The sequence below is a fragment of the Anomalospiza imberbis genome, chromosome 6 (assembly GCF_031753505.1).
Source record: "Anomalospiza imberbis isolate Cuckoo-Finch-1a 21T00152 chromosome 6, ASM3175350v1, whole genome shotgun sequence".
In the NCBI taxonomy this organism is placed as follows: Eukaryota; Metazoa; Chordata; class Aves; order Passeriformes; family Viduidae; genus Anomalospiza; species Anomalospiza imberbis.
In genome coordinates this window covers 25,768,232-25,840,320 of record NC_089686.1, presented here as the reverse complement: position 1 = coordinate 25,840,320, position 72,089 = coordinate 25,768,232, and the positions used below count along the sequence as shown (strand labels likewise).

Genomic DNA, 72,089 nt, shown 5'->3' with positions numbered 1-72,089 from the left:
TAGCAACTTGTTATTCGCAGTGTGAAAGCCCTCAAACATCTTTTGCTTGGAGGGGGCAAATTTGGGGACTGCCCTGGGATGCAACAGAATAAAGTGACTTTGTCAGGACAAAGCCATGAAGATGATAATTGTAACATGGCATCTCAATGTGAACTGTGTGAACTCTTGAGTTTTCACAGTACACTCTAAGAGGCTGAATATGAGCATACTGTCATTGTGATAGTGTGTCAGGCACCCCCAGTGCTGCCTCGTTTCGTTCTATGCAGGACTGGACTGTGGATTTTCTGTTTTACCAGGCTTGAATTTGAACTGCATGGAAATGCTCACCTATTCAAAAATTATTAAAGATTTTGTTATTTTTAATATTCTCTACCACTTATGTTTAGCTATGTCTGTTCCCCTGCATTTCAGAAAGGAACACATTTTAAAAGGTACAAGGCAGGCAAAAGCTTAGTGTTGTAGGAGTTTTTTCCATTTCTCTGGCAGTGTAGCTTTTTTAGATTGCAGTCATGTTCCTTGCTAACAAGTCACAGGTGAGTACCACATGAGCAGATGAAGATATGATTATAATGGGTGTGTTGACAGTTCTTTATCCCTAACATATGCATCTTAACATGCACATGTGCATCTGTCACATAGTTAGAGAGGTTGTTTTTTGTTTCTTGCTGATGTGGATGTATGTGTGCAGTGTTTAAAAATATGTAACTTATTTTATCTAATTTTTGGCCAGATTCTTTGGAGCAGTGGTCACTTCTTTAGCCCTAGATGAGCACCTTAATAACTTCATGTATGATATGCTTGATTAAAATGTGGAAAACAGGAATATTGAGAAAAATAGGTATTGAAAGGACTATGGCAAGGTTGATAGAGAACATTTCTACAGAGATAACTCTAATAGACATTGCCAGTGGGAGAGAAACAGATTAGAAGAGTTAAAATACTCTCTCTGTCTTCCCAGACACAGTAATGGGATCAAAATCAAGTTATTTTCTTGTTGGATGATTACAATGTAGCTTTACTGCTAGATATCACACATGCCATGATGTCCCACTTCAGCAAGGATGCTTTGATAGCTCTAAAACTTCACTAGAATCAAACAAGGTTTAGTACCTGGTCAATAAAAGTATTTGACTGCAGTATTAAAATAAACTTTCACAAAATTCCTGCTGTGAAGCTCTGAAGCCAAAAATATGTGTTTCTGTGTTTACTCTGCTATTCTTCCTGTTCTTTGTTCCTGAACTTTAATATGAAAAGAGGGAAAAATCATGAAACTGGAAATCATCCAATTGTGTTTATATTTGCTGTATCCTCTTCAGTAACCCAGAGTATAAGGACACTCCAATGGATATTGCACAACTTCCTCATCTGCCAGAGAAAACCTCAGAATCCTCGGAGACCTCTGACTCTGAATCGGACTCAAAGGACAACTCAGGTAAAACACATGGTGTGCCTTTACACACACAAGAGGTTCATATCATGAAAGCCACATGGTCAGCTTTCCAGTTGCTTTTACTTCTCAAGTATTGTTCCATTAGACAAAAAAAAATCATATAAAATTAAATTGAAAAACACTAGCAAAATCTTTTCATGACCTTAGCATTTTTATTTCCTCAGAATTTCTCTTCACTTTCTTCATGCATTCTTGCCTACCAAACTAAATAGCACCAAACTAAATATTTTATTTCCCAGCTGTGCTTCAGGTATTGTGCCTTGTGCAGGGGACTTGGGATTGCAACTACTGGATAAAATTCAAGTTCTTCTCTTTCCAAAGTAGGCAGACATTCTACAGAGAGGTCTCCACTGTCAATCTTTATGACTCCTAAACCTCTATGAATACATTCTTCAAGAGTCTCACTAGGGGGCAGTAAAGTTTGAAAAATTTGAGAGTTTTCTTGAGTTAAAAGTTATATTTAATTAAAATGTGTGGGTTCAAGAACTTGTTTCTAAGCTCTTTAAGTCTGGGACTTCATCTGTTTTTTAAAAGCTGAGTGTACTTCTCAAGTTCTATGTGTAAATTAGTCCTACAGATGGTCCAGTGCACAGATGGTTCACACATTCCCTGTTAGTTTTAACAGTGGTTACCTAGGCATAGGTGCAAATCATCTGGCCTTGAAAGAAGTGTGTTTTCCTGTAGCCCAAGAAGTAAAGATGTTACTCAGCTGTTCTATGTAGGATGGATGGATGGATGGATGGATGGACGGACAGATGATTTTTCTCTCATGTCTATGATAACTACCAAAAACACTCTAAAGAAAATGGATCACTGTGATATAAATCAAGAAAAAGCAAGAAGAGGATCAGGCTTATATTATATTATACTATATTAATTATATGGCTGTTCTCTTTCATCTTTTGCTTTTATTTGTTCTGTTTTGACAGCTAGGTTTAAGTCAATGTACAGGCTTACTGACCACTGTCATTGGGAATTTCTTCATCCATTCCCAGTGCTTCCTTTATGCTGTCTTGTTCCTAAATAGCCAAATAACACATATGTGGAGAACAGTTTGCATTTCCCACATGCACTGGAAGTTTCTCCAGGTGAGCACATGAGAAATAAATGTACGTTCATGAATTCTAAAGCTGATGCAGAGCAAGACAGCATTCCAAAGGTGCACAGATATTTACTACTCTGAAGGAGATGTCTGGGGGTCTTGGAAGACAGAAGACACAGGGGCTTGTTTACTACAAAGGAATTAAATGGAAATGCTGAATGACCTGAATTTGAAACAGTATTTTAGATGAAACCAGCAAGTTCAGTTCAAGCTAGGATATCATGCCAGGCAAATATTATGTAGCTTCAGACCACCTCACTCTAAGACCACTCTTCCCCAGCTAGAAACCATAGCCTTAAAAGTAAGCATCTTCAAAAAAAGGAACAAAAAATTGTAGGACAAATTCAGTCCTAGGTGGAACAAAAAGCTGGATGAGACTTAGGGGTTTACAGCTGCTACTTTTTTCCTATAGGTTTTATTTTTCAAAAGGAAGGGTCTCTCTGATGCTGCAGACAAGCAAAAGTCCCACTAAGTGACTTGCAAAGTGCAGTGTCCTGAATGCTCAGGCAGCTGTCCTGTCAAACTCACCTTCAGCACTTCTGGGAAATAGTTTGGTATTGACATAGCTCCAGAAGTAACCAATATCTTTAGAGGCAGACCAATCCTTCCCCTCTCCACCTAAAGCAAGGATCTTGAAAAGGGTAGTACTTGGCTCTGATGAGTGAAAAACGTCTTTTATTAGGCAACAAAAGATTTCTGGCTGGTCTGTAAAGGACGGGGTTTCCTGAGACCTTTTTTACCCTTTCAAATATAGTGCGATAATGTAGCATATTCAGTCTCAAAGCTGCTTTGTCTCTCCGAGTCTAGTGGGCTAGAGTGTTTATCTCACCCATATTAGAATTATAATTAAATGAATTCAGGCAGGAAGAGTGACAGCTTCTCAGTGCTGTAGCTGTGCTATTTTCAATGGTCTTTAGATGATTTGGATCAATCAAGAATTTAGTTCATTGGCTGATTCTTTTTTCTGTATTTTTTATACCTGTTTTCCTTCAGGAGAATATAAGAAGACAATCTAGCAACATAGTAAAATTGTTTTAACAATAAATTGGTTTGTTCATTCATTTTAACTGGTTTATTTATTCATTCATATTTATACACAAGTTGCTTCTCCTCTCACATGGGAGGAAATCAGCAGTAATTCCGCTGCAGCCAGAGACTTTATGCCACTTCAAAAGTGGCAATGGTCAGAGGAAAATGAGATGAGATTACTAGAATCTGCATTAGTAAATAGTGCTATACATGGATGCCTACCCACTGTAGGAGAGCATGGATGTGAAAGAACAATCACCAGAACATTACAGTGAAAATGGGATTGTTCACTGACTCCTCTTTGGATGGCACAGCTACAATGCCACTGTGCTCAGAGCTGTCATCATGATTCTTGTCCAGTGAGCAGATGAGAAGGCCCCCTCAATCGAGGTGCAGCCATATAGCATAGGCTTCAAGTGCATTAACAGTCCTTAGTCAGAGACATTCATGGTGATCAAAACTCTCCCAACACAGTACTGGAAAAAAAAAAATCCATGCAGCTCTACAGAAGAAAACGTCTTTTGCAAAAAAAAAAAAAAAAAAAAAAAAAAAAAAAAAAAAAAAAAAAAAAAAAAAAAAAGTTAAAGCAAATCCAATCTCATTGGTAGGTAGAAATCTGGACTTGGATTATAATATTATGTTCCTATTGCTAATTCTTTGTTTCACTTTCATTTTGCTCCAGAGGACAATGAGAACTCAAAGTCAGATGAGAAAGGAAACCAGTCAGAAAACAGTGAAGACCCCGAATCTGACAGGAAAAAGTCAGGAAATCAGTCAGATAATGAAATGAACTGTAATGAGGATGGGAACAGCTCCAGCAACCAGGACAGCAGGGACAGTGATGACAGCTTTGAAAACTCAGACTTCGAGAATCAAAAGGCCCCTGAGGACAGTTTTGGCACTCTTGGCTCTATGCAGATCAAGGTGGAGCGCTATGTTGAGAGTGAGTCAGACTTGCGGTTGCAGAACTGTGAATCACTGACCTCTGACAGTGCCAAGGACTCAGACAGTGCAGGTGAAGTAAATGCCCAGTCTTCCAGCAAACATCAGAAGAGGAAGAAGAGGAGAAAAAAGCAAAAGGGAGGCAGCATGACCCGGAGAAGGCTGTCAAGCACCTCAAGTCCAAATGGACTTGACTCAGCTTTGGTGGACCAGCCCCAGCTGCTCTCGTCACCAAACAGTGCCTCAGTGCTCAAAATTAAAACAGAAATCTCAGAACCTATCAATTTTGATAATGATAGCAGTATTTGGAATTACCCACCCAACAGGGAAATCTCAAGGAATGAATCACCCTACAGTATGACCAAGCCCCCCAGCTCCGAGCACTTCCCTTCCCCCCAAGCCAGCAGTAGTTTACATGTCTCCATTCCAGACTCTGTTCTCACCCCCCCAGGGACTGAAAATACTGCCAGCCGTAAAACTCAGTTCAGCACCTCATCCAACTCGGCCTTGGCTCCAGTGTCCTCTGACCCTTTGTCACCCCCTCTTTCAGCATCTCCAAGGGACAAACATCCAGGAGGTCCCACAGCGTCCAACTCTTTGTTGTACACTGGGGATCTGGAAGCCCTTCAGAGGTTACAAGCAGGCAATGTGGTGCTTCCTTTGGTTCACAGGGTAACAGGAACCCTTGCTGCGACCAGCACTGCTGCTCAGAGGGTCTACACCACTGGCACTATTCGGTATGCTCCAGCTGAAGTTACTTTAGCCATGCAGGGCAACCTCCTCCCCAACACCCACGCTGTTAACTTTGTTGATGTTAACAGCCCCAGCTTTGGGCTGGATCCTAAAACGCCGATGGAAATGCTCTACCACCATGTTCACCGACTCAACATGTCGGGACCATTTGGAAGTGCTGTGAGCGGGGCCAGTCTGACCCAAATGCCTGCAGGGAATGTGTTCACAACTGCCGAAGGACTTTTTTCCACTCTTCCATTTCCTGTGTACAGCAATGGCATTCACACTACACAGACTCTGGAACGGAAAGAGGATTGAAATATGACCACATACTGTGTTCAGTGTTATACTCTGAGGCATAGACTATGTTTTAATTTAGACCTTTAATTCTAGCACTTTGAATTTGAGCAGGTCAGCTTATTATCTCAATATGATGGTCCCCATTTCATTCCCTTTCTCTTTAACTTGACTTATTCTTTAATGTAAAGATATTTTTTTATTTTTGCCTTCAGAGAGTCGAAGTACCAGTTGCCTGCATTTTGTCTTCTTCTAAGATGTGTGTTTTTTCCTTTGCATCTTTATTAAGATGCCTTTAATATGTGTATGCCTCTGCCATAGAATACTCAGTGTTGTGGTAAAGAGATTTTAAAGTGACAACCATTGGTTTTACTTCAAAATTATCTTGATATGATCAAGATTAAAAGAGACAAGCATAAACAATGTGCCCTGTTTGACTAAGTCAAATGAAAAGGGGGTTTTGTTCCTAATTCCTTTAAAATAGGGGATAGTATTTTAGAATTTTATGCAGAGTTTAATTCTCTTTTTATGGTTAAGATTTTCTTACTTGCACATAAAATAATTTGGGTTTAAAAAGTTAATTTCTGGCCTGTGACTAGAATGTTAAAAAGTTGGACTAAATGTTAATTACAGAAACTTTAACTTAATTTCTAAAACCATGGTGCTATCATTTATTAATCTGTAATGTCTTCATACAATATGCAGCTTGTGGGCTGGGTTTTTTGGAAAGAATGTGTTCCGTACTGGTTTATAGTGGGGTGCTGCAGTCTCCTTGGTTAGTTAAGACAAAAGCCCTCATTAACATTTGCTGCAGGACTTAAAATTTGTTACCTCCAAACTAACAAGCATAGCCTCACATCAAATTTAAATGGGTCAGGAAGCCTTTTTCAAAAAGAGCTTAAAAACAAAAAACTCAATTTAATTGACGCGAGGAGCAGTTTCTTAGGTGCATATTGTTTTGCTTTATTTTTTTCTCAGTGTAACTGAGGCTAATTTTACAACATCAAATAACACTTCAGAGTAAAAAAAAAAACAGAAGAACTATTTAACATGTTTTATTTTGTTTTTCATTTAATATTATAGAGGGAAGGTTGTAAATTTCTTTTTGTTCTTTGATTTGGGTATTTTTTGTTGTTTTCTTTTGCTTTATTTCTAGTGTTGAAACCAATATGTTTTAAAACTAAAGGATGGGTTAATAAGCTTGAAATAGATAACTACAACTGAAAACTGCACATAAAGTAAATGAAAAGAAATCTCCTATTTTGTCTTTGTTGCCAGAAATCACAGTGTAGTGTCAAACACTCCAAATGACTGTCAAATATAAATTCTTCTTCCACTCCATCTTTGGCAGCTGTTTGTTAAGGCATCTAATAACAGATGTGAGAACTGTAATGTGTACAATGTGTAAGTGTCCTTGGCTGTCAGTCCCATTGCAGTTTCAATGTGTGTTACTATATGCAGTATATACTAAGCTAATGTAGTTGTTTTGTCCTTTGTCTTCTCTGTGCTTTATCTCTAGTCCGGAGTGGTAAAGTCCCATTCCTGCAGTCCTAGTGAACCAGTGATTCTTGGGGGTTAGTGGTTTTTGTGTGGTGGCCTTCCTCTGTAATGTCACCTTATGCTGCTTCCACTGTCTGTATACCTTTTAATTTCTGCTGTTGCTTTGCTGTTGTGTATTCTCAAACCTCTCTCTCCCCCTTCCTTTCTCCCCTCCTCCTCCACACGTTTCCCGTCTCTCTTTCTCTCGCTCTCTCGTTCTCTCTTCTTCACTCTCAGAGATAAAAGACTCTTAACTAGCTCAAGGTTAATGGAGCCATTTTTCCCACAGAGGAATTCTGGGTATGACTTACTCTTCCAGTGTACCCCACAATGCACTACAGAGTAATGCTCAGATATATTAAGCAAATTGACGCCATATAGCCTCAGTTGTTAACATTCCCAGAGTCCTTGTGCTCGAACTGTAAGCAGAGGGTGCATTTCTTTGGTTTTCTCCTAGGTAGGCTGGCAGAGCAATATGTAGAGCAATTACCAGTGAGATAGGAAATTCTTTCAAAGGTCAACTGGCATTGTTTAAAAAGGAAACTGAGCTTAGAATTGTCATATATATTCGCTTACATGTGCAATGCTAATGTATTAACTCAACTGTCCTTCGAATTTTTGATCACTCACTGCGTTGAGTCAATTTCTACGGTAGCTTTGAATTTGAGAAGCAGGTCCAAGCCACAGAGGAGTGATAGCAAAAAAAGGAATTGGATGCTAGAAATTTAATTAATGAGCTTTTAAATGTTCCGTGGGAAGGATTTATGTAGGTCTGAAAAAGGCGAGAAAGCTGATTGGGAAATTCAAAGTTTAATTTTGGAAGCTCTGCTCTAGCTATGGAACAATCAAAGGACTGCACCTATCAGCTACAAAGAACAGCTAGATAGCTGTTGTTGTTCTGGGTTTTTTTTATAAATGTTTCTGTGTTGTGTCAAAATGATTTCTGGTGATTTAAACTAACAGATAATCACAGCTGCTGTCTAAATCCATAGTGTTTAAAATTACAAAATGAAAAAAAAACTTCATTACCTGTGAAGACTGTGTCTGTGTTTTTAACTATTTCTTGTACAAATATATGAAATCTTTTATGAGGAGACTGGTGCCAAGTAGCTGAATAATGGGGAAAGGGATTCTGTTCGTATAAATCTTAGCAGTGTTACCAACTCTACAATATAAAAAAAATTAAAATGTTAAAAAGTGACAGCTATGGTACATTTATTTTGTGTTAAGCTAACCGAATCTAACTTCTTGAGTGCCTGGCTTATTTGAAACATTTTTTTCATTGATCATTGATAATGCTGCAAATCAGAAATGTACATACTTCATTTACAACAGGGTTCTTTTTATACTTTTGTAGACTCTCATACATGTCATACATGGTTGTCTTTATGTAACTTAATTTTTTTTCATCCCGCAGGTGCCATTTTCATAATAAACTTCTCTTGGATTTGTTACTATCTGGCATCATTTCTTTTACATATAACCATCCTGACTAATGAATGCTGGTAGTATTTGTTTGAGCAGGTATTTTTTAATCATTTTGTAAAAAAAAAAAAAAAAAAAAAAAAGAAAAAGAAAAAAAAAAGAAAATAACTAAAATACAAGAAAAAAATAACCAAAAATGAAAGAGGAAAAAGCAAGATTTTATTAACACTTGTGAAATGAAGAAAGGAAGCTGTCAAGATGTAGGTTAAGAATGCTAATCCAAATACTACAACAAACTTGCCACCATTCTAAATTCTCAGCTACCCCAACTCATTGTCATATTGAGCATTTTTATGCACATTATCAAAGCTGAATAATGAACCTGCAACATTAACCACTATAGAAAGTGTGCATTTTTTCCTTGATTAATGCACACTGGAAGAGGTCAGCTTTTGTACATTAATCATTTAAAATGCACTTTATATTTTCATTTTTGTACTCCACAATGTTACAGTGAAAGTCTTCAGTCACATTATATCCTACCTAGGCTGCTGATTCTTTTAAATGTGTACTTTCTTTCCCCAGAGTGGCGACCTGTAAGTAGCTGGTGTCATGCTGCTAGACATTCTGCCTTACCAACTGAGGACAGAAACATTTGCCAGTGCAGAACTGACAAGGCAAAAAGCCTTGGTCCCACAAATGAAAGGGGGAAAAAATTCAAATACACTTTTGATTACACAGAAACCCACACACAGTGGCTGGCCTTAAAAAGGGAGCAACCTTGCATAAATTCTGGGTACAGAAAGGCCCAGGTCAAGTGTTTTTTGTGTCTGCAGTGAAAAGCAGGGAGAAGCTAAGGCACAGGAGATGCCTCCCCAGGTACCCATTGCTGTGTGCTGACCCTGTGGCTGCTCCTGCATGTGCAGAGGATGGGCTGGGGGAGGGACAGGAGGGGAGTGGAAGCCTTCTCACCCCCTGTAGTTCTGCATTCATTGCCTTTCTTTACAGTGCCTCTCCCACCTGTGACAAATATTTCCAAATTCCATATTTTATTTTGTTATGCTGAGCATGCAGTCTCTAAGAATGCAAATTTGCCAATAGCCAAAATCTCTAAGCAGCTTTGAGTGCCTAATCTCTTCTCTTCTGTATGTCCACTTAGAAATTAATGCTGCTGGGCTAGACATTCTGGCCAAATTCTGCTTGCCTTATAAATGCTGAGTAAAATTGTCCATTCACAGTTTGCAGCACAACTCTTTACCATGAAACATAGACTCAGCTGAAGTAAGAGCATGTGAATCTGGCTTGCTAGGCTAATTTAAAAAAAAAAAAGTGTGCATAATTATAGCTCAGTGAGCCAGCCCAGTACCTTAATAGATTGAAGTCTGGCTCTTTCAGCTTCCAAGCAGTTCAGGATGCCCACTTCCCAGGCTCCAAGCATTGAATTTGATACAACTCCAAGTTGCAGGGGGTAGAAAGAAGCAGAGGTTAGCGGTGCTGCTTTCAGCTCTGCTTGCGTGTTCCAGTTGGCAATGCATCCTGTTTATGAGGTAGCTAAGGGTGCCAATGCCAACCGAGAGGAAAACAGAATTTAAATGCAGATTGAAAGAACGACCAGAATAAAGCTTAATGGAAGAATAAGATGCCTGTTCCAAATAAGTGTTAAGCAGTATTACTAAAGCCACTAATTCCAAGAAGGGGCTTGAGAAGGGCATTTCTGAGCAATTATAAGGGTTTTTTTATATCTCAACCATACTGCCTACACATGCATCAGAGCATGGTCAAACTTAATAGACTGCTCCAAGATTTGCAGTTGAATGAGGAAATTTGTGTATTAAAGAAAATTATGGAAAGGCCGTTTCATGGAGGGTTTTTCATAGTGATGCTGTTGCACTCGTCTATCTCTGTTATCTGCACCAACTTTAATAAACAAAATCAACTGCTTGAAAGTGTTAAGCCCTTTGAAAAGGTTTCTTTGGGGTAGGCCTAGCTGCTATCTTTGTACTATTTGAGGAAAAACTCTTTGCCATGCAGGAAGTTGGGCAAACTTTCTCAAGTCATTTCATCAAAGAACATTTCCCAAAACAACTAATCTCTGTAACTGCCATCTCTAGAAAGTTTGTTCCTGACCCATTTATTTTGCAAGGTGATTTATGCAGGTATTTAAAAGCTAGCTAAAGGGTTGCAATAGGAAAAGGGCTCTTTCCAAGCCTCATGACTCTGAGAAGTTACAGTGAAAGAAAAATATTTCAGGAGTACTTAAATAATCAGCACTGACAGCTTGCACTGGTGCTTTTGCACAGTGGTTGTGTCACTGGAGTAACTGTGATGCCCCTGACAGCACATTTATTGTTATGATTCTAGGAAATGCATTAGTTTAAATGTGTCAGTGCTCTCAGAGTTATTTGCATAGTATTTTCCCTTCTTACCATTGTAATTTCTTTATTTTCATTTTAGAGCTGGGGGAGGAGGGTGGAAAGACTGGATATGCATTGTCAACTAATTTAATGAACTGTCATCTATCCGGTGAGTTTACTGAAGAGCCTACAGAAATGTTAACAAATGGGATGTCACCAGAGCCACAGATGCTCAGGTAAGATCAAACCCTTTATAAAACATGCACATGCATGCACACAGGGTGGTACCCATGTATATATGCATAATAATGATCCTTTCTTCCTCTCTCACCTATTCTTTCATCTTTTCATATGTGAGAATTGGAAGTTATTTTCATAAAACCTATCAAATCACATCCACATTTTCCCAGCAAATCATAGAATCATAGAGTGCTTTGGGTTGGAAGAAACCTTAAAGATCATTTCATTCCCCCCCATCTCCAACTGCCCTCCAACGAGCAGGGATGCCACCCACTAGATCAGGTTGCTTAAGGCCCCACCCAACCCAGCCTTGAACACTTCAAGGAATGGTGATGCCTGGATTGTCCACAACTTCTCTGAGCAACATGTTCCAGTGATTCACCACCCTCTGAGTAAAGGATTTCTTCCTAGCATCTAATCTAAACCTGCCCTCATTCTTTTTAAAACCATTGTCCCTTGTCCTGTCACTATTTATCTGTATAAAAAAGTCCTTCTTCCTCCTTTTTTATAAACCCCTTTATGGCACTGGAAGGCTGCTAGGAAGTCTCCCTGAAGCCTCTTCTTCTCCATCTTGAACCCCAGCTCTCTCAGCCTGTCCTCATAAAAAGGTGCTCCAAACTTCTGATCATTTTAATGGCCCTAACAGGACCAAACAATCTTTTTGAAAGCAATACAACATGAGATAAGCCAAGGATTCAGAGTTTTTCTTGTAATTGACCTGAATCAGGTTGGGTGTTCTCTCCTACAGTTTAGTTCAGAATCCTTGAAGTCAGCAAGAGAGAGTGGAAGAACAGCTTTTATTTCCATAATCACCAAGATGTGGGTCTTTCAGCAAAACAAAAACTCAGTGTAGTTCAGACTTCTTTTCATATAATATATTTCACATTTCTAGAAGTAGCGTACTCTAGAAGTAAATAGAGAAAGTTTAGTAACTCGAGTCTGAATCCAAGCAGACAAAGTCAAAAACTATGAGTGTGATTACATTTGTAGGAAGTCTTGAGTTTTTTCCCAACTTGTAGGATCTGTGTAGACTAGATGCAATGTGGAAAATATGGGTTCTTTTTGTAGACACCAAGAGTACAATGGGTACTGACTTAATGCTTGGGCAAAAAGATCATCAGGACCCAATAAAGGCTTATGGGAAGTCAGTGGGAGAAGGTTTGCATGCTTTGCAGACAGGAGACTCTATTGCCCAGTACTTTGTCTCAACATACCTCTCACTGACTCTAGAGACATTGAAATATTGAGATTACCTTTCCCCATATAAGTGTTCCTGAGCAGAAGGACTCCGTGTTTTTCTTCTTTGTAATAAAAGGGAACATAATATTTTCTGGCCAAAGGAAAGGAATCAGGTTTTCCTCTTGCTTTAAAAGCATTCACAGATTTATAGCGGAAATGACAGGAACAGGATGTATTAACCATATGACCCCAGCAGAATGAGTCTACACTCTTGATTGATTTAAAAGTTTATCTCTGTCCTTTGAACAGCCACAAAGGGTCAAGTCTTGGTCTTGCTCAAATCAATGAGAGCTTGACTAATGACTTTAATGGCTTCAAGACCAAAGTTTTGAGCCAATACTCATAATCAAATAACAAAGCACAGCCTATAGCGTGAACCACTGACCAATGAGTCAGGCTAATTGTTACCCTGCATAGTTTCCTTTCTAATCCTAGACCACATCAGTCACACTCTGAGAAGCTCTTTTTTGTTTAATTAAAAAGCCTTTCCCAATTTTACCAAGCTGCATGGTTTGATGTATCCAGAGTTTCCTACCTTTGAAACAGGTGAGGAGTGAGGCAAAGACATAGGTAGGCCTGCAAAGACTGCCTTCTCACCCATGATCTGTGGGAGTGCATTTGGAAGCCTGGGTCTTTTATATAAAAACAATGGTGGAAACTCTGCTGGACATCAAAGCTTGTATTCTTGAACTGACAGCTGTACTAAGTGATGGCACATCAATGTCATCAGTACAGCTTTCCCAGACCCTCTTTGAATAACACCCAAGAGACAGGAAAGTTTACACTGTAAGGAGATGAGTATTCACTGAAACCAGTTTCCAATTTCTGTTCAGTACTGTGAATTTCTGAGGTCTCTTAGTGTCCTCTGATGACTTTCCTGTACTTCATTTCTTTCTTCTACCCAGTTGTCTGCTTTATTACAGCATGTAAGGTAGCACCTTACAGGGTAGTGGCAAAAAATTATTTAATCTCAGGAAATCCAGTCTCCTTAGATCATAGAAAATGGAAAAAGCCAGTATTCTCCAAAGATTTCTTTGAGCTGAAAACACAACCTAAATGCTATGATTCATCCTCGTCACAAGGACCAAGGGATCTTGGACTTTTCAGGATAAGATCAGTTTCTGAGAACGTGTCTCCCATTTATTGCTCATTGGCACCTTGAAAAAGCTGTAAGTTTTGCCCTCTCCAATTTAAAAGGAAAGGTCCTTGCTGCTCTGTATACTTTTGTCTTGCTACAAGACCTGCATCTTATGTGCCTGACTTGGACCCCTTCAGTTCCTAGACAATTTTCTTCACTGAATATTACCTGAAATTTCGGGTTGCATGTTGGCATGATCATTTGCTTCTTATAAGACTGTAGCCTGCCTTCATGTGTTCTTTTTGGCAGTATTTTTCTTCTTTTTTCCACCACCTTTGTTTTTGGCTTTGCCCATCCTTATAACCTGCAGAATGTCTTCAAAAACACACACCCCAGGGTGCATAGCACTTCCCCAGCATGATCTATAACCATTATTGCCATTCCATGGGTCTTGTTACCCAGCCAATTTTATATCCAATTGAGTATTTTACTATTAGTCCCATACTTGCTAACCTTATAAATTAATCTGTTATGTGGCCCTGTATCAAGAGCCTTTTCAAGTCCAAGTAAATTATGTCTCCTTCTTCATCGCTATCCACTTTCATTGCCACTTCCTCAGAGAAATGAATCAAGATTGTTAAGCATGACCTCCTTTTTGTAAATCCATGCTGACTACCTCTAACCAATCTATATTAGATTGATATTAAATCAGGACACAGACTCAAAGGGGGCCTGTTATATGAATGCAACCTAAGGTTGCTTCATGCGGAGGTGAGAGATGAGAATCACTTATACACTGAAGTTAGCTGTACCAGGTCTGATGGTTTGCCAATAACTTATCAGTGGCAGATCCCTCCCCAGGGTCTCAACCAGAACTCCCCCGGAGAGAAAAAAAGCCTTTATCTGCATTTGCCTAGCCTGTTTCTATTGCAGAAGTGAATGTGATCACTGAGGATGAGAACTGGTTCTGCTTTTATTCATCCATGATTAAGTCTAAATCACAAAGACACTCATTTTCAACGGAATGTTGTCCCTCAGCTTCTGAGAGAGCTGTATCTGCACTGCCTAAGATGTATGTCAAAAGGCAGCATGGATGCTACTTTCTGTACAAATGCAGCTAAAGGATACCAAGAAAAACTCCTGCCTTGGCCAAGGTGCTGGAAAGTGTGGTTGCTACGTCAACTGCAACAATTCTCCCGACATCCCATTAAGACGTGGGATCTTGCTTCCCATGAAGCATGTGTCTACTCTAAATACACATTACTACTGACTAATGCCAGAAAAGCAAGTTTTTCCTCAGCAAGAGGTGAGGTCAGGGACTACAAGGTGCAGCTGTATGAACTGCACCATGTCTCCTTGCTTGCTTGCTGGGGTATGAAGTTGGCAGCCCATAGAAGCAGGATGAGGAAAGAGGCTCTCAGCAGTGAATCCTGGGAGCAGTTTAGGTATAAATGAAGTATGTTTTACCAGCTTATCTAACTCAGTGACTGGAAATACCTCCCTCAATGGTGTAAGCATAATGATGGTCTCTTCCGTTTGGAAGGAGAAGGCAAATCGATCCTAAAATTCTGCCTTGAGCTTATTTGACAATATGTGCATCAAGCACAGTAAGATCCAAAGGAAGTCAAAGACATCCCTCAGGAAACTAACCTCTGGCCTTCTGCCTCATAGGACACCCAAAGTGCACACAGTGAGCCTTCTAATCTACACCCCATGGACGCTTATTGCTTATATCCTATATATACACATGTGGCTCCCTTCAAATCAGAAATGTGGTAGTCCGTGTATGGTGGGAGAGATGTCGCTTTGGGAGAGTTCAGCACAGTCAGTGCTGCTGCAGGACTTAGATATTCTGGCAAACATCCACTGAAACAAAGGAAAGAGCCCCCCCCAAACAGTTTGGCTTGTGTTCAAGGCCTTGACCCTGTAACAGCCAGTACAGACATGCTCAGAAAAATAACTTTCAGACACAGTAGGTCAATACAGAGAAGCATAACTTAAAGATAAGGGTTATAAGGGTATAAAGAAATAGTTGGAGCATGTCTTCCCTGTTTGGAAGGGAAGATTGCTCATGTGCTTTATGATGAAAGAGTTCTGAAGAGAAGTAAGACTATCATGTACTTCTTATGCAAATATTAAAGCAGAAAGGCAAAAAAAAAAAAGCAAATCATGTTGCTACAATTGTCATGTTCCCAATATCTGGTATCTGCAGGTAAAACATAGTCTTGTCATTGGCATTAGATACATCACAGATACATGGAGTCCCACAGTCAAAGAAACATGGTTTAATATCAAGTGCATCACTTAAACTCATATATACAATCCATATTGCCTAATATCTTTAAAGAATCAGCTGTTGAATAAGTATAGAACTTAGAAAATATATCAGATATCTGACAGCATGTTCTATAACACATCCTTCAAGCAGAAATCATAACAAAGCTTTTCTAAACAAATCTGGTCATAGGCGAGAAATCAGAGGGTGGTAAACCTCCCTTCTGATGGTAAAGCCCTGTTGAAACAGTGACCTTGCGGAAACTAATGAGAAGTCTGCTCTATATAAGCACAATTTGTAGAGTTGAATCTTAGACAAATTAGAGACAATAAAAAGTGAACCAAAAATGTAAACAAAACCAGCAGCAACGTCATTTGTTGTGACTGTAAGGTTCTGCCTATGATTTCTGGCATACTTTTGTGAGTAAATAGTGAAGTTCTTAAAGGATGAAAAGTACCTTTTCATTACTATGTTTTCACTATGTTACCCTGCAGCAGATGAGTTGTACTTACAGGAATCCACAGTGCACTTCAGAGAAAGCATCTGTGAGAGAATAGGGTGGGAACTGATATTTGAGATAGGAGATATCCTTTGACTTCATCATTTGCCTTCTCTGCTTCTTTGTATCAGAGATCAAATGTCCCCATACACCAAAAGTGATCTGGCTCCCCATGATAAGCGGGGACTCACACCAACCAGACAGCTTGAGCACTGAGTGGTAGAGTCACAGCAGGGCAACAGAGGACTGGAACTCCACCACAGCCCTGCCTTGCATACATCATTCCTGCCTGACAGTGTTAGGGATAGACTGACTTGCATGGGTGTGAGCACAGCACAAAATTTCTAAATACACTTTAGGCCATTAAAGTTTAAATCAAGTTGCTTAAAATATGAAAATTTGTATTATCAGAAATCATACTCTGAAAACAATTTGCCCAAACTGCATAAAAATTAACTTCAACATTGGCTTAGTACCAAGTTTAAAAAGAAGCATACAAAGCTCAAAAACTCTTCTGTTACTTTAAAGGCATGGTGCTGAGGTGTGAATTGCCTCAAACATGCACCACTTCAGCTACCTGATGCTGCAACTAGACGCAGGACTTTGTCACCTAGTCATGCATTGATTTCCATCACTTAAATTCATGTTCCAATGCAGATGAGGAGTTTTTTTTTTGAAACTGAATTAAACCACTGCAATATTCTAGACCTTTGCTTTGACCATGAGCACAAACCTTCCTTTATTACAGAGACTACAGAGGGAAAGATATCTCCCTGTAGTCAACACATCCCCCTAAAAAGTGTGAAATCTAAAGTGCCTTCTTTGAGAAGGCTCAAAATATCCTCTCCCCATCTATTTTGGTCAGGTCCAGAGGACAATAAAACATTCGAGAGAGCGATCAATAAATTAATCTGACAAAACAATTACTTGTACTTCCCTAAAACTGTGTTGTGATACTATTTGTAGCACTGCTGAGTAATGCTGCTGCTGCTGTTAGCAGTTGTATTAGCATCAGTAGTGATGTGGTGTACCGTAGTAATAGCATCACTTCTACTATCCCCCAGTAGTGATGGTAGTGGTACAAGGATAAGTTCAAAGTACTTGCTGGATTTTCCTGTGCTTATGAAAGTGCACTTAGCTGGGAATGTTTGCTTCCAACTTCCTTGACCCTCTCTGCTTGCTTTTACCCATTTTGGTCACTGATAGATTCATTTTTTCATTTGTGTACAAGATTCCACACTGTCAGAGGTTAGAAAAGTAGGCCATATGGAGTCTTTATGTTAGAATATTATTTGTCAGTTGACCTTGTAATACTATCATTTGATAACGGCATGTGACACCAGCATTTAATACTCTGTCTGGGCTGACAGAAAAAATTCGAGGCACAAATCAGTAACTGTCCAAGGGCCTGATCACCACAAAGATGGCTTGCCTTTTCATGCCATGCCCAAGCTAATGCTGCCCAAAGAAATCTACATAAGCTATCAGGAGGGGTTCATCATGGTGGGTCACTTGTTCTCAAAATTAGCTACTTTATAATTTGCCACAGTGGGAACTTGACAGCCTTGTAAGGGGCATGCAAGGAGCTTTTCTTTAGTTGTCTCAAACACCTGATAAATGCTGAGATGTTATATGTCAGAAATAACATTTTCTTTGATGATATGGGTGGGTCTGGGAATCTCTGCTCCATACTGTAAGAATATGTCCCAGACCAGGGCTCAAAGAGTATTTAAGTGCTGATCACTAACTCAAAACAGTACAATAGTGTTAAAAATAATTATAATAATGATGAATAGTAGCACAGTCTTATTCATAATTGTTCATTACAACTGAAATCTGATTAGATCTTCAAACATATCCCATCCATATACCTGACAGCCCTCTGCTGAGCTATAAAGGTGAGTGGCATGCGCTCAGTGAAGCTGACCCATACAGTGAAACGGCTTATGAGAAATGATGATATATTATGAGAATACAAAACTTGATAATGGGTTTGTTTATTGATTGCAAATAAAATTCATGAACTGTGAAGCTGGAAACTGCACCAGAGGGAATTGGTCCAAGAGGACATTACGGGGGAAATGGGAGAGGGAGAAAGAGAATGTATTACATGTAAACTAAGTTAAAGGTTGCCTAAAGGCTTCTGATTCCACAAGCAGAGCCTCTGAGGATAGGATCTGAAAGCCTTTAATGCTACTAAGGCTTTGTCAGTAAGATATTTGCATATTTTGCCTACAAACCCAAAATGCTGTATTAATTCATTTTTATTTACCTTTCTGCCACTTCTAAAAGAAACCTTGCAGGAAGCTATTAATGACACCACTTCATAAGAGATAATTTTCAGAGAGGCTTTGCAGGTAGTGACTGAAGGGGGGAAAAATGTGTGTCAGATTTAGGTTATTAACAACATAATCCTTAAACAGACAGTATCTCAAAGACTAATTCATCTTCAAATTTGTCTGTAAAAACAGCATGATCCTTCACTCTGTGTGCATGCAAACTTATATTGCACGTCTTTTTTTCATCATGTTTACTAGAATGCAAAGAAGGAGAATTTTGCAGCGCTGGGCTGGTGGCTGGAAAACACAATTTTGCTATGGCACCTTCATGCTACAGTTCCTTCCATTCAAATTCAAGTCCTTTTCTCCACAGTCCACCAGCAAAACCAACAGACAAGCAGCTTTCTCTCACAGATGATGTGCAAAGCAACACGGTAGCACCAGGGGTGAGATTGATGTATTTTGTAGTAAGTTACACAATATTTTTTGCTTAGTGCAATACCAGGTTCTTTCTGGACAAAGCTTTGGACAAGCTAAATGAGAAGCAATTGCTCTTAAATCTGTGGCTATAAGAAATCAGGAGTCCCATTTAATACAATTTTAACAGCATGATTTTTTAACCACAGTATGGCAAAAGGAGTCTTAACCTTTTCCCTACTTAAGCATAAAGTACTGAAACCTTTGTGTCTTCCCACACTGAGAGAAGATCTTTTTCTCATGTGAATTCATAATATTTGGTACAAGCTTCTTTTAAACTTGCCTTTTGTTGGAGGTACATTTTTTCCTCCCTCTACTCAGATCCTTTTAAGATATAATTTATTAGAGGTTTACTCTTCCTTCCTGTACTTTTCTGCTGTGGGTGTTCTATTTATAGGCTTTGTAATGTCAAAATTATCTCTGAGGAAAAACACAGAGTCATATATGTCTCCAACATAAATGGCCCCCATTCCACTGCCCACTCCAGAGGCACAGCCTTTCTGGTGCCTCTCAGCCCTGCACCACGCGGACATGGGCTAGCAGGGAGGCAGACAAGGAGGGCAAAAGACGGCTATGGCAACAATGACACGCGAGTGGAAGGGCCTCTGTTTACAGCAGAGCCTCATGTGTGGTCTAGGAAGGCTTTCATGACTCTGTACTGAAAGGCTACAGTGAACTGCAGTTATATTTGTTCTTCACAGGTGCTGTTTTGTTTTCCTGGGGTTTTTCCACACAAAGTGAGGAAACATTGCATCTGGAAAATTACAAGTTCTGCTCATGCCAGTAGCTATTTCTGGAGAAGCAGCCCTGTGACCATTAACACAGTTAATTAGTAGCAAACCCCAAAGATGTTTCTTAGATCATGGCACAAAGAGATAGTAGCGAAAGTAATAAAAACAAAAGTCTAGGTAGGCGTCTTCAAAATGGGATATTCCCTAAACAAATTAATATGAGGGAATTTTAAAAAATGCTCAGCAATGTAAGGATGTCACAGAATCACAGAATATGCTGAGATGGAAGGGACCCACAAGAATCATTCAGTCCAAATCCTGGTCCTGCACAGGAACATCCCCAAGAGTCACACCCTGTGCCTGAGAGTATTGTCCAAATCTTCTCAAACAATTCTAGGCTTCCTGCTGTGACCCTGAGGAGCCTGTTCCAGGGCTCAATCAACCTCTGGGTGATGAACCTTTTCGCTAATATCCAATCTAAACCTCCCCTGACACAGCTTCAGGCCATTCCCTCAGATCCTGTCACTGGTCGCCACAGTCAAGAGATCAGTGCCTGCCCCTGCTCTTCCCCTCATGAGGAAGTTGCAACTGCAGTGAGGTCTCTCCTCAGTCTCCTCCAGGCTGAACACAGCAAGTGACCTCAGCTGCTCCTCACATGGCTTCCCCTCAAGGCCCTTCACCATCATCGTTGTTGCCTCTAAGCACAGGTGCTTGACATACCTTTGAAAACTTGCAGCAGCTCTGTGTGACAGCATCCTTTCCTGCTGTGGGTTGCCCTGGGGATGTAGCAGGACAAGATGCCACAGTGGAGAAATCACATGTGTGGAAACAGTCTTCTCCAATGTGCCTGTTCACTGAGTGTGTCGGAGTAGTGAGTGTCTGGAAAGGTCTGTTGTGTTGACATTCATGCCCTGCAGTTCTAATATGACAAATAGTTTATAATCCTTTCATATATTTTTACCTAATTTAAAGTTCAGTGCTGAAAGAAGATTAGCCATATAGCTCAATTACTTAGATGCTTAAGACTCTTCTTACACACCAAAAAGAAGGAAAGTTTAGGTATTTGAGCTTTAATGCCCCATGATAATTTCCCCCCTTCATTCAAAAACAGCTGCAAAACAAATAAATTACATGAAACATTCAGGGCCAGAAACTCTTTCTCTTTGCTGCTCTTCATAGGTCATTATCAAGGTTTAATGCTCGTTTGCAGTCCAGTAAGACAAGCAAACCACAGACATGGTTTAGTGGCAAACACAGTCATGCTGGTTGAACTCAGTGACTTTAGAGGTCTTTTCCAGCTTAAATTATTCTGATTCTTTGACCTCCAGTTATCTGGAAAGGTTAGTCTGGAAGACCATGTACCTAATTCAGTTGCCATGCAAGTCAGTAGTTGCAAACCCAGTCATTCAGCCCCTTGTCCCTGAAGGATTGAGTGCATCTGCTTCCAGATGCACACAGGATCATCAGGACTGGGATGGGTCCAAAGATGATGATCCTGGCTCTGGGCATGCTGCATGCCCACATCTGTCACCAACTGCCTTGAAAAAAAAGCAGGACATGTCTTTGCTGCTAGTGTATTGCATATTGTTCATGATCATTTTAGTTTGGGCAAATTGCCTCCAAATTTGTTCTCACCCAACTACAGCTCTATAATGTTTGGACTACCATTTTGATCACCAAAATACGCACACTCTGCTCAAAAAAATACACCTGAGCTTTTTGGTTTTCCCTTATTTTGTTTTGTTTCTATTTTTTTCAACAAGATACAGAGATTCACTAGAGATTTAACAACTGCAGTAGAGGCACGGTATCCATACCATAAGCAAAAGTAGAAACAACTACAAAGCTTCCTGGGCTTTGTAAAATATTAATAAAAATTAAATGGTTCAAAATAGTTGTCTAGTTGTCAAATACCTTGCTTAAAACTACTCTTTGTTGATGAACAGAATTATAGTTGAAGTCATAGTTGTCCAGTGATGCCATTGTGTTTCATTTTTACATGGTTTTTTGACAGTTGCTATTTATGTTTCTCTCTTCAGTAAGAGAAAGAATTCAACAGAAGAGAAAAAAAAGTATATACTTTATTTCTAAATACAGGTGCAACAGATACAGCCATGTACAAAATCTGTCTTAAGATTTAGCCTCTTCCATCTGCAAAACTTTATGGGGAAAGAAAGAAAACCTAATTTTGCTATAATATTTTCCAGAATAATTACTTCATCTGCTAGTAAATTTATTATATCTAATTGTCTGCTTATTTATAACTATTAATTGTTTATTAAAGGAGCAGTAGTAAAAATAAGAAGTGGAATAACTATGTGCAATTGCGATGTCTAAAGAGGAGGCATCATATTGGAAAATAATTAGCTATTCAAAAATGATCACATTAAACTTACTCTGTATAACAGACTAAAATATAAACCATTTTCGGCAAATCCCCCTGCTCCTGTTAAGACATATTTTGTATATCTAGGATCCTAATTTTAATCTTTTCCCTCTGGGCAACAATGGCATTATTAAGGTTAATATCACCTTATGCATTTATTTTAATTCTTTAATTTAATTTATAATGTCAAAAAATAAAATTGAAATGTACTCACACTTGTAAGAGCTTTGGAAATCATGCAACAAGATTTTTTGAGACCTTTTCTCCGGTTAAGTTTCAACAATACAAACTTAGCAATTTCCTTCTAGTGGTTCCTTTCAGGGGATCAGCTGCATTAATTTAACTCCTCTACTGTGATTTGTAGTTAACAAAGACTACACCTGGGGATAAAAGGAGCTTGGTGACTGATTCTGCCTTTTGCTATCATTTGCTTGGTCTGAAGATAATGGTGGCAACACTGACAATGTTTAAAAAAAAAAAAAAAGAGAAGTACTTCAGATTTGCTCTCTGGGAAACACATGACAGAGAGGAAGATAGAGGTTGTTGAGGGAAAAAATCTGAGAAAATATGTCAGCTTTGAAAAAGTATCTTTTTCACATAATTTTTTTTCTGTTGGGCTCCAGTCCAGATGTTTGACTAATCTAAGCAGCCAGTCCAGCAGTACACTATCACCACTATCTCTATGAGGGCCAACCACAACTTTCAGTTCTCCACACTCTTGCATCACCCTCATCTTCCCACCCACCAGCAGAAAGGACCATTCAGCTGGTCAGTTTGCTGGTGCCAGAAGCCACCTTGCACAGGAAGCAGAAGGGTATGAGACCTGCAGACCCTCTGCACCCCTGGCACGTGCTGGGATTGAAATATTCCTGTCCAGAGATGGGATCTCTATGTGCATGTGCAAAAGTCTCTGCACCACCCCTCCTTTTGCTGCCTTGTGCCCCAAGTGGCTCTGGAGAACCCTGTTCCCATGGGAGAGACATCTCTCAATAATAATGTGTGCCTCACAACATAAATAACAAAGAAGCACCTCAGTCTGCTTTCCAGAAGAAGTTTGTTTTTGTTTTTGTTTTGTTGTTTTTTTTTTTTAATCTAGGATTTCTAAACAGCAGGGAAGCAAAGGACATTATTCAGCTCCTGCACAGTAATGAAAAATATGTGGCTAAAGTACAACATACAAAATACTTCAGCTGAAAAACAAAACACCTCAGCAAGCACATAAGCATCATTAAAAAATCATGTAAATCCGCACATTTCAAAAGTGCCCAAGTTCCTTAGGATGGGTTGCACTAGAAATGTCAGGGGAGGGCTGGGAAGTTCCTCAGCCAGTCTCAGATACACCTCAGATACATCGCTGTGATCTAGAAGTTATGAAGCATTGCCTAATACAGTTTGTACCACTTGGTGGCAACACTTCCATGTTTGATTTATTGAACTTTCCTCATAATCATTCTTCTGATACTTAAAAGGACAAGTGTAAGCTCTGGTATGTGCAATTAATTACTGCAGAGAATAAAAACAAAAGGTTTGAATGGCTTTGGTACTACTTTCTGTCCAGGACTCATACTAAATTATTTTCAAGATTACATTGTTTTATGTCCTGAGACATTTCTAATAGGAAAATCTCATATTCCTCAGGCATCAGTGAGAAACTCTGTACAACAATTTCATCTTAAATACTGGCAGAAGATAATTGTTTTCAACGTGCAACCACAACCATGACAGAAAATGTTGAGCAGCTGCTTGCAGAGCACCAGGTGCTCAGGAAAGAGAAGTTAGATGGTTACCACTGTGCAGATTTCTCCACTGCAAATATGTTTTAAGACTGCAGGTGAACAACTGAAGGGCGTTCAAGCTGTAGTCTTGCATGCTGCACAGTAATCATGCCATGGCTCACTCTTGCAGTTTAAGTTTGATCTACAAGACTCATTCTTCCAGCAAAGATGCTCAGTGTCCCCACCTGCTCAACTGTGGGTACCCCACTAAACCTGATAATCAACATCATTAATGTCAATAATTTCTAAATTAAAGAATGTGCAAACTCACTGGCATTGGGTTCATATACCTGCAGTTTGTGCTGTCCTGTTCTGCCACCTGTCTCTATGCTAACATGTCACTCTAAGGCTATCAAGGGCCAGGCAGGATAGCTTTGGGAAAAGCAGCCTGAAGTCACTCAGTGGCCCAGGGGTGGTACAGAGAATGAGGATGGTCCTGGGTCTCTGTTCACAGTCACGGGCATATTCTGGGTAGAAAGCAGGCCACTGACAACTGCAGGTGAGGCTCGTGTGCTGCTATAGCCTGCAGGAGTGCTCACCAGCCCAGACCATGGTAGCCTCAGCAAGAATGGGGACAATGCACATGGCTCTGTAATGACCAGGTGACTGGCCAGGATTTAGGAATGCTCAGTGTCTGCAATCATTACCAAACCAGGCAGCAGCCAAGTGAATAGAGCACCGATGCTGCTGCTGGCTTCCCTGGGTCCTCTGTTGCATTTCAGCTTCCCTCCATGAGATTCGTAACTACAAGATCCCTACGAGACATAGGATTTTAAAAGGAGTTTTAAACAAATAGGTTTTTCCACCCACATTGAGCCTGTAGCCCAGGTTGCACTCGCAGTACAAGGAGCCAGGGGTGGGTGAGTGTGCTGGCAGCCAAGCTCCTGCTCCACACACAGGTTCACCTCAGCGAGACAGAAGAGGCATTAGATCAGTCAGACACATGGGGACCCTGGCTCTGACACATGTCCTGTCACTGCAGTCACAGCCACCAGGACAACCCACACAGACCCAGCCCTTCCAGCCCCAACACTAACCTGTTGATTTCCAGGTTTGCAGACATGGGCACTGTGAAGGGAAGGTTTCTTTAACTGCCCTGGCCTTCTAATTTACCCAAGTGCTAAATCGACACTGTGTATTAGTTGATACTGCTGATAGCTTGAGCTGAGTAAGCATAAGCTTGAGCTTAGCTGGAACGTGCTGCAGGAGCCAGATCTGAGTGTCTGCGCAGCCAGAAGCCTGTAGAGCCAATGGGAACTGGGCAGCAGGGCAGGCAGGAAACAGGCAGAGAATTGGAGGCAAAGGCATCAGGTGCAGGAACATATCAGGGTCCTGGGAAGCAATATCTTGTCAGCCTGGACTCCGCGATCCCAGCAAGCTGAGACTCATCATGGCACTAGTGCAGTCCCTGGCAAGGAAACACTGCCTGGAAGAGGCTGGCAGCTGCCTTCTGCCCTTCAACAGATGCTGAAACGGGTAAGGTCTCACCAGACTGCTGCAATGCCAGGTCTCCAGCAAAGCCTGCCAGCATGGTGAGGGACAGACAGGTCCTGACCTGTGCCAACGCCGTCATGATGGGAAACAGCTTCCTGGCTCGCAGCCAGACACTCCTGAGCAGCACCACGTGGCCAGGGATCTCTCAAACACAAACATGCAGTGGACGCCATGCACACGTCTACATAGGGGGTGATCCTGATAGAGACATATTAATATATGAAATATATTAATGTGAAATATATATATCTCGATATCTAGATATATATCTATATATCTATATATCTATATATCTATATATCTATATATCTATATAGATATATGGCTCTGGGATGTCACCCAACCTTATCACACCCAGGAAAACCAGCTCCACATTTCCTGCTCTTTAACATTTCCATCACTGCTACCACAACATCCTAGACTGGGCCAGAGCTACCCAGCACAGATGAAGAAAAACACATGCTTGCAATGCTTGCAAAACTTTCCCTATCTCACATGGGGAAAGGCGAGCAAGTGGAAAGGCCACCCATCCCAACACCTCCCCATTGGGGAGGTTGCTTCCCTGCCTATGCTACTCTTGGCAAGGGCAGCCACACTGAACACCCCTCTGAAGTTCATCTTCTAGCCCAGGTGAGAAGCAGGCACCTGACACTGGCAGCTCTCACACACTACAGAGCTTGTCCTGGAATTGTTTCCTAAGCTGCCTCATGAGGTCAAAGGACTCCAGGAGCAAGATATGTTCCTCCAGCAGCTGTGAAGCCATGGCCCACAGCAAATTCATGTCTGCCTGCTGGATGTCCATGGAGTTTTATCTGTTCCAGGCCTGGGGGGCCACAACAATGACATGGTCATGGGGTCATGCATCCGTCACAAAGAAGGCAATGCAGGGGATCTCGTTGTGCAGGGGGTGCATACCCTCCTGCATGCTGAAGGCCATGTTCACAGTGTACTGCTTGGCCAGTCCCCTCACAGTTCCCTGGGTCACTGGGATGCTGTCTAAATCAAAGGAGTGCACGCTGGCAAACTGGAAGATACTGCTTTGGGCAGCTCTCCTGTTCCCTCCATAGCTCCAGTTTCCCCTGGGTTTTGCTGCATTTTGTCAGCTCCTGCCTAAAACTAGGGCTTGCCTTCTTGCTTGGATTTTTTTAAGGGCAGAAAATGAGACACTATAAAGCACAACTAAAATCACACACATGGCAAGGATTAAGCCAAAAACCCTCTTTGCACATATGGATGCTACTACTTCCAGTGCAAACTGGGAGAGTGTTTAGCAAGTGAAATGTCAATTAACATATTTTGCTTGACTTGTGTGTACTTAAGTCTGGGATAATTTGGCCCTAATGGTAAGCAAACACTTTGAGTCCCCTTGGGATGATGACCCATCCTGGGCTGTTTTCTCAACTGTTCCAAAGGTCTCAAAGACATACCCACTACTTTCTCCATTTGGTGCCTGCACAGTGTTTAAACTGGGATTGATTTAAATCTCTCTGTCCTGGGAGGAAAGAAGTTTGATTTGTCCTTCTTCCCTAGGAGATCCATGCAGAAAGGGGGTTCCACCTCATGCCTGTTAATTACTGCCCAGTTTCCCTAATGATTCTGTAGCTATATTCAGCTCTATGTAAAGTAATTTATTAAATAATGGGGACACTATTTACCAAACCCATATAGACTTTCTGGGCTGTGCACCAACAATTTAGCACTTTTAATGAGAAATACAAGCTTTGGATTAATTTTTAAGCATTTCTTTGGTGTCCAGGAACTACTGGGGATGGAGAGTATGGTGCTGTGCTTCCAGATGGCACCAGGATCTGGCAGAGTGCTGCTTGGAGATATGCCTTCAAGGGAGGAGAAAAGAACAAGGCTTGGATTCAGCTTGAAAGAAGCTGGGGAGGAAGAAATCCATATGAAGAACTTTTGATAGTATGCAAAAAGGCCTAAAATCAGTTTCCATTGCAAACTCACAGGAAATAACCAAGATCAAGGCCTACATGGGCAGAGGAGAACTTGCAGTCCCAGTGTCACTCTGCTGAGGGTCCTGTAGAGCCATCCCCATCCCACATGGCTCATGCTCTTCTTAGACAACAGAATATTCTGAGTTGGAAGGAACCCACAAGCGTCACTGAGTCCAACTCCTTTGTGAATGGCCCATACAAGGATTGAGCCCACATCCTTGGTGTTAATACCACCATGCTCTGACCAACTGAGCCAATCTCAGGGCCACCAGGAAAAGCACTTTGCGAGCCTTCTCCTAAGGCAGCAAGGCCTAAGCTGTGCAATCCCTAGGATGCTGTGGCAGATGCTGTATTTTCCAGGCCTGAGCAGGACTCTCCAGTCTGTAATTCCTGAGAATGGGAGGCCACACACTGACCCCACATCTGCAGCCCTGCACATGTCCCAAAGGCACTGAGGAGCCTCAGCCTGCCCCAGGAGCCCTTATAGAAACCCATCATGGGGTTGCTGCTGCAGAAGCACAGGGCTGGGTGATAAAACAGGTAATCTTCAGAGCTGGGGTGCTTTTATCTATTCCTCAACTCTCAGGAGACAGAGCATAAATATAATAGCACAGAAACCTCGAAATCAGCAATGGACGTGGCAAACTGAGGCATTGAGTCTTAAAATGGCAGGGGAGAAGACTCCTTTGTGCTGCTGCACAGGGTGATGCGGGTCAGGGTGCTGGCATGGGTGCTCTGGCCAGTGAGAATGGCAGAGGGATCCATCCCTTCAAAACACCAAGCCAGCTTGGGGAAGGCATGCCACCTGAAGAGGCTGAGGACACCCACATGTCCTCCAAAATGGCCTTGTCTACATCTTATGGTCATGATTTGCTGGCAAGGGGAATGAAAGGAAGCTGAGATTCCAACAATTTTCTTGTGTTCCCTGAGCACAGTCGCAGAGGCTAAGCAAAGGAAATACAATAACAATAAAGGGAAAAAGCTTAGCTTATGATATTAGCATGTTTATAGCAGCAACAATAGTATAGGTTCCAACCTTATATAAAATTTTGATGAACTGCCAGTTTTAAAAGTGAAAGAAAAGTTTACAAGAGCTACTCATGGTATTTAATATTAATAACAAATACATCTATGCTCAAGTACTGATATTCAAAGTCATTGAATTTATGATCACATTAGTTAACCCAAGTCTTTTCAGATGTGTGAATTAATGACTCAAATGAGAATTATTTAAAATATAATTGGAAAGCAACATGTATTTGCAAAGGGGAGAAAATGTTTAATGGACATAGCAAACACTGACTCTCAGACACATGCTTTTTTTTTTTAATCAGAACATGAACTTTTGAAGAGAGTGGAGGTTCCTGCCTTTAAAACCATATGCCCCCAAAGGCTAACTTCTGATACCCCACTGTATATTTCTTCATCATTCGCTTTTTTTCCCTCCCAATATTATTTCCATGAGTAGTGAATGATTGAAGATGACCTATAATGCATTTCCTAGGAAACAGAGAACCCAACCAGCTTCATGGCTGTTCTGCACAGGAGGGGAAGTTACTTCCTGCTATATCTTGAGTCTGGATACAAAGAGCCAGCACATTCAAGATTGCAATTCTTGAATTTGAGACAGGAAGAAATGGATGAGAGGAATGCACAGCTTTAGGTTTGGATAACAAATAAGTGTAACCTGCATGAACTGTCTTACAGCAAGCAGGTTCAGGAGATACTGATGCTTCATTGCTGTGGAAATGTGGGTTCAGCTCTTTGCTGCCCAAGAAGCAGAGAGGTGCTGCTCAGCACAGAGCAGTGCCAGGCAGCAGGATCCTCATGACGTGTGTGCTCACCAAGCCAACCTGCTGTGCAGTGCATGCCTGTGGTAACTGCAAGTGCATCATGACAGAAATTAAAGGGCAGGAAGAACAACTACACATGGCAGGGTTGGGCTGAACTTCACTCCTGGGGAAGGGCAGCCCTGATGTAGTCCTGCAACAATGCATGGTAGTGGTCTCTATAACCTTTACTGGAACAGGACAACCTCATACCTCTTCCCTTCACAGGATACCTTGACCATGTAAGTTCCAAAATAATGCTAAGACACCATGACACAGACCATGTCATTTAACCTGATTGGTCTTTACTCATTGCTCCAAGAAAAAAAGAAAAACAACAACAGAAAAAAAACTTCTACTTACATCAGTCCTGGCAGACATTTCTCCATCCAAATCTTTGGTAAGGGCAACTCTACAACATCTTCAGATAGTCCAGTGGTTCAGCATCCCAGCCATAAGAAAGCTTTTCCCAACAAATTACTTGTAACTTCCTTGCTCCAATTATATCCCATTACTTGTGTGTTGTGCATCACAAGTATCGAGAACAAACTACTTATAATGCTTTTACTTCCTAGTTCACTTGTTTTCCCACTCTCCTTGTCCCTGGAAGGAACAGTACCAGATCTTTTAGCTTGTCCTCACAGATTATAGTTTGTAGGTCTCTGATCATACCTGTTTTTCCAGTGGACTGATAGGGGAACATTTTTTTCCACATCTTTCTTGAAGACAGAAACCATAATATCTGAGTTCACAGAAATTTCCTCTTGAATCAATGAAAATATATTAATTCCCTCAGAAATGTAACAACTTAATGGGTTCAACAGAAAGGTCACACTCCTCCCTCATCATGTGGACATGCTGTGCAGCCTAATACTGAGGATCTTCTCCTGTGGGATAAATGAAGCCAGTCTGACTGTCCTTGGGTAAGCTTGGTGTCTGACCTTTGGCATCCTGCATCTATGCACTGACAGACAGGGATCAGAGAAGGGTAGAAAGGGCAGCTCTTCTCCCTCCTGTTTTTGTCTCAGTGCTGGCTTTGGCTGGGGTAGTTAATTTTCTTCACAGTGGCTGCTTTGGATCTGTGCTGACACAGGACTGATATAATACAGAGATGTTTTTGTTATCACTGGGCATTTCTCATACAGAGAAAACCTTTTCAGCTTTTTGTACTGCCACAATAGCAAGGGGGCTGGGGGTGTGTGGGAGACTGGGAGGAGACACAGCCAGGACTGGTGACCCCAAGTGACCAAAGGGATATTCCAGACCATATGACATCACGCTCAGTGTATAAGGCTGGGGGAAGAAGGAAGAGGGGGGCATTTGGAGTGATGGTGTGTGTCTTCACAAGTCACTGTTACACTTGACGGGACCCTGCTCTCCTGGAGATGGCTGAACACTTGCCTGCCCATGGGGAGTAGTGACTTAATATTTTGCTTTGTTAGTGTGCACAGCTTTTGCTTTCCCTTTCCACATGTTTATCTCAACCCACAAATTTTCAAGCTTTTACCCTTTTGATCTTCTCCATGGTCCAGCTGGTGGGGGAAGTGAGCAGCTGTGTGGTACTTGGTTGGTGGCTGGAGTTAAACCATAGCATCCGCATGAGACACAGGCCTAGAAGATTTATGTCCGCTCAGCCCTGCCTTAGGCAGCTCTTGACAAACTAGCAGGAGATCTGTTGGTGCTCTGGGAACTCTGCTAAAATAAATGTCGATTACTGTGGTTGTACGCAGGAGGTTGGGAAGCTCCAAATGCAGATCTTTGGCATGCAGTGTAGCACTTGGGTACCCATGGCCACATGGTTATTACAGTTTAAGAAGCTGAGCTGCTTAACTGATGATGGCTCAGGTTCCTCCATCTCATTGGCCCTGGAAGAGACCCAAGCACTGCACTTGTACAATTGCACCCAGACCACAGTACTCGCTTGGGTCCATCATGTGCATTCATGCAGCACAGGGAGCTAAAAATAAAGTAATTGACCTTTCCCAAATCAAGGAAAGATATTGCAGGTGAGAATGAAGAGAGTAGAAGCTAAGTAGAAGGCAAAATAAAACAGGTGAAGAAAGAAAAATCATAATAACTTTCTGTATTGACACTTGTTTTCAAACTAAAGACATAATTATCCTGTAGCAAGCCTTGGCTACAGAGAAAAGCATTTTGTTGGGAACTAATTAAAGAATTAGCCAGTATTTAGCTTCTCATAGATAAAGGAGCATAAGCTTTGAAACAGAAGTGTTTGCAGTATGCTTTTGAAAACTCTCTGAAGACAGCCGAGCTTAAGTCTGTTAAGACTCTTCCTTTGACAATTAAATGTCTGTTCAGATGTCTTTTTTTTTCCTTCCTTGATTTTTTTTTTTTTCTTCTTATAAAAGAAGAAGCTGGTACCTCTTTAACAGCAGGCATTTTCTCCCTTGCTTGGGGGTGGGGGGGTTACCATGTATCACAGTCATGAACACAGGTCATCCAGTGAACCATTGTATAGGTGGGACAGGTGTCAAAACTGGCATGAATTATAGTGTTTAGTAAATTAAAAGCAACCTGCTGGCACTGCATGCCACATCAACCCCCAAGACTACATCCTAACCAGAACTTTCCCAGGCCAAGGTGGATCAGCACCGTGTCCTTGACAGACAACCTCTGGGTGCTGCAGAGGAATGCAAAGTCCCTTTTAGAAAGCTAATCAACTTCTTGGTTCAGCAAGAGGGCACAATGATACTAACCATTGTCTCTCATCCACTTTAACTCAACATCTTCTGCCAGGGAAAGGATAACCCATCCTGAAGAGGATGCTCTGCTCCCTCTACCCAGGGAGCTGTGAACCCCTGTAACCACAAGTGATTTTTCAGAGCTCTACTAGTTTGGACTACAGGGTCTTTCTTTCCATGCTTCTCACCAGCCCCACACACAGCAGGGTTTTAAGAGCCAGTTACACTCTTGACTCCCCTCCTGTCAAATCAGGTCCAGGGTGTTGGCTAAGCTCAGGGATCACAAACTCCCTCCTAGCAGGACTGTGGGTGCCCAGCATGCTGGCATTGACTCTGTTTGCTGCCATGTAAGAACTGCTGTTGACTGCCATTGACCCAGTGTGGTTTATTTAGCATCTCCAGCTTTGTTTAAAATAAGCACACATGCAGATTAAATTATCTCTGCTTTCTACAAGACAGATAAAAAACTCTATCTATGCCTTGTGGAAGATTATGAGTTTTAACCAACTCTCTGAAGCAGAAGTACTCCATGGAGACAACATTATGTGGGAAAGGGGAATCAAGTTTTACTAACCTCTCTTCCACTGTCATGCTCCTTTGCAATTTTCAGTGCAACCTCCAATATCAGATGCATTCTCAAGAGTCATGAGAATTGTCAGTGCAAATATATTTAGCCATATCCCTTTGGGTAGGTGGGGGAGGAAAGAAACCCCTAAATAGCTGTAAGATAACAATTACTGCAAACATATTTGCTTAGAGAAAGTTTAGTCAGAGTTCAAAGTCCTTGGCAGCTGGATGGCCAACAGCCAGCTTCTTCTCAAGCTGTCCCTAGAAACTTTTACTCTTTGAGGAGCATGCTCAGAAGAGAAACCCCTCTGCTTTCCATAGGTCTTCTCTCTATGCTCTAAGAACTCCTCAGTCTGAAAGAAATGCTTTAATCAATAGTAAATTATTTAGACATCTCTTCCCTCTCTAAGAAAAAAACCGCCACAAGTCAAATCCAAGCCCTCCATGATAGAAACCATGTCTTACATAGGAAAAGGGAAAATCTGACTCTTCATAAGATTGTAAAGGAATCAGAAAGTTCACAGTTCTATCAAATGAGTGAAAATGCCCTGGCTTTCATTCAACTGCACTGTTAGTGGGAGCGAGAAGAAGTCTCCCACAGCCATGGGAGAAAACTGTGGGATTCAGACTGGAAAAGTAGCTGGGGAAGGATGTGAACACTGTTAAAAATAAAACTTATCAGACAACAATTGAATCGTGAGAATGTTATCTGGTTCAACAGGAGCCTGAAAACAAATGGGCATTTCAAGAAGAGGGTCACTAGCAAGGTAAATAACTTCAAAATAGCAGGAAGTGACCAAGGGAATGTGCCAAGCCAAGGGCAACAAAAAAGGTCTCTCCAACAGCAGAAGACAGTTGTGGATACAGACTTCAGTGTCACCCTACAAGCAGCTGCATGGCACTGTACCCACCCCTTGCGTCCCTGGCCACAGTAAGACACAAGACTGAAGAGATTTGCGCAGGACAGTGTTTAACATGACCCAGTGTTTATTGACTCCTGTGACATTTTTTTTAATAGTAACAGGAACACAAAATGTAATGTATGGTAAAATACTACTAGGGGTTTCTATATGAATCCAATGCAAAGTGCCAGCATTGTTGACCAGCATACAACCTGACAAGAGAAGATGCAGTCATAACTCACTCTCAGATATCTGCTGAGAGTACATCACAGTCAAAGTAGAACTAGTCATTTGCCTGCAAATAGACACATTTTCTTCTAGATGCAAGTGGTGGTAGAGCCAGCTATTTTGCAACAAGAAATACATATAATATATTCCAACAGTTAAAAAAACACACAGGACTAAAACTGTTTAAAAATAGAAGGGGAAAAAAGAGTGGAACTTTTTAGACACTATTTTGTAAAAGTCATTCTTCATAGAACCAGAAGTAATCTAGAGAAAAAGATTTATTAGAGGCTACTTTGCTCAAAAGGCCAGTGCTCACAGGTTTAAGAAAAAAACAGTCTCTTGATTTTCAGCATTGTCTCCTAGCCTTTTTTCCTCCCTGCACAACAAAAACCTCCTGTTGAAAATTGCAGCTTAGTGGCTCTGCACATTTTCCCATGCAATTGAAAAGGCAACGATGTTTTTTAGAGTCATCAAAAACTTGCATGACATGACATGCATGTGCAGCATGAAACATCTTCACAGATATGAATAATGAAGGCACATTACCTAAAGATTTAAAAAAAAAAAAAACCACAACCAGAATTTTTGGAGGATTCAAAGTTAAATACCTTAGAGAAAGCATTCCTTTTCACAACTGGCTGGCAAGTGCTGTTTAGCCATTTGATTCAAACACTTTGCTATGAAGGCAAAACACAAGGAAAAAGCCTCTTCGAAATACTCTCCCCATATGTATGTGTCACATGACCAACACCCCCCTAACACGCTACTCCCAATTAAACTACAGCTTCTTCAAGGAGACCATCCCACTGGAAACAGAGTAGAGATTGAAACAGAGGACTGAGGAATTGGTTTCAAGCTCTCAAGCCCCCAACTTTTTTTGCACTTGATTACAAGTGTTAATAAAGACAACGCTCCCTGCCACAGAATAATTGTTCTATCTTCTATATATGCAATATAAATGAGGAAAATTTTCACAAAAAAGAAAATATGTATTTATTTACAATAAATGCAGCTATACTGTTCCATGCTCCATTCACCACAAGTGTTGCTGACCACTGCAGAAACCTGGTGGTAGCAACAGTGATAACTGAAGTACCTTCCTTTTTCAGCCATTACACAAAGCTTTTCCCCTTCCACCACATAAGTTTTCCACTGTTCCAGGCTCCAGTAAGATGTGTACTAACAATGCTTTCTAGTTTATTTTTAAGGTTACAGTTTCAAGAGGCAAAGCAATATTTGCTCTGCTCTATCTGATTTTCCTCCTTTTAAAATCATGTGGAGTTTCAAATTTATGTGCCATTATCAACTTTGCATTGTAATACAACAAGTTGTATTCCATCATCTTCTCTAAATAGTAATGCCATCTTTTCCAACACCTCTTACATTTCAAAGGGTTACCTCTCACTCTCAAGGAAGAGCCCAAACTCTTTCGCTTCACACATGAACATTTCAGAATGAGAATTTCAAGTTACCACTAAGTTTTCCTTCAAGTCTCTGGTGTTACTTAGAAGCAACCACAGTAGAATAATGTTTTTCCTAACATTAAAGGACATTTATCATATTCTTTGTCTTTTTCTAGTCTTGAATTGTAAGAATATTAGTCGCACATGTTCCCTCATATTCCTCTCTTAGGGTGCACAGTGGTCAGACCTATAAGACCATAGCTGGATCTCTGGGAGAATCCAAAGAGAATAAGGGGTTACATTCAGCATTCATGGGCAGGCTGAAGAATGCTCAGCTTTTCTTTAAGACACAAAACTGCTTTAAAAAATACTCCATTTTATATTATTATTATTTTTTATGTCATGAAAGTTACTTCTTTTCTGTCCTATGCAGCTATTACCTTGCTGTCACTGACGTTCAGTAGTTGCCATTGCACACTACTTTTCCATTCCCTAGCTCAAGTGTAGCCCCATCACAGCAGAGCAGGGGGAAGCGGAGCAGGGGCCAGTGGTTCAGACACACCACCTTCACCACCATAGGCAGGTGGCACAGGAAAATATGAGACACTGAAGGGGGCATCTATTTGCAACATTTAATAGGGTCTGACATACACACTGACACCATGAGATAAAAATGAATGCAAGTGAGTGTATTAAGTTGAGAACAATTAGTGTGAGTGATAAATACATCCACTGCCAGATCCCAGCTTCATTAAGAGCTATTCTGAACTGCATAGTAAGTGCTGGTTGTAGAAGTTTAGACAAATTAGGAATAGGTCACCAGTTACTCATTGAGTCTAATAAGTTAAAAAAAAATGGAGAAAAAAAATGTGTGCTTTGCCATTGAATAACTCTGAACTAACAGCTTGGGCACAGCAGTAGTAGTTACCTGGCATCACAGATCAATTGAATCGGAATTGCAGTTTAATTCAAATTACATATGCATGCAAAATTAAACAAGTGTGTTCACTAAGAATATGCAGCATAAAAATCAAGTCTAAGTTACCCATTATTTATCATATATTTGTCAGACTGCCAGACATATCTTTCCCTTTCAGATTCATATCAATATCTCACAGAACACAGCTGATGGAGAAGTCACAAAGCAAACACTTCTCCACATATCACTGGCCTTAAGGGCCCATGCATTGTGTACCCATAAGCCTTCCAGGTTTACCAGACTTTTGGGAGAAAACAGCTGCTTTACCAAACTGTGAAAATAGAAAACATACAACCCATCCTGCTCAAAACAGAAAAAAAAAATCGTTTTATGAAGTTGTGAACAGATATATAACTACTTTCCCCTCGGTCCTGGGACAGAAAGGGCAGTACAGCTGCAGAGCTAGAATGTGCCTCTAGAAGAGCAAACAAAATCCAGAAAATGTGATAACTGTGTAGAGAAACATCTGGGAAGTCATGTTTCTGAAAAGCTGAACTAATGTTCTGCGTAGCAAAAAGATGAACAGTACATCAACAGGTCCATTTGGGACAGACCGTAAAATACTCTACAAATATCCAATTTAATTTCCCATGTCAAATATCTCTCTGTGCCTGTCAGCAGTCTGCCAACGGATTTTAAACTCTCAAGGCTTCTTCCCATTAAACTAGAACTTTTTCTCCCCATAAAGTGCAAATAAGACTCAGTTTTTTACCACTAGTTCCAATGACTATTATCTTACTTACAAGAGTGATCAAAAGCCAGTTGGCTGAGCCACTACCACTAGGCTTGAGTATCACATACTCTTTTTTTTTTTTTTTTTAACCCTGGTTCTTTTTTCCAGCAAAAGGCAAAGAGCAAACAAGTCTTTCTTCTATCAGATGCAGCATGACAGGAGGCTGCCTTAAGTACCATCAGCATAAGATGCATGTGCTAGACACAACCAGTGCATTCCTGTGCATAAAAATGTTTTGCCCTTATTTGCTGGAAATGGAAGTCATCTTTGGGATCTTATTTCCTCACAAAGAGTTCATGAACAGATGATTAGTCTTCATTAAGAGGCGCTTCTCTCTTCCTCGCATCTACATCAAAAAGAAAAAAAAAAAAACAAGTGGTTAAACCAGGGGGTTCTGACTGTATTTATCTGAAAACTCAGAAACTAAAAAGTTGGTTTTCAATGGACAACACTTTCCATTTCAGAATCATGGCATTAATCCACTATGTGGACTGAACTGCTTTCTGATACCACAGCATGTTAACAAGGACAGTCACACATTTTTCATGTTCAAATTGAAGATGACTCATGCAATATTTAAGTAGTCCAATAAAATGAGACCCCAGATCAGTGATACTTTTCCCCCACCACCTCTTGGCCCCTTTTTCATGATCCTCTTTAAGGGTGAAACCAGTATTTGCTTTGCATACAAGCTACAGAGATGACAACAGTCTGTTCTGAAAATTCTTCTACTAATTACAACTTTGCCCAGCTGCACACATTTTTAAAAAAGACAAGTGCTCTCCACGCTGTATTTTGAGGAGGCAGCCCCTGAAGACCAGATCTTAAACTGCTCTGAACAGCAACCCTTGGATCATGGTCCCAGGTAGGGTGTTGGAACACATCTGGACAACTCAGTCCATGACTCACATGCCATTTCCACAGCAGCAGGCAATGTGGCTGCCACTAGAAAGCTGGGTCACCTCTTTGTGGGCTTCTGCCCTTCACTAATACAGAAGACAGATACTATTCATTCAGAACATCTAGAGAACACAATTATTAAACTGTCTGTGAAAGTCCAAACAGGGTGCTAAACAGGGTTTGGAGGAGGCAAAACATACCTACCAAATAACAAAAGGAGAGCTGACACCCTGTGATTGGAGCAGCCACCCGAGGTAGGAAAAAAATCTCAGTCATTTGGGACTCAAATAAGAAACTGTCTCTCCCATTCTCCCCATTTTGTTCATCAGGGATTCTAGGGCTAGGCCTGAATCTTCTGTCACAACTTCTCCACTTCGCATAAAATAACTGACTAGCAATAATAGGAGAAAAAGCTTCCTAAAAATGTGTTACATATGATTGTAGCTCCAGAACCACTCCTGGACTGTCTGTGACTTTGGAAACATCAAAATGCAATAAATTCTTTCTGGTGAACATTTATAAAAAAGTCATACCGGTTAAGTTCCTGAACTTCTTTTTGGCTTCTGCTCTTTCTTCAGCATCAAAATACCACACGGTCATGGCATATCTATAAAAAAAAAAACTTTGCATGTCTTTCCACTTTTGATATTAAAATAGAGCACTGGAGTTTTATGCTCATGGAGAAAGCAAAAACAAAACTGGATTAGTAGACTAAAATGTACAATGAAAATGACACATCTTTATAGGCACACACAGACAGCATTTTAGTGTGTATTTTAACAAGTCAGATAGAAATATAGGTGAGAATTTCTGCCGGAGGCACAAAAGAGAGCACAGCCCCTGGTAACAGAGGGCAAAAGTAGCTTCCAGACCTTTGTGTGTCTTTCTGTTCTGGGACGCCTGTAGGCAGCTTGGGGGCTGCCCTGCATCACATCAGCTTTTCACAGCCTGCTGACAGATGGTACCCCCACAATCCCTATAGTGCTACAAGGGCAAAATAACCCAGCACCTCCCAGCTAAATAGCTATGCCCAGCTTGGAAGATTTCTCCTTTCAATAGTTAAGGGCCTTTTTTTCTAGCACATAAGGAAAAGTATCATTCAAGCTTGCTTCTCCTTACTTAATGAGAGAATTCCCAATGACTCAAAACCAGGAAATTCACTCACCATCTGTCTATTTTTTATGTATTTAAACATGATGGCCATATTTTTGGATAAAAATGTTGGTAGGAGAGATGTTCTAGATTTTTTCTAGCCAAAACCAATATTAAATATGCTACTTACCTGGTTGCATAAGAAGGCTGGACTTCATGTGGATTCCTTCGATCTGACCAAAAAAAAAGTAATCGGTCAAAAATCGGCTCAACATCTGCTACATAGGACTTTCCTTCTGGGAATATTCGAAGAATTCCACCATGCAGCTGAAAGAAAAGGAAAGACTGAGTTTTTGCACATATAAACAGCCACACATTCACATGAGAAATAACTTATTTCTCTCTCCTCCACCCCTAACAAATGGGGAATAAACATCTAATGATAAACACATCAGCTACATGAAAACACTGGAAAACCTTACTGTGTCTCTTGGCCACTTCAATTTTGCCAGTTTGTAATGTTTCAGCTTAAGCTTCTGTCTAAAGCAAATGAACTAAGATAAAGGTAACACCAGCACTGCAGCAAACACTGGGAAAATTCTAAGCTTCCAGTCACATTTCTAGAATCAGTGAATACCACAGAGCTGCTCTACGTGACCAGTCTGAGATCAGGCTCTCTCCCCAACAATTGTTAGATATTGCTTCCAGTATTTCAGAAGCCATGTCTGATCATTTAGGAGTTAACTTCTACACCTCTGTTGAAGTCTGTTTTGTTTTATTGTTAGATTTGTAAAACTTCTCAGATGCGTTATAGATTCCAGCCACCATTTTCCCTACTCATAACACAGCCTGGTTTCTCTACCATATAATTTCTGTCTTTCCATGTGCTATGATTTTCAGGAAAAAGGTCTGGTGATCTGCACACACTCTAGAAACTTCAAAAGATTAAGATGAATCCTGCCTCGTCCTGCTGCTGTTAGAGGGCTCTTTGGAGACTAATGCTGCATCACAGAGTGCAGTACAGCACCGACCTGACGTGGTACCTCCATGTCACATGCAGACCTCAGTGAGAAACTATTAAGCCAGGTTTAAAGCCACATGGTTGCTTTCAAAGCCCAGTATGATTATAGTCTTATATTGCATGTCCTCCAGCATACGTTTGCATAAAATCACCATCACATCTACGTAATAAACTCCATCAGTTTCCTGCATTTCAGTTAGCTTTTCTTAGTGCTCACTTGGGTGCCTCCTCACTATTTGGATAAGGGTGCAATGCACAAAATAAACCGGATATTTGCATTTCCTCCCACATCTCCTCATTCATTTTATTACATTGAGATGTTTCACTGTCATACTCCCTGTAACAAGATATGCTTTTCTGCAACACTGCATTTTTCAATGGCATTGCCTCTGTATCTGAACTCACTTATTGGGGTTCATAGTATTTACCTGTTCTTAAAGAACATATTGGCCTAAAAGGAGGTTAGAGAAGCAAACAACATTGGACGATTTTCAAGTGATAACCCCCATGAACAGTTTGTGGTGTATTACAACAACAGACTTGCAAAGAGACATCCTGCAATTTTACAAACTCTTCTTTTGTTTCTAATTTAAAGGTATGGCACATTCAAGGCTGACTTAACTGCCTTATAAGTAATATAAGCAGAAACAAGAGCTCCATCCAGTCAAGAGACCCACTGGTGGAATTAAACCATGTTTTCTCCTCTTCCTAAGCCCCACTGCTTCATAAATAAGAAAAGGGAACTGCCTAGAATATCTTCTACAGGTGAATCTGAAGTATCAAGAATGATAAAGTCACAAATTTGGGGTGTCATTTTTACTCTGCTCCCACAATCCACTTGTTCTGTAGTGAATTGATTTTCTTTTTCTGCTGTTTCCTCTAAACAAAGTGTTAAGAGCATACAGCTCAGTGCTTATAGCTTTATTCTTTGCAACAAAACAGTATGTGTGTAGAATGGGAGAGGACGATAAGGAAACAGTTCACATTCTTACATCCAAAGCATTACCAAAAACAGACAGAAAGAAAAAAAAGAAGAGATGAAGAATAGACCAGCAGTTCAGAAGTTCACCAGAGTTCACAGAAACAACGGACAGCTCCAAAGCTCTGTTTCCGAAGTAGTTTTTCCTTCCTGTTCTGCCTCAACCCCATGGTTTACTCACCTTGGAGTCCCAGTTCTTATTCAGGTAATAAATACAGGTGATGCAGCGCCCATCACCATTTGGATTGTCCACATGACGAACATACCCAGTTCCATTTCCAGGATAGCAAGCAACCATAGCCTGAAATATACAGATTGTAAAATAATTAATTCTACAAGATGTCTACCTTCAGTTTTAATTAGCTAAGCATCCTCCCAACACCAGTTTGGCTCACTATTTTTCAGATGAACAATCCAAAATCTAGAACAGACATCACCTGAAGGTATCTTTGCACAAATGTCTTTCACAGGACAGCTCAGCCACTGTGAAATTCAAAACTGGAAAATAAATACACTTCATGATTCACAATAAATACACTAAAATAAAAGGAAAAAAAAATGAAACTAGAGCACTAGTGTGCATGGTACAAACTTGTTACAAGCAACGTGACTTTGAGGCAGTTTCAGCTGAAATTTGCTTGGGTCTCTACAGATAAGCAGTCATTGCAAAATGGATTTTCCAGTCATAATGAAAGTAGAAAGCAATCCCAGGATGTCATGCTTTACTACCACCATCATCCTCTATTCATATCTTCCGGTCACTGTCATATTCACTCCTGTGTGCAACTCAAAGTGAGTGGTCCCCAGGAAGTGTTGGTAAAACTCCATAGAGCAAAGTCTGCAAAAAGCTGCAACTCCTTTGTGCTGTGTTTGCACAGGGCAGTGCATGTTTGCTTTCATGGACTGAGCCACAGAACTAACCAAATAGCTTTCAGAGCATTTCTCTCTTTGATCATCCTCAGACTTGCTGATACAATCACTTAATTCATGGTTTAAATTTCACCTTGAATGATGAGATAAGCCTAACATGAATTACTCCAAATCACATGGCAATCAACAGGTCTTAAATGGTTTTTACAGCAAAAACATATTAAACTTAGTCAATTTAATTAGCAGCCTAAGCAGAATGCAGGCAAGAGCAGGTGAGACTGCTGGTAGGGTACTAGATCTTTGTTTCAGTCGCTCTTCACTACTGGGGCTACTTGGCAGTGATACCGATCACCCCTAAAGCTGTTGCAATAGAAGTCTTGTTCTCACTCCCCTGACATCTCCAGATTGCTTGCCAGCATTAGCAGCAAGAGTGATGGGAAACGATGGCCTAAATTCAGCTGGAAAATTGCAGATAGTGTTCAGATGTGGTTTCTGCAGAGATGAGGAGAGAGCAACTATCAGTCCTCAATCTGTGTGCTGTGCTCCCATAAATAACTTGTGCAGGAGGCACACCATAGGCTCAAGTTCAGCTCACTGTCCACCAGGATGAGCTGAGGGTTCCCAGGTTCCCCTAGGGAGAAGATCTGCTGGCAGCCCCCAACCTGTACTTCTGCAAGGGGCCCTTCCTTCCCAGGTGCAGGAGTCAGATTTACCCATGTTTAATTTCATAAGGTTCTGTTGGCCTGTTTCCCCTGTCTATCTGGTTTCCTTTTAGTGGCAGCCTTGCCCTCAAGGGCATCAACTGGTCCCTCTCACTTTGGTGTCTTCTGCACAGTTGAAGAGCACACTCTGCCATGTGTTTCAGGTTGCTGATAAATAAAGGTGTTTAACATAACAGGTTCCATGACAGATCCCTGTGGTGCCCCATTTGGTAGCAGCCTCCAGGTATAAGAGGTCTGATGGACCATGACCCTCCAAGTCCAACCAGTTTTTTACCCATCCACTTTTCCATCTTTTCAGACCATAAAACCCTAACTTCACATATAACAATATTTTACATGCCTGTGCCACAGAATGAGGATTTAATTGTGCACCATTTGCATGACCTGCTCCAATGATCTGATATGCACAATTTATAAGGTGGAGATTGACAGTATAGGCTTTACTAAGAAATCTTTATTTAGGAACCCCAGAATTCTTGTTTTCTTCTTCCAAGCACATGCGAAATGCATGCTGTTCTCATGGGACACGACCAGGTGCAGTTTAATCAACAAGGAAATTTTACTGTGCCAACAAACACCAGCACAGAAGCTACTGCCAGCCAGCACAGTGGATCCCTTGAACCCTCTGCTACCAAGAACAAAACCTATCCATAGGAGTCAGCAACATATGAATTAACTTTCCTCCCCACAAGCACCAGAACAGTACCTGCAGGCAGCAGTAAGTCACCGCTCTCCACACCTCAGGGCCAAAGACGCCTAGAGACTAGTGGCCTGCATGGTCAGGACATTATGCTAAACAAAAGCAAGAACTTTTAATTCCAAGTAATAAGCCCTCTTCCATCACACCTAGCAGTTAGGTAGATGCCTTACTGTAGATCCTATATGCTATGTTGCCATTCTGCTGTTAAAAATGGCTCCAGAGCTGCACTACATTTCACTATCAGCCTGAAAATGGCAATAAGGGCCAATCTACAGCACGGTGCTCGAAACATGCTAAGGGCATAAGTCTGGTGGAAACCACAAGTCAGCTGTATCTGCAATGTAATAATGGTCTGAGGAAGCTGGGCCCTCAGTGGTGAGGATAACCAAGTTTGTGCATTCGCCCATCCCAGTTACTAGCACAGCACCTCATTCAGGTGCACCTTCACCCATCCCACGTGCAGTGAGCTGCATCAGGTCTAACAATTACAGTAGTCATCTTCTGTAAAACGGGATCTTCAAACACTGGGAAACATGACCCTGGTGCCCCTGAAGCCACTCCATCACTCCCCTCCTCAACTGAGCAGGGAAAGAAAGCACAATGAAAGGATCATGGGTTGATAAGAATAGGGAGAGATCACCCACCAGTTACTGTCGCAGGCAGAACAGACTAGACCTGGGGAAACTAATTTAATTTATTGCCAATCAAATCAGAGTAAGATAGTGAGAAATAAAACCAAACCTTAAGACACCTTCCCCCTATCCCTCCCTTCCTCCCAAGCTCAACTTCACTCCCAAGTTCTCTACTTGGCCAGCAGTGGGTCCATCTTGTAGCCAGCTGGCATTGGCTCTTTCAGACATGGGAGAAGCTTCTGGCAACTTCTCACAAAAAAACCCTGATATTCTCTCAGCTACCAAAACCTTGCCCTGCAAACGCAACACATCCTGAGAGCTAAGAGAGAGGGGACAGCGATTCCAACCATGGGGCAGGGAGGAGGGCTGTGCTGGAGCTGGGTGCGGCACAGCTGCTGCCAAGGGCACGGGCACCGACAGCGCCAGTGAGGCCCAGCTCAGCACAGCCCTGCTCACCACGCCAGGGGGATGATGCAGGACGGGAATACAGCCTCGCTGACCAACAGCGCCACATTTTTAAGTCAATGTATAACACAAAATTATGGTGGTCTTAAGTCTCTCTTTGGAGAGTAGACATTATTCCAAGATTACTGAACTGTCTAAAAATCAATCCAATATTACTACTATTTTTAATGTCACAAACAAAAAGCTACTGAACAGCAGACTGAAGGGCAGATCCTGAAAGGGATTTAAGTGCTTTATTTACTATGGAAATCTAGGCAGAAGGCCAGAGTTTCCCCTGGCCTCCCCCACATAATATGTTCTCTTAGAATGTGTGCTTTGTCTCCAACATTGATGTAAAATTTATTTATTTACAGTGTGTACCTTTTGCAACTGCAACACTCCATCCCTGGAGATTAAGTGGAACAATTCCCACAAAATCCTAAAGCATGGGCCACACTATAGCTTAACTTTCAGAAAAGCAAAGAGAAAAAAGTTTTCTAGTAGCAGCAGCAAAAGAAGAAAAGCAGAAGTGAAAGATCCTTTTTCCTGGCACAGCAAATATTTGAATGAAACCTTAAACAATGAAGGGAAATAATTCTGGTCCTCCTAGAGACTGTTGAAATTATATCAAGCTTTATCAGAGCAATGGCTGGAGCAGCTCCAGAGCAGATCAAGCTGGCCTCAGCAGGGATTCCAGCTGTTAGCAGTACATTTGGATTCATTTAAAACAAATAAGAAACAGGAGATGAGATGCGTGACCCAGACTTAATTTAGGTAATTTGTGAACACTGGTATCTGCCAGTTTAGTGCACGGTCCAGCTAAAAAAGCCAGAGGCTCGATAACAATAATCAAACTGTTTACCAGGTGTGCACATGGAGTGTTAGTAAAAAACGTTTCCTACACTTTTGGCTATTGTGTCCAGAAGAGCACACTCCATTTTTGGGAGCAACTCCTCTCTTCATTAACAATCTCCAAACCTAAACTAATCAAACTTACTATAGCAGGCAGTAATGAGCAGGAACGCACCTAACCTTTTCTTTTTCAATACAATCTATTACAATGGCTGTTGGTTGGCTTAACTCCCCAGTGTAAGCACTCAGAAAATTTTTGCAACACTCCCCTTTTCTAAGTTAAAAAAGAAGAGTTTGTCTTACACAACAGCTGAATAGTTAAAAACTGATATCCAGATGCATGCTTTTGGAGTCACACTTACACACCACCATATGAAGACCAATGCTCTGGTAGTCTAGTCAACAGTCAAAAATTAAACCCTACAAAACTTGGAAAATGAAAAGTAAATCATCAAGACTAAAGCTTCTGCCCTGTTATTTTCAGGGATGTTAGTTTTCCCAAGAGGATGCAAATCAACCACAAGTTAAACAAGCAGCAATTACCAGCTTCAGTAAGGACCCAGGAATCGTCAGTAAATTCCACATTGCACAGAAGCTTGCAAAATAAGTTATCTATCATTCAGTCTAAGTATTACACTCAAGTCAGCTAGAGAAATCTGCAAGTCAAACTGCAAGACACTAGCAAAGTTTGAAGGCAGATAAAAAACAACTGTTCCATTGAGAGGATTCTCCCTGCCTCCCAGTGCTTCTAGCAAGCGGAAAAACAAGTCCTCTTAGCTGATGGCCAGGATCATGCTGTGAGACATGATTTACAAAATAAGCAATGCTAGAGCAGCCTGATACTTGGAACAGAACATTTCAGAAAATATCTCAGATAGAAGATGTTTGTAAGTAGAAATGAACAGTGCTTAATAGGAAGCAGTGGTGAAACCAGGTCAGAAGGTCCCAAATTTCAGCCCAAGATGTGGTTCTCAGTTCTGAACTTGAGGGCAAACAAAAATCACTTTTGACTAGTCCTCTAGGGTATTAGGACTACCAGGATTCACTTGATTGTCTTAGTTTTGAATGTATATTGCACTCAACCTGATTCGAGTTCATAGATGTGCACAGTCTTTACATCCAGAAAGGGAAAAGCACCCAGCATGCTCTACATTAAAAGAACATGAGTAGTCTGACATTTCATGATCAAAGGCAAGACATTCTCAGTTGAGGCTTGACTGACACACAAACACCACGGGGGGTTTCTTAAGTAATTTCTTATTGCACCCAATTGCACCCAAGAGTTTTCTGCCTCACAGCTTATAATGGTTAAGTATAAAATATTCACAAACATTATTCAATATTAGTTTGTTTAATTTATGAAAGTTAAAATATTCAACTGCTATACTGAAGCATGAACTGGGAACATTGGTCCAACCTAATACTCTGTAGAGATGGGAAGGAACAGAGGGAAAAAGATATGTTGAAACACCAACAAATCAGAGACATTAGCATAGTGCCTGTTGGAAAGGGAATCACCAGTTCCAAGAGGGAGTAAAATTCTGCTTGCTTCAGTCAAGCAACACATGAAATGGGCTTCAGTGGCAGTATTGCATGAGAAACTGGTCCCTCATTTGCTCACCATAACTTGGTTATCAGTCTTCAATCAAACTATTACTTGTAACTGTATAAAAAAGTCCTGTTTCCATGGATAGCACTTCCACCCGGTGGTCTGGTACTTGCTTCTCCTTGCTTACATGCAAGGTTGATAATCAGATTCAGATCTTCCAGGAGCTGAAACCTCATCTCTCCTTTCTTATTTTATTTAGTCTTTTGCATGCACCACAGCTTGCTTGTTGCTTGCAGATACAAAAAAGCACTTTTTAAAGAATTTTTTGAGGAACAACCTGAGGGTGGGAATTGTGGGAAAGACTATTCTCTCATCTGCAGGAAGAAGATACTAAGACACTGGTTTATTTTTGCTGACCAACAAAAAGTCTTTTATTACCTGATAATATTCTGATTACTGTAAGATGGAAAACTGTTCCTGCTTGTTACATTTCTTCTAAGAAATAAGGGTAGAAAAAAAGAGCTACCCATGAAAGCTCTGTTCACAGATTACCTCCATGCCACACAGCTGTTGATGACTGGCATGTTATCTAGTTGTAGATCAAGGAGCCTCCAATAAGCTTTCAAATCTTACGGAAGGTATCCATAAGGAAGCCAGATGACAGACTGATGCTGCTTTAAAAATGAGCTCCCTGTTAAATGAATCTTTGATGAGGCTTAAGAAGCTTTCCTAATAATTGGCAACAAAATTTAGGTTTTCATAGCCTATTAATAAGAAGGACTGTTTCAGCCTGTAACTACTTTTTTTTTTTTCTTAACAGAACACACACTTAGAAATAAATCTGGATGCCCTTCAAGTTCAAGCTGGCTGCCAGAGCAGTGCCACTGCAAAATGGGAAGGCAGGAAACAGGCGTGCCTCATGCAGGCAGCAGCCATCTGCAACTGTCAAGAGAACAGAGAGCATTTGTGGACCAGCCTTTGGAGACAGCAATGAGCTCTGCTGAGCTGTTCCCATTGCGGGATACGTCCTGGGATCCTACAGGATCCAAAAGTCAAGGGACAATTCAGAAACTCTGAAAGGATCTGATCATTGAAGAAGTTCTCCACGTTTCCAAGGGCAAAAGAGTTCCAAGCATTCATCTACCACTGCATACTGTCTACATCACTCACATTTTTTAAAAAGCCAAGGAAACCAGCACTGCTTTCAGACCACCACCCAAATTCTCTATATTCAACCTCTGGGCACAGCACAGAGAAAACAGAACACAAAGTTAAGGAAACAAATCTGAAACTGCCATAGGATCAGAACTGTCCTTGCAGTGAGCATCTTTGCCTGTTGTAGTAATTAAAATAATTAATTATTTCTTTTGTATGCTTAATCTACATATGCCTGTGGCATGTCAATTAGCACTTTTCTCCAGTACTTCAAGTCCTTCTCTCGTCTTCTGCAAATGCAGAATCAGGCCAGATTTGTATTTTACATCCTCCTCTGACCTAAACCTACGCGTTGGTCCGTGTTGTTACTGGGTCGTTGATCCTCGCACGCACACAGCAGCAGCACCGCTCCAGAAGCGATTAGCGTGCTGTGAAGAGCAGGCATACCATCATGGCGGGACACGAAATTTAAAAGGCTATTGCCAGTGAATTAGTTCAGTCAAGGATATTCAGATTAAGTCTCCAATTAGCAGCTGTAAACATGCGCAGTGCATCGATGTATCAATAAAGGCTGTTCAGTTTAGAGAGACCGCCCGCCCCTGCGCCTCGGAGCCCTGGCTCGGGGCCAGCGGGATGATGGCTTAACGACAGTGCTACGTGCGGAGCGTGAGGCGATCGGCGATCAAATGCAAACTTTACTCCAGAGTGCACTTCAGACAGAGGCTGCGGAGGAAGAGGGGAAACCCACACAGGCAGCGAGCACACAGCCGCTCAAGGCACTTCTCGGCTCTCGTTCTTACTGAGCTGTCCCTCCCTCCTGTGCTGCAAACACAGGCACAGAGGCTTATCTCCCACACTTTAAAAAAATGCTGTCTAATTACATTTAGGATTATTTTTGCCTTTTGCTGAAGCACTCTTTCATCACCCAGAAAACTCTTTCAGCCCTCTCCTCTCCTCAAAGAACCAAACCTGGCCAAGCTGCACTAATGAGAAAGCATCCCAAGCAATTGATGCAGATGGAGAAAGCATCCCCTGTAATGAGCCCTGGGGGACATCGTGACAAGCACCACCCCCGCAGAAAGGCAAATTCATAAGTGCAAGCTCATTAAGGAAATCTGTAAGGACTGTCCCTGTATGTTCAGTTTCTCAGCAGGGAATTAAAGCCTGGTAAGCAGCACAGACATCCTCTGAGGAATATTTCTCATCTGTGGGGTAGAAAGATAATCTCACAGTTCCTGAAATATCCCAGCCTTTCATTCTTCATCAGCAAGTCAGACCTTTTCAGTTCTGCTACTAGTCACCCAGAGGATTACACCACTTTTTTTTGTTTGTTTGCAACATTTAAATAACTGCATATTTTGATGCTCTTGTGGTTGCATTAATAAAGGTCAGGAAAGACAGCCACAATACAGGCAAACTTTTGCTGCTGTTGGAGCTGCCTGAGCTGCCAACATCCTTTTCTTATTATTACCCATGTATTTTTAGCTTGTGGGCCCAGGGCAAGTGAGCAACAGAGCCCACAGGACTTCTATCAGCTCACATTTGGTATGCAGCACTTCAAACACTTCCTGCGAGCTCATCAGGGGCAGCCCCGGACATCCTGGCAGGCAGAGGTGATGAGCCACCACCTTGAAGAACGCGTGCCAAGGGGACAGGAGGCCCCAGCTGCCAAGAACAGTCCTTCCTTGAGGCCACCACTCAGGACGCCTCTTGTGACCCCGCATGATCCCGCCACACCAGAGGCAGCACCACACTGGGGGAGATGTTTTCCTTTGCCCCCTCTGGCTCAGTGAAAAACACTCTTCAGTGCCAGAGAGGAATGCAGGGCTCAGAGAAGCACCACCACACTTGGCAGGTACCCCAAATATGCCTCAAGGGTCCTCCCTGTCAGAGCCTTCTGAGCTCCCGAGGCTGCTAAGACATCACTGTGCTGCATAAACAGAGATCAACGTTCTTAAGTGCTTGTTATCACAGCAGTAAAACCAAATTAATGCTAATTGATGAGACCAGTTATCTCCTATGTTAATTTTGGAAGGAAGCCGTCTCACTGACTACCCACACATCTTTTGCCCACCCATACCTTTACAGAGGACTTGCCTAGATAACAGTATCCTGCATAAGATTTTGAATGAATAATTAAGTGTAAAACTCATTAAAATTATCTATAACAAATTACCATCAGAAATAATTTCTACTATGGTTCAATAGTGTGTAGTCTTTACCTCTAAGGCTTTGCCTGCACATAAAGTTGTACTCCTCTGTCTACTTGTGCACTTCACAACAGTGTAATCTCTCAGTTAAAGCGGATAGATGTGTATTCGGTGACACACCATCCTTCTGTGCAGGAAAGGAAACAAGATATTCAGATTCAAGGGAAATTTGTAATTATAGAACTGTACACCTGTTCTAGGGCTAGGCAATAAAATGTATTGGTAAAAAAAAAAAACAAATATAAATTTTAAGTATTTTAGTGCCTTCCCTCTCCACCATGTACACAGAATACTCGCTCCACTAAGGTATGTGCAGACAGACATTCAGAGCAAAGCAAGCATGCATGGACAGACATGCACACACCACAAACTGCCAGCCTTACATCGGCGTGTCTCAAAGATATCCACAAAAGCTCTCATCTCCTGAACAAGGAAGTCTGTTCCTTAACCCAGCCATGGACAACATTAGATTCTGGATTTGAACACGGGCTGCTGAATTCCCACTTCCCTTTATTCACTGGTCAAGTGTCTCCCGTGGATTTATGCTGCCACCACCTGACAGAAGAGACCAACCTAAAGGCCAGCTGTGTTGTGGCCACTGACACAGGCTTCAACTCCCCTGCTGGGGCAGTGGCCCTGCCCAGGGACACATCCATGCCTGACAGGTTTCAGCCTGCTCACACCTGCTGCTCTGCTTTGCTGCAGTCCCCTCTGGAGCCTTACCCAGTCATTCCCACCACCACAACTCACTAAAGCAGCAGCCTTTAGGAGATTTCTCAAGGCTCAGTTCAGGACTGAGTCTTACAGCAATAATGATCTATAGCATCTAAGGTAGTTTTTGCAGGAAGCAAACTGTTGAGCAAGGGAGGCAGTCTCTCTGGTGTGACTTCAGGATGTTTCCTGAGGATGCAGAAAGCCTGGAGTGTTCTTTCTGGCTCACTTCCCTCCTTCTTCCTCTTCCTCTCCATAATCTTTCTTCTGGCAGCTAATGTGACAAGAGCAGTATGTACTCCCTCTTCCAACACAGGGGAAGAAGCCGAGGCTGAGCTAAGCTGGAGGTTGGACAGAGGCTGCTCTCCCAGGATGCCAGCTGCTTGGGCAGCCAGAGGAAGCAGCTCATCTCCTCCTTGGGATGGAGATGAGACATAGTGACTGCATAGGCATAACAGGCTGTGGTAAGAGCAGGGGTAAGAAACCACCTGGTGGGGGTCCTGCAGCTGGCTTTGCTAGAGATATGGGTTACAAATGCATCTCTGTGGTGGAAAGCACAGAGGGGGAAGGCAGGACAGATACTTGAGGAAGAGGCAGAGCTATAAGGTTACATATGCCCTTTTCAGTGTGGGGGTCAAATAGGTACTATGTCTGCCTGTAGCTATGGTAAGCATTGGCACAACCAGTGCCTTTTCTAACTGCAGCCAAAACATTGTACTAATACAGCTTATAACTAGCAGCAGTAGCTTCTACAGATGGTAAGTAGTGAAACATGCTTTTGACCAAGTGCCAGCCAAGAAAAAAAATTGTTTCGGTTGCAGACATCCAAGTGTAAAGAAACAAACAAAAAAACCATGTCAACTACATTGTTACTCTTGCCAAGAAATTACCAGTGCAAATGTGAGACTGCACTGAGCCTTTACGTCACCAGTTAAACATCAAGTTAAGCACTCAGATATCTTAGTAAATAAAATGCACAACTTTGAGACTTCAGTGTTTGACCACCATGAAATGTTGAATTACACCAAATTTGGCAATGAGGACCAGCATTCACAAATCCTCTCACTGCTCCTTCATGAGGAGGAAGTGTGTAAAACAGTTAACCAGGCAGTGACCCTTCCTGATGGCCTGCTTCAGAGACACCATGCACGTGCTCCATACAGCAGATGAGAGAGTTAACTTACTTAGGTGGAAACGTTGGTGAATATTGTCAAGAACAGAGTTATCAATACATTCTGGGGGACTCTCTCCTGTTTGTGCACATCTACTTACATGGCATGGCTTTTATGTCTTAACAGCAGGACATGTTATAGCATTTATGGTGAAGCTTTTTCCACTTTTCAAACCACTTCTACCAGATTTCCTGTGGGAAATCAGAAGGGGAGGGTGCAGTTACATATACAGTCTTCAGCAGCAAGTACAACACCCTAGGCACAGGTAACTTAACAACCCAGGCACAGGTAAGTTGAGGACTAATTGACACTTCCCTCCTCCCACTACTTCTTTAACATCTTTTCTCTCAAATTCTCCTGGTTCTGCTCTGCTTTTTCTACCCACATGGTCCAGTGAGGGGCTATGCAAGAAGCTTTCTTCAGTCCCTGGAATTCCAAGGCAGTCAGGAAGCTCCATGCTGATCTCCACCACCACAAAGCCCACTGTTCTTACACCCCAGGCTTTTCCCATTCCCTATGGCATTCCTCACCATACACTGCCTCTTTGCGTGCATTACGGGAATAAGTGCTACTGTTAATGCTATTAAGACAAGTTTGCCATAAGACAGTTGCAAAGGTCAGATAAAAATCATAACTACTATCTATTTCATCAAGTGAGGCTCCTTGCTGCCTCCCAGGAGACCATATAAAAGATGACCTGCATTTCAAATGTAAGAAAAAAAATTATAAAACACCAGGGATGGCACAAGATATGCAACTTTTCCTGAAGTTTTCTAAACATATTCTAGCATAGCCTAAGCCAAGCACCAGAATATGTGCTTGAAGTCCCATTGATCTGAAAGTGCCTTTAAGAAAGAGTAGTTAAGTGAATTGCTGAACTGGAGCCAAAATTTTAAAAACATTTGTCTTATCACTTTGTATAAAAAAATTACAGTGCAAGAACACATAAGCAATGATTAATTATATTATGACTTACAGATAGGAAAAATGCAGACATATCTTGTTTGGATTTTCAGGTCCAGAAAGAAAGTACAGAAATTTATTTATTTTGACCAAAGGATTCACATGAACTAGATAGACACAAGACTCAAAATAGATATCTTTTTTGTTACAAAGTAGGATGCAATTTCCTGATGTATAGCAAAAGACATGGTTACTCTGCCATTTCCAACTGCAAAGCTTTGTTTCCAGTCAGTGCAGATGGAGTGCTATGCTGTACTCCTGTCATTTAGACTACTTATTTTTATCTGGGTGGCTAAACATGAACATTTAGTAAGCCTCCATGGAACCACTATGGTCAGCAAAAATCTCTTTGATTACTTTATTTGTGAAAAATCAGAGAAACAAATAGGTTGTTTAATCAACTGCTTTCTACTAAGTGCTTTGCATGTTGGCACTAAGTTTATTCACCTACTAATCTTATCAAAGCACAATGTCAAGAGAAAAATGGCTGTAGGGGAAAAAGCTCCTTTCTGTCACTGAGAGCTACTACATGCATAAGTGTGAGTGATGGAGGGGAAACAGAGCTTACAGCTCTCTCCAGATCTTTCACAGGAATGATCATGAGTGGTGTGCTGATGGTATGACCTTCTGTGAATAGTTTAAACAGCAGGAGATGGATGATTTACTTGGCATGAGCCTCCTTCATGATCTTCCTTCACCTCACTGACTGAACAGAGAGACCTTCTTGCTTTTCTGACCAACTCTGTAACATCTTTTCAAAGCAATAACAGGTCTAAACCAAACTCTTACAAAGTGTTATGCATCAGTCAAAATCTTCTGTCAAACCCCACCAAGTTCTGTACCACTGCATTAGTTATTCACCCTGGAGCCCACCACAGCAGCCATCAGCCATAGACACAGGTACCAGAAGCAGTTTCCAAAACACCTCTTCCCAAGAGCTCCTCTACTAATAAACCTTACCAACAAAGCATTTTCACAGAAGCTTAGGGAGACCTGTTGTTGGCAGTTTTTTAACAAGGTCGTTTCAGTCTTCAGCTTTTGGACAGAAGGATTACAGTCATGACAAATCCAACCCAGGGTTCTAAATTCCCTCAAGCTGGTATGCACACACCCTCCATCATAGAGGTAAAACCAGAAACACTTAGGAGGAGTAAGTCTTCCTTCCTAACTGCCCCATTCTCTCAAGCCATCCACTGCAAGATGGGTGAGTGCTATGGGGCCTGCTGCTACACAGTGGGAAAACTCAATCCAATTGCAAGAGGAGCAGAAAAAAGTGAATACTTCAAAGAAACAAAAAAGAAGAAAGTACTTTGTCTTAGTAAGAGTCATCTTGAAATATTTGATAAAAGTATTGATCTCTTCTAAGTGCATTTAGTTTGTTCAGGAAACATCAAACATTTATCTAATTAAAAATGCACACCTGCTTGGATCATTGTGGTTCTATCTCCTCCCTCTCTCATCCCTTCCACACACAGATGGGAAGGACTTGCAGTACTGTTCCACCACCACCTCAAGAAAAAAAAAGTCTAAAAAAAATCTGTGCAATATGGAAGATGATCCTTCCATGTAATAAATCAAGCAAATTTCTCAGGAAGCAACATGCAAGATAAGTCTGTATTACACTGAGCCACCATCCAGATAAATTTGGAAGTCAGAGAAAGAAGAGTTTACTGTGAAATCAAATAAAGACATTGGGATTAACACAGCTGGAATCTTTAATGCAAAGTAACAGGCCACTTTTCCTGCCTACCTCCTGTATTGCATCAATGTTATGAGAATCAGATGTCCATTTTAACATATACTGCTCTTGGCAATGAACTGTATGAAACGGACTGAATTATTCATTAACAATTACCTTGGGAAAAGGCACACAAATATTAATAGCAAGGATCATTAGGAAGAAATTCTTCACAGAAAGGGTGATTAGATATTGGAATGGGCTGCCCGGGGAGGTGGTGGAGCCACTGTCCCTGGAGGTGATTGGATGTGGCACTTAGTGCCATGGTCTAGGTGACATGGTGGTGTTCAGTCACAGCATGGACTCAATGATCTCTCAGGTCTTTTCCAAACTAATTGATTCTGTGATTCCATAGCCAGCTCTCCTCCCTCCCAAAATGCAAGCTCAGCGGGATAGGGCACTGAACTCTGAATCTTGTCATTTCCTCAGTGGCTTTCCCAAGGATACTGCACCTTGTGATGCCACACACACATCCCCATGAGTACAAAGGACAAACACTCCCCATGTAGAGGCCTTAATGCCACCTGTATTACAGTCACACCGGCAGTCAGTGAGCAATGAGTCCTCACATAAAAGCAACATGAGTGGCACACACATACTTAAGCTTGCAAGTGATCAAGCTGTTGGCCAGCACACCAGTAAGGCAACATCTGCAAGTCCGTGGCATTAAAAGCTGACATGGTAGTAACAAGAACTGCTAGCAGAGCAGGCACAGCAATGAATAAGAAGTTACTGCAGAAAATGCATGACCAATATATGAGAGATTGTGGAAAACTTCACAGCTTTGCCACCATTGTGTAACACCAGAGTCTAGCAATACTCTCAAAGAACTGCTTACTGTAAAATTACAAACAAAAAAAAAATTGCCCTGATGCCACAAACACATGCACAAACTCAGGGTAAACAGATCATTCATATCTTTACATTGCCTGAGAGCACTGACATTTCCCTTCACTTACAGTTTTAACCACCTTCTGCCTTTCTCTGGGACTTTGGCTGTAAAGCATGTGGACAGGCTCCTGGCACAGTGTGATAAAGGTCGCTGGGTGGATACAGACTTCTCTGGCAAGAGGGGGAAAGGAAGACTAAGAAAAGCCACCTGGCAGCCAAAGGCTCTGGTGTAACACACACTGAACTCAGCAGGTTTTTGCCACTGCCTACCATGAAATAAGTTTGCCAGTGCACTACAGTCAGGTTTCTAAGAGTGATGATACATAACAGCTACTGAATTCAAGCTGCTTGCAACTTCAACACCTGAGTATTAACTCAAATACCATTCCCTGGAGGCTTCCCATGCTTCTGAACCCACTTACAGATATGTGCATCACTGTCTGTAAAATATTGATCCATTTCTCCAATGCCCTGTCCCTGCTGAAAGAAGATTTTATCCAAAAGATTCTCCAAGTGCCTCTTTCAGAGAAGTAGTTATTTTGAAAGTGTCAAAAGTCATTGAGAATAATTTGATGAAGAACAAAAACAAGTGTTAATATGCCCAAGTTTATACTCATCTGATTGTCAAGTAAAAATTATACATTCCTGTGTATAATTAACCAGGCTAACTAATCTTGCTTGACAAACTCAGATATAAACATCAGCTTTGACACTGAGCCAAAGCAACCACACTAGGATCTGTGCCAATGCTGAATTCTTCAGTCTCATATCATAAAATGACTTGTCTGTTGTATTTTCAGTTCCAGTGGCTCTGGACTCTGCCGGCAGCTGGCCAGAAGAACAGATTTGAACTTGTGCATTATGGCAGAACATGTGCATTTGATTAGAAGAAAGAAATTATGCATATTTCTTCTGGATAGTGGTATTCATCAGACCTCCCATTGTAACTAATTGTAAGACATGTTGCTACCCAAGTATCAAAAACACCTTTGTAACATACCAGTATATCTCAAGAGGCAGTACTGCTCTTCAGCCTGCTATAGCTAGAGTTTTCTGTTATCTCACTCTTCAAATGAGAAAATTCAGCATTTCACTGTGTTTTAGTTGCAAAGGATAGAATTTGAATGTTATAGAACAGCACTTTTCTTTCTTCATATATAAATGCAAAAATGCCTTACCTCCTTACCCGAGTTATGAGGGACTTGGTAAAACTACTGCTGTGACATCTCATCCATTCCTTCAATTCTCAGGAACAGATATCTTGATAACAACCTGCTATGCAGACCATATTTCAAAACCTAGGTAGGTTCCAGCAAACACTCACTAGCTATGAACTGTCACCACAAAAGACTTACTTCTCCTTGACCGTTAGAGAGGGTCCACCAGGGTGGGATGAGCAGGGTGGTGTTATGGCAACAAGCAGAGGAAGCACATTTTTGAGGAGGTTCACATCCCATAGGGACTTCTAGATTAACTAATCTCACATTGAAAACAGGTGTTTTTTTTAAACTTCAGGCTATACACTCGACACTGAATGCGAGCAGTTCTGGGCTGAAAACATCAGTCACAGGCTTCCTTCAACAGAGAAGCTCTTAAGATTATGAATTCTTGCTTTATTTTCAAACCAGCAGGACTCACTGGTGTCCAGCAGGTGCAAGATGGGCTGAAGTTCCCCAGTGGCAGCACTGACATGGATTTCAGCCCTTGGTGGTACCCAAGAGGGTATCTGTGACTCAGAGCAGGACGTGCTGCTCTCACGGCGAGGTGCATAGTCCACTCAGAGTGCAGCCACACCAGTTCAAAGTACCTTCCACCCCTCGCCGTGAGGACCAACGCAGCACTGGCAGCACGTCAAGCCCTGAGTCAGCTGAGGTAACCCAGGGCAGCAAGCACCGATGGCATTGCTCTGGGACCCTGCCCAGCCACAGGGAGAGCTGCCCTTTTCCAGCAGAGGCAAAATGAGAAAAGGGCAATACCACAGCCTCTTAGCAGCAGATGAATTACACAGACACCCCACTGCAAACAATTTAACATTTCCACACACTAGCCAGCCAACCTAGTTCCTACCATACTCCGGCCTCCTCACATCAGGGACTTCCAAGTTCCCCCAGGCTCCACAGAGTCTCAAAAAAAAAAAAAAAAAATCTCCAAAGACACTCCACCCACCACCAAAACATTTCTCAAGTCTTCAAGGAGAAATTTATAGCAGAGTATTTTCCTACAGGGCACCCCCTGCAAATGGCAGTTAACCCCAAGAAGGAACTTTGGGACCTGGGGATTCAGAAGCTGCAGCAATCACCCTTTCACCTGCAGTCCCTGGAGCATCACCTGATCCAGAAGGCACTCTGGATGACTGGCCTTACAGGCCAAGCTGCAGCTTTGCTTCTGACCTGGAACACCCAATAGCTTTTCTCCACCAAGTAAAGCTCCAGCAGAGTAGTGACAGGTCCTCAAAAACAGTAACTTCTGTCCTCATGCCAGAACATCCCTCTGCACAAGGACATCAATCTTCTCACTCTGAGGAGAAGACTGAACTTGGGTCAATTATGTCTCAGTGATGTCCTTAGCCATTTACCTACTAGAAAAGGGGAACCATTGTATTATCTTACTAGAAAATGGAGACTAGTTGATGAGAATGCAAAAGCCAACAAGCAGTGCATTGGGTCCATCAACCTTAAACCATGTTTCGATCATTTAACCAGCAAGTATTTTAAAATACAACTTTCACCAAAAATAGATTTGCATCACTGGTCTGCAAAGATGAAAAGTTACATTTCATGATCAGCCCTCAAATGTCAACCAGCAACTCCTATGAATACCCAATACCCTTTAAAATTTCACTTCTGTTCGTTCTCTTTGATGCAATCTTAACTCTCTCTAAATGCTCTTGAAATTAATTTGGAAACAGCACAATCCTAACTGACTTGTTTCTCTCATTTAGCTGAAAGGAAAATTTCCTTTATTGGACAAAAGTTGTTCAGGACTTATGTTTGTGTAGCTACAAAAATATGAAGCACTTCACACTAAACTGATACAATCTGACATAAATTTACTAGGCAAATCTCTCACCTTCTTCTAACACTTAGGCTGAAGACTAAAGTCATACTACTTATTAAAAGTATAAACCTTTAAATAATGATGGGCTGATATGACATAAGTACATTTTCATGACAAATTGAGTTAACATGTACCTAAAGGCTTACATTTTAAACTAATTGTTCTGAACTCTTAGTTCTGAGTAATATCTATATCCCAAAACAATAAATTACAACAGCACATGTCCCACAAAGATGTTGTGGTCCAGTTGTCCATGAACACCCCACATCCCCACAAATGTTAAGCTGTGAAAGTTTTGTGGGCATTCATTTACATGCATAATCTGTCAGATAAAATAAAAATATGCTGAATTTAAATTTGGGATTTGTGTGTGTGCATTCTTAAGACTGCCGATGATAAGCAGAATGGGAAGGTTTAGTGATAGAAATGTCTTAAACCAACGTGGGAACCTGCATGCACTGCAGTAATCAGTTGTTAGTCACAGGAATAATCTTCCTGCTGAAGGCATCCCACGTCTCAGTTACAGACAGCAGCTGCTATTCCAGGGCCTCACATACCCACAGTACTTATTATTACTATAACAATGGGATTGGTTACTATTAATGACTGATGAAAATTTCTCTGTATTTGGTTTTACAAACAATATTAGGTCCCTTTCAGTCCTGGACTGTTGTGCAGCACTTCCATGTGCTGTTTGGAGTCTGACAACTTTCACATTAAGGCACAAGAGCCAGAAGTCTTTCTTCACAGTAAATAGCTGGCTGCCTACTTATAAAACAAGTTCTGTTCTATTTTTTATTACTATTTGTACAAGAATGCCTTCAAAACCACCAAAACTCTGTCTTAAAACCATCTCTACAACCCAAAATCACTGCCCAAAAGACCCTTCTTCCCAGCCAGCACCAACAGCCTTCATTCATCCAGCTGATTTGTTTTCCAAATACCTTGTAGAAAAGCTGGACAGCCTCCTTCCACACCAATCCAGCGTTTAAATAACCTCCCTTAATATCCACCCCTGCACACACCACCTTAGCCAGAAATGCACTTTCAGTAGTAAACAGAAATCACCCAGAGAAAGGATGAGGATGACCCTAAAGATGTGCCAAGGCAGGATGGTTATTTATGCCTCATAATACAAGGCTTTCAACAGGAATAAGTAAAATCCAATCTACCCACATTTTAAAACATACCTACCCAAGCTTAACTGACTTGATAATCAGTAACTCAATAGAGCTAAGCATAAGGAACAATGTTTCAACCTTTATTATTCCCACTACCGTGTATAAATGTGTGGGGGTGCATGCACAGGTTTCACTGTGTTCCCAAGCAACTGGTAAACATCACTGCACTTTTTTCATCAATTTTCAGGAGGGAATCGCAGTACCACCCACACATGCCCTTAGTCCAGTGCAAGTCAGGATCAAGAGAAATGCCTAACTTCTCCCTATAGTCATTTTTAAAAAGTTTCATTGTTTTTGTTTCTGGCATATCTCTAACAACAGTAGACCTTTTGAAAATGTACTATGTCAAGTCAGAAATAAAGAAATAAGGATGTTTTCAGCATTCAGGACAACAAAGTAAACTTAGTTCCAAGCTAGTTCACTTTGCCGTAGCAAAACAGACAAGGAAAGAAAAGACAAGTTATCCCCACACTAATGGCATTGCAAGTGCAAATAAACTTCATTGGAAAAGAAACTAATAAGTGTCCCCTCCATTTCTGAGAAAGCCTAGAAAAAAAATTTGTCTCTTTAAAACAAAAATTTGCTATGCTCAAACTACTAAACATCCCGTATTCTGTGCATACTCAATGCAGTAACGATAACCTCTTCAGCTCTAGAACGGCGACGAAGTTGGAACCGCGAAACTATTCAGAATAATACATGGGCGAAAACATCTAAACAGTCGGATCAGAGCCAGGTACGTTCCCAGGGAGAGTGTGGAGAGCTTGCTCCCCCTCGAAACGTAGCCAAGGTTAGACGTTTTTGGTGGGGTACGCCCCGCACTGGTCCACTCGCACCTGGGGAGAGCACAGGGAGAACCGGGGTGCAGCCGGCTCCAGCCCCACGGCGAGAAGCGAGGAGCCGCCTGCAGCCCCCGGGACGGCTGCGAAGTGATGGCCGATGTCACACAGGTGAAAAGGCAAGGGACTGGACGGGGTCCGGCAGCCGAAAAGCCCGGAGAAAACCCAACAAGGGAAGCTGCGAGGAGCCACCCCGGAGCGCTGCTGGCACCGGCGGGGCGAGGGATCCGCAGGGGGCGGCCCCGCTTTCAGCGGGACCCCCGCACCCGGCGGCAAGGGCTGGAGAGCGGCTGCCGTCACGGGCGTCCCTCACGCAGCGCACGGTGCCTCCGCCACCCGGGGCGGTGCTGCGGGACAACCCCACGGGACTGCCCGAGCCACAGGCACCCGCCGATAGCGCCGACGCGCCACGGGCGAGTGCCCGTGGAAAGTTTCGGGCAGGTCCCACCGGCAGCTGCGAGGCGGGTCGGGCCGGCTGGGAGCCCGTGCCGGCGGGCGGACAGGACCCCGCGGACCCTTACCTTGGATCGCTCTTTCACGTAGTACTTGCCGAGCCGGCTCCCGCAGTACATCACCAGCCGGTCTATCAGCGTGAGGAGAAAGCTGATGGCCTCGCAGCCCTCCTCCGTGCCTCCGATCCACTTGATCTGGTCGCCGCGGAGGTGCCGCTTGGCGACACCGCGGCTGGGGCCGGCTAGCTGCCCGTCGGCCAGTTCCCCGTCGCGGTGCATCCGCTTCACCCGTTCCAGCACGCAGTCCCCCACCACCTCCCCCAAGAAGTTGTCCAGGTAGCAGAAGCCGATGTCGTGCAAGCAGGGCACGACGTACTCCAGGGCGATTCTCTCCAGGTCCAGCCTCATGATGTGTCCCAGCGGCATGGCGCGGCGGGGACGGGCGCGCCGCTGCTCTGCCGGCGCCCGCGCTGGGAGGCGATGCCCGTGGGGCCGCCGTCCGCTCCAGGCCCAGCCGGGCAGGGGCTCCGCCGCGGCGCGAGGCCAGGTGAGGCGAGGTAAAAGTTTCGCCGCTGCGGGCTCGGCTACGCACCGCGGCCCGGCGCTGCGGGAGCGGCGGTGCTGCCGAAGCCCCGCGCAGCTGCTACCGCCGCTGGCGCCCCAGCAGTGTGCGGGAGCGCCCCGGGGCGTGCGGGAAGGGCGCGGGCAGCCCCCGCCCGCGGCGAGGAGGGCGGCAGATGGCCCCGCGCCGATTAACGCGCCGGCTACGTGCGGGATGTGTGCTCGCGCCGCCGCACGTGGGAGGGGCCGCCCGGCCCGGCGCGATCGCCCCGCCCCCTCCCGCCCGCGGCGGCCCGGACAGCCAATCGCGCGGGGCGGGGCGGGGCCGGCCCGCGGGGAACGCGCGGCGAGGGCTCCCGCACGTGCACGGGGGGCGTGGCCCGCGGTCCCGCGCGCCCCCGGAGTGGGCGTGGGCAGCGCCATTGAGGAATTCTCCGCTGGCATGTCGGCTGCGACCCCCGCGCCTCGCCCTGCTCTGCTCTGCCCTGCCACTCGGAGCTCTTGGAACAGTTCAAGTGAAGTCTGCAAATGCCCCGCCGGGGCTCTCCGGCCGCCTCTTACCTCCGCCTACCGCGGCGGCAGTTTCAGCACCAGACGGGAACTGTTGCATTAGGCGGCAGATACGGTTTTTCTGGGCCAAGAATGCACCTTTTACAAAAGGTTTACGTAGCAAAACAGCACTTCCCTTGAATTCGTTATCCCCAAGGGCCCGCCAGGTTGCTCGGCTCTGGTAGGAGGAAACACCTCCCGGGCCGTCGGCGGTTTCGTGCCACGACGGGACAGCTGCGGTCAAACCGTGACAAAATTCGTTCTAAACCAAAACTCGCCTTTCCCCCGCGTGCCCCTTGCCGGTAACGCTGTCCCTGCACCGGCCGGCCACGAAGTACGGTCCCACGGTCGCTGTTGGGTCTGTTCGACCGAGCAGCATGCTTTCGCGTAAAATGCCTCCTGAGAAGCGAGCAGCAGACACCCGCTCAGCTCCGCTCACACACGCCCGGGATTTGCTAAACAAACGAGAGACGCCTCTACAGAAACCAAAACCAAAGCAAAGTCACGTTGCGGAGAGCTGCTGCCTGCGGCCAAGCCGGGCGGGACAGGGCGGCCGTGCGCAGGTCGGTGTCTGTGAAGTTACCGATGCCGCACGGCACCGCGGCCGCCCGTGTGCCGAGCGCATCCATCCTGCTCGGCGGCACCTGCGCTGTGCCCGGCGGCCCCGCGGAGTCCGCGCACACAGACGCACTGACACACACGCACCCCCTCCGCATCCCCACGGGTGGCAGCGCGGGCTGAGCTCCGGCAGGGAGCCTGCAGGACGCGGTCCGTGTGTGTGCGGGGACGTGCCCCGCGGAGCCCGCCCAGCGCCCGGCACAGCGGTACGGCACGGCACGGAGCGGGACTGACATGGCTCCGGCTGGAACCCGGCACATTTGACCCCCAAAAAAGGCAAAATTTGTGCTGGTTCTTTTCTTCCCCTTCACGTCGCGAATCCTGACGGGATTACAAGCAGTCCGTGCTGCTGATGCTGCTCGAGCTGCAAACTCCAGGCCCCTGCATATGCAGGAGCGGGTCACGTATTCCACGTTTGTTCTCCTTGAATCCAGTGGTATCTACCCCACAGTGCATAGCACTAAGCACAGGTCTAATACTCTAAAATTATTCCCTGACAGCTCTGTCGAGAGCCGAGCAACATTATATCAGATAAATTCATATGTGGTGAGATATGGACTATCAAAGGACCTTATTTGATTTAGGTACACACTTCACATTAAAGTGGGGTTATAATTAATAAGATACAATTCTGAATCTTATTAATCCCTTAATGCTTATCTGAAAAATCAGTCATGTATGATAGGTTAAGAGCAGTTGTCATAATCAGCAAGAGATGCAAGATTAATTCAGCTGCAAAGTCTCAACGTTATGAAATTTGCATACATTTGGAAATATTGCTGATGCATTATTGTACTGTTTACACATTTTTATTATATAAAAGCCATTATGTGCCAAAACCCTTTGATTTTTTCCCCTTTTCTTGTTTACACAAACATGCAAATATACAGTCCTGTACCAGAATCAAGTATTTGTAGATGCTGAACTTCCAGCCTTTCTATCAAGTGTAATAATGCTGCTTGGACAAGTCGAGGGCTAAGAGGAATGCCTTCTGGCAGTAGTTGAAGTTGGTCTTTACAGCTTTATTTCATTCTTTTTGAAAGTTTGAAATTACGAGTTAGACTGATGCCAGATCTCCATCAGAAAAAGTTGCCTCAGAGAGTTAGAGATTTGTCTTAGAAAACGGAGTCCACAGCCCCAGTTGCAGAGTGATGTTCACCGAGTTGTAAATACTTTTGTTCCTCCAGCACTGATGTCATATCTTCCTCAGGAGGGTATTCGCTGCCCTTTGTTGGCAAATCAGGTTTTCTGGTAGACAAAGTGTTTTGTTGCTTGAAGCATGATGTGCTTTTCATACTAGCATTTGCAATAGCAGTCAGATGCATTAATGTTCCATGTGGAGATAAAACATCAGGAGGAACAAGAGTACTGATTCTCTTTATTTTTATTTATTAGTGCCATTTCACTTCATCTCTGTCCCTTGATGATGATTATAATGAAGGTGTGTGACAGAGTTTGTGATTGCTTAGGTTAGAACCTCTCCATGCATGCAGACTGCACCTGGAAACAGTTTTCATTCCATGGTTATAGTTTGTAACCTGAGCAATCACAGCCTCTATCGCACATCACCTTGATCATCACCAAGAAAGGACTAATTCTTGCCTAGCCCACAGACACTCTTCAAGAGGTCTCTCATTCCCCTTAGGGGTAGCTAAGCTGAGTTGAGAGATGCTGGGCTGCAATTGTAGTAATTCCCAAGCTAAGCCATGAACTTGACAATAAAAAGGAAAAGCAGTCCTCAGTGTATACTACAGTGTATGAGAACCACCCAGAAAAATAAATGAGCTGGAACAGAACCAGACATTGAACCTTCCATAGCACTTCTTGTGACCACTCCACTGCTCTCCAAACAAAGCTATCACAGAGCATGTACAATATAAGTGTTGCACAGGGCACAAACAAAGGACTGAGGGTGTGAAATCTGGCAATTCACCTCACCTGCACTTTTGGACATGCATAAAGTTTGTTTACAGTGCTGTGCATCTCAGGCATTAAAGGTGTCACCACATTTTAATTAAAAATCCTACATCATTCAATTATATATGAGCAATCCCTCTGCCATGTAAAGCTCTGTTTATCCTTACAATGTAGAATTTTTTTTTCACTTCTAAAATTAATTCTGCGTTTTCTTATTTTCCATTTCATCTAATTTTGAAAACTTCTGAGTCCTGCACATCTGTTGCTTTCACTGCCAGTATGGCACACATTAGAGTTCAGTAGACTAAAACAGGACATTAGGAAGCTGGCAGAATGATTTTAAGGAGATTTGTTTTAGAGGATTAGAATAATTGGTGTCAGTCAAGCCTGGAAATTAGTTATACACTGATGCTATTTTTTTTTTTTTTGACAAGAGAATTTACAGATGAACTGCTTCATACTTTTTTAGAGCAAGGAGTTCTTCTAAACATTTTGAGTCTTGTTTTCAGATTTTTCCTGCTGGAAAGCCAGACTTCTTCAGTGCCAAGGGCTGAACTGCAAAGGCTCCAGCAAGAGAAAGGGAAGAAGGGAAGAGTATTCTTTATATCAGTGAGAAACTGTAAAACTGTAAACTCATATCATAATTTGTAGCGCTGATGTCTCATTATCCAGTGAGAAAATAACTGAAGTTCTGCCTACAGAAGGTACTTTTCTGACAATGTTGGTATGGTTATACAACCCCTCTGGCCAAGGGGCAGGTAGTGTTTGTACAGGGATGACACACCAGCGCTACCACACCTTGCCATGGCTTCCTAAGAGGTCACTAACCCCACCTGTCCTTCCCATCCCTCTACTGCAGGTTTCAACCTCTCCTCTACAGCACTGGCAGAAGAGAATACGTTTCTGCCTCAGCCCCTTCAAAAGTGCAAAGTCCAGAGCCTTACATCCACCTTCTCTGGGGGCTTAGTTTTACACAGAAATAGCTGTGGCATCAGCAGCTGTACCATTCCTTTGCCTGCTCTGCAGGTATCAACTCCTGGCAGAGCAGCTGTGTTTTGGTGTGATGTGTCCTCCAACTGCAGCCACAAGACTTGACAGAGCTCCTTTGTCAGCAACCTTAATATTATGTCACACTGAGAGCAGGAGTGAGGGCAAAGGTACCTGCCATGGCTTGAGCTGACCTAACAACTCATTCAGCACCTTTTTCCCCCACACCTCTCTTTGCACTTGCTTTGGCACACTTTGGACTCCGTGATGGCTGATGTCCTTTGCTAAGGTGGCAGAAAAGCAATTCTGAGCAAAAAAAAATAAGAGTCATTTGGAGAGTTATCTTAGGTCCAGTGAGATGTGCTGGAAGGATGGGAACCATTGGGACTGACCCCTTTGGGCAGCAGTGAACAATTTGATAAGCAAGAAGGAACACCAGCTGTCTGGCTGAGGTGGTGACTCTGCCCCTCAGCTCTGCCCTGGTGAGACCCCACAAGGAGTGCTGGGTCCAGATCTGGAGTCTTCAGCACAAGAGGTACATGGACCTCTCAGAGCAGGCCCAGAGGACAGGCACAGAGATGACTGGGGGCTGGAGCACCTCTCTTATGAAGACAGGCTGAGAGAGATGGGAGAAGAGAAGGCTCTGTGGAGACCCAATTGTCGTTTTCCAGTACTTACAAGGGTTTTTAAAAGAGAGTGAGAGGAACTTTTTAGATAGTGATAGACAGAAAGGGGCAGATAGTGATAGAACAAGGGTAAATGACTTGAACTAAAAGAGAAGAGGTTTAGACTGGATGTAAGGAGGAAATTCTTTACTGTGATGTTGCTGAGGCTCTGGAACAGGTTGCTCAGAGAAGTTGTGGATGTCCCATCCCTGGAAGTGATCAAGGCCAGGTTGGATGGGGCTCTGAGCCATCTGCCCTAGTGGGTGACATCCCTGCCCAGGACAGGGTGTTTGGAACTAGATGATATTTAAGGTCCTTTCCAACCCATGCCATTCTAATGATACTGTCATTGGTATCTTCCCTTCCTTTCCAGCCATCCAGCCTAAATGAGGTTTGAGTTAGTTAAAGTGTGATAAACTTTCAGGTAGGCTTTGACTAGTCTAAACATCTGCTAAAGATTGCTTTGTTTGTAGTGGGCTGGGTATCTGATGCACCAGTATCTTCCAAATCCTCACCTTGGGAAAAAACAACACTATAAGTGGTGTTAAGGCTAAGGGAGCTCAGCTACCTGTCAGCCACAATCAGGTGTTTTATCAAGGTTTTCCTAAAGCAGTTTGGGTGTAAAAGTGGCTCTTTGGGAAACGAGATTTCCAGCTTCCTGATAGGATTAACTGCTCCTGTCTTGTTCCAGCAGCTCGTGAGGAATGCCAGACCTTAAACTTGCAGTTTTACTGGCCTGTGGTGCATCTCTTGTAAAGCAATGGATGTTTGTGGCATGTTGTCAGCTGCCTGAGGAGCCCTGGGTTGTTCCAAACTGTCCTGCAGGGAGTTAGCAAGTGAGCAGAATGCAAGGAGAGCAAAGTTGTAGTAAATGCACTTCATGCACAGTCTGACAATATTGCACTAAGCAGTTAATTTTATGGCTATCAAGTATCATACTGTCAAGAACTCGGAATTAAGTATGGCTCTGAAGTTAGAAAAGGCAACTATTGAGATTTTCATTATGTAAGCAGAGAAGTTCAATATGGTAAATAGATAGCACAAAGACGGGAAAACAATACATTTTGAGAGTATAATATTTTTGTAAAATGACATTTCAATGAATTTTAAATTGTTAACATCTTTGTAGGAATCAGAGTGTGCAGATATCCATATGTATATTTCCATGTTTTAGAGAGGTTTGTCTTCCCTTTTTGATTTTGATTGATCACTTAAGAACTATATCCAATGCAAGTATTTATGTTTGAAATTAAATAGAAAATTACTATAGATAGCATTAGGATCAATTTAAAAGTTACTTCCTTTTTAAGTAGATGTTCCTCCCCATAAACCATATCCCTTTCTCTCAAGTGTATCTCAGTGTTTCTGGAATTAAACAGTAAATCCTGGTGACAGAGAAATAAGTCTGTCCCAAATAGTGCATTGTAATAAAATAGAGGATATGTCCAGGAAAACAGTAATCCACAATCCTTTGATCAGAAGACTGGAGCCATAGACGTGTTAACTGCATTGCCAGGGATTTCAAGCCAGAGAACTATAACTGTCAGAAACATAAATTTTGACAGACAAGAAATCAAAGTTCTCAATATTAAAGAGACTTTTAGTGATAAAACCAGATCTCAAAATCTTTTCTATGTCTTTTCTTTCTCAAAGACATTAACTTATTATTAATATAGATGAAGAAGAATGCCAGAATGTGTTTAAAGTATCTTCCCTGCTGGTTTGCAGATGTTGAGTTTTCACATTTCTAGTTTTCCCATAGCTTCCAAGGAAAACAAGAAATAAGTATGTGATGTGAACAAAAATCAAAACAAGAGGATATTTGAAGATAGACAGTTTAAGGGATCAGCCTTGCTACTTTTCCTGTTCTATTAGTTAATGAATGAGCAGTCGTTTATTACGTGGGTTTTATAATTAAAGTCGCTGCTGTGCAATTGTCAGTACAGGCAAATTTAATTTCTGAGAAATCTCTAGCTGGCAAGAAAAATTACAGTAGACTTTCAGCAGTTACTAAAATGCCAGTTAGACAGAGCTGTCTGGGTTGGGTTGTTGGATGTTTTTTTTGTGTGTGTGGTGTGGGGTTTTTTTTATTTTTTTTAAGTTGCTGAATCAGAGACAACAAAAAACCTTATAAAGGGAATAAAATCGTAATTCTGGTTCTCCTTACCTGTTTCAGATCAATATGAATACAAAAATAGTCTTCAACATGGGGGAGTGTGATTTTGCTTTATTTTATTTCATCTCCTTGCCTTTTTATTTAGGAAGTCCTTACCTAGGAGTGGAAAATTTTTAAGCAACTTAGTGAGCATAAATTTATAACTCATGCCTTATCTCTCAAGAACTATGGCCCTCCATTTTGGCTTTAGATTAAGCTATGATACAAGTTAAACAAATAAACAGAAACCGAAATTTTTTTTAAAGTTCCTGAGTGAGAAGTTAAAATGTTTCTAGACCACTTAAGATATTTGAAGTGGTGTGTTTCTGCCTTTTATTCCTATCCTACAAGTATAGGTCCTTTATACTGAAATATAGACTTTTTTGCATCAGAAAGATAATAAATCCCATAAAATACAAGGCATAATCATTTTATTAAAAATAGAATTTGTATTTTTACATAAAGATCACAATAAAATATTTTGAATTTTGGTTTCTGTCATACAAAATTAATACAGATGTAAGCTTTTTCTATATTATAAGTTTGATAATTAGGAACAGATGTTCAAGCACTTGGACATCTTACCCTATATGTAATTACTAGAATTGTCCTCCTAATCATAGCATGCAAAACTGATCACTTACCATACCTAATTAAAGCAATTTTTCCTCCTAATGCAGAACCATGAAAATACTGTTCCCTAAATTCTCTTCTGAATAGCTTGCTAATAAAACTTACACAAAAGATTTGTTTTCCTCTCTTAAATTAATTTTTCTAATAAAACTCATCTATTTTGTAGGACATTTGCCAGATGTTATTCTGAACAGTAGTGCCTAAGTTTTACTTTGGCTGCATAAAATGTAAAATACATGTTCATGTAAAGTTTTAAATTTGATAATTTATGCATATAAATAGTTGTAGTGCCAGCCTTGTAGCAAAACTGCAGTTAGGTTGTCCTGTACACAGTTCTAAACACCCTCATGGCAGGGCAAAGGGTTTGATCTATTTAAAATATGACTTTCTTTTTTTGTAAATTAAATTTAATCAAAATCTTGACAGTCATGCATTTCTGAAGATCTTGTAGGTGGCTACCACTTGTTCACACATTTAATTTTCTGATAAGCAATTTCTTTTCTTATTGCAATTTTTTTTCTGATAGCAAGCATTGATAGCAAGCTACCCAGCCACATAATAGCAACAAAAATCAATGCTCTTAGGTGATTTTCATAAGTCAAGCATTAACAGCAGAAGTCACAGTAGTTATTGATCCCACTTGCACAGCTTTCAGCTCATGTTAGCCAAATGCTATGCTATTCCTCTTAAACCTGAAAGTCCTTGTCCTGGTGTTTAGAACAGCATGCACAAGGCTTTTCTATATCTGACACGAGACTCCAACTCTCTTTGCTGGCCAAATGACATCACTTTTCACAAATCACTTGCAACTCAGAAAAAAACCCCAATACTTGTAATTAAAACCTGCCTTTTCAAACATACTTAGCTGTTTCCAACTAGCCAGTAGTGTCTTTACCCAGCAAAACTTTCTAAAAGCAATTCAAAAAAAGAAAATTCAAGCCTTCATGTAGTGCATTAAAAAAAGAAGACTCTTAAAGGAATTATAAGTATTGTGGAAAAATACTGTCCGTATCTGTTTTCATAAGTGTTGAAATAATATTTGTGTCCTATGGGAAAATGTAAATGGAATTTATGTTACAGGCAAAAAATGGTGACTTAAGTGATAGATCAGGGGATTTAATGGAGAAAGGTCTTGTGTGATGACTTTCTTGCCTAATTAAAGCAGAAGGACAGGAAAATACCATAACCATAAGAGTTGACCAATTATTTCATTCATATATATTTAAAGCATTGATTTTGTAGACAAGCCAATGTTCCTACAACTCAAAGTAAGGATCCAGTTATTCCTATTTATTTGTCAGAATGGATTAATTTACTTTAATTCATGTTTTTCATCATTCTTCCACAGAGAAGAAATTGATGTTAATATTTTTTTCCCTGTCTGACTGTTAGCATGCTAGTATGTTCAAATAGAACCCTTAGATATTGCAACCATAATCTCTCCTTTGAAGAGGGACATTTTTGTCACCAACATTTTTTTTTCATGAGGGATCTTTTGAGCTACCTTTCCTGAAGAGACACTGCAGTAATTAGACTCAGTTCAAAATGTCATTCTTATTTAATAAACAGCTCAGTCTCACTTTGCAGTTCCTTCATTGCCTTTTTTTGGGATTTCCAAGTCAGAGTATAAGTAGCTATTTACTGCCAAAAACCTACTGGGGGTTCAAAAACAGCCTCAAGGACGTCAAGCCTGGACATCACAGAGCAACACCACCTTTGGGAATGTGGGTGCTCAAACCAGAGAGGAGCAGCTAGTATCTTCAGTGGAGATTTACCTAGATTAAGATAATTTGAGCAGATACAGGTAGCTGCCTTATCCAGAGACTGAAGCAGCCAGGCACATCTTGAAAGCTTTATGTCTGTGCTAAATGAGCCTCTACCTAATTCATTCTTTAGCAATTTTCTGAAAAAAATATATAATTTTTTCTGGATGTGTGGAAGAAATAAAAATAGAGACTACCCATGACTAAACTTGTCTTCCCATTGTGTGGTTGTGAATAGAAACTTCATCTGGACTCTTCTCTGCACTGCTGTGCTCTGAATGATCAGATAGTGTGATCTGAAGAAAAAATCCCCTCTTTAAAACTGTTCTTTTTCTCCCTTCCTGAAGGAAGAAAGAGGTGTTTATGTTTTGCAGAGAAAGATTTTTGGCAAATGACTGCACCCTTACTTAACTAGGAATTACTGATGATGCCCTCTGGCTTGGGGGTGAGGAATCACCTGAAGAGATCTGTGCCACATTGTGTTGTAATTTTAGAGGTTGATTACACTCTTTGCTTAGGCTTGATCTAGGCATGAGTCTATCCTGCGGTCCCAGGAGAGTATTCTTAAGGTCATCTTATATCCCAGAAGCTACTCTGCCTTTATAAGTAAGAGAAAATTGCCTGATGAAAATCCACTGAAATCTGGCATGTGACCTCAGTCAAGTCTGGGGGGAAAAGAGATTTCTTGTAGCAGATTTATTGCTTTCATAGAGGCCAGATCACTAGGCTATAGTGTATTGATCCTGGAGTGGATTGATTCATTTTCATCTTTTTTCTTGACATTTTTATTATAAACTTCTGTCTTTTCCATGAAATACAGAAAAAATAAATCAACATTTTAAAGATAGTCTTTAAAGTAAGCTTCTGTTTCATCAACAAGCTGTCTGGGTGTATGTGCATTATTAAATGTGTGACGTGGAGTAGACACAGCATCAATGATAAGGATAGGTTGATTTTATAGAGAAAACTGGATCATCCTGTTAATCTGTCTAGTATCAGCAACACATTTTAGTGCAAATGAACTATGCACTAAGAAGCAAAGAACATAGATAAGATCTGGGTCTCAGCATGCATGTATATTTAGATTTATAATAGCTAAACTGTATACTATTTTATGCTCTGGGATCCACAGTGATTTTCAAAAGGTCTTAAAGATCAGGGAAAATAAGTTTGCTTTGCAGGTTCATGGCTGAGGAAGTATTGCAATCACAACAGGATGTTCATCTGAGCATGGAAATTATACCATGAGAATTTGCTTTCCTCTAGTAGAAATGTATATGCATCCCACCCATATCTATCTGGCACTGACACATCCTGCTGACACTTTGGCACATTCTTTTCTAGTAGTGCAAACCCCTCCCAGTGGGCCACATCAGAGCAGTGAAAATGGTGACTTGCACTGATAAAGCCATCTCAGGGCAGGTCACATCCCGCAGTCAGGTGTCTGGTAAATGTTTTGAATGCTGCTATCCA

At 42.0% G+C, this 72,089-nt stretch overlaps 2 protein-coding genes and 1 long non-coding RNA gene across 14 annotated transcripts in view; 1 reads left to right on the top strand and 2 right to left on the bottom strand.

Moving 5' to 3' along the window:
- Positions 1–8,545, top strand: part of NPAS3 (neuronal PAS domain protein 3) — a 597,093-nt gene extending 588,548 nt beyond the window's left edge. For all 12 annotated transcript variants that reach the window (XM_068192942.1, XM_068192941.1, XM_068192939.1 and 9 more), the window contains 2 exons: positions 1,317–1,432; positions 4,264–8,545. In XM_068192942.1, the coding sequence (XP_068049043.1) occupies positions 1,317–1,432; positions 4,264–5,573 (1,426 nt within the window). In that variant the 3' untranslated portion in view covers positions 5,574–8,545. The remainder of the gene's footprint in view (positions 1–1,316; positions 1,433–4,263) is intronic.
- A 24,817-nt stretch (positions 8,546–33,362) lies between these two features.
- On the bottom strand, positions 33,363–61,546 carry EGLN3 (egl-9 family hypoxia inducible factor 3). The gene is made up of 5 exons (XM_068192952.1): positions 60,838–61,546; positions 40,812–40,931; positions 38,821–38,957; positions 38,072–38,145; positions 33,363–36,984 (listed from the first exon to the last, which is right to left on the bottom strand). Exons 1-5 carry the CDS (start codon positions 61,192–61,194, stop codon positions 36,947–36,949), a joined length of 726 nt encoding a protein of 241 aa, XP_068049053.1. The 5' UTR covers positions 61,195–61,546; the 3' UTR covers positions 33,363–36,946.
- A 5,597-nt stretch (positions 61,547–67,143) lies between these two features.
- Positions 67,144–70,236, bottom strand: LOC137475555 (uncharacterized). Its single transcript, XR_010999949.1, has 2 exons — positions 68,233–70,236; positions 67,144–67,599 (listed from the first exon to the last, which is right to left on the bottom strand). It is a non-coding gene; the product is annotated as an uncharacterized lncRNA (long non-coding RNA).
- Between the last annotated feature and the right edge of the window lie 1,853 nt (positions 70,237–72,089).

What these genes read in the sequence shown, in the direction of transcription:
- EGLN3 (XM_068192952.1), bottom strand. Translation starts at nt 61,194, where the DNA reads ATGCCGCTGGGACACATCATGAGGCTGGACCTGGAGAGAATCGCCCTG. An exon ending in ACGTGAAAGAGCGATCCAAG is followed by an intron (nt 40,932 to 60,837) that starts GTAAGGGTCCGC and finishes TGTATATTTCAG; the next exon opens with GCTATGGTTGCTTGCTATCC. An exon ending in CAGCCTTCTTATGCAACCAG is followed by an intron (nt 38,146 to 38,820) that starts GTAAGTAGCATA and finishes TTTTTTTTATAG; the next exon opens with ATATGCCATGACCGTGTGGT.